The sequence below is a fragment of the Nansenia antarctica genome (genome assembly GCF_963989245.1).
Source record: "Nansenia antarctica genome assembly, chromosome: 3".
NCBI lineage: Eukaryota > Metazoa > Chordata > Actinopteri > Argentiniformes > Microstomatidae > Nansenia > Nansenia antarctica.
This window is the reverse complement of record NC_137688.1, coordinates 41,265,953-41,338,041: the sequence shown is the minus strand read 5'-3', so window position 1 is coordinate 41,338,041 and position 72,089 is coordinate 41,265,953. Positions and strand designations below refer to the sequence as shown.

At 43.6% G+C, this 72,089-nt stretch overlaps 3 protein-coding genes across 3 annotated transcripts in view; 2 read left to right on the top strand and 1 right to left on the bottom strand.

The window, feature by feature from the left end:
• Positions 1-3,639, bottom strand: part of LOC308152586 (TLC domain-containing protein 1-like) — a gene marked incomplete at both ends in the record, with an annotated part of 4,592 nt that extends 953 nt beyond the window's left edge. The window contains 2 exons of the mRNA XM_080525592.1: positions 2,029-2,111; positions 3,428-3,639. Of these exons, the coding sequence (XP_080381718.1) occupies positions 2,029-2,111; positions 3,428-3,639 (295 nt within the window). The remainder of the gene's footprint in view (positions 1-2,028; positions 2,112-3,427) is intronic.
• Positions 3,640-9,155: 5,516 nt separating this feature from the next.
• On the top strand, positions 9,156-21,830 carry nek8 (NIMA-related kinase 8). Its single transcript, XM_080525541.1, has 15 exons — positions 9,156-9,219; positions 11,028-11,233; positions 11,744-11,976; positions 12,230-12,361; positions 13,088-13,296; positions 13,526-13,602; positions 14,026-14,210; positions 14,403-14,550; positions 15,274-15,350; positions 15,524-15,641; positions 15,915-16,065; positions 17,811-17,974; positions 18,846-18,998; positions 19,909-20,067; positions 21,470-21,830. Exons 1-15 carry the CDS (start codon positions 9,173-9,175, stop codon positions 21,496-21,498), a joined length of 2,088 nt encoding a protein of 695 aa, XP_080381667.1. The 5' UTR covers positions 9,156-9,172; the 3' UTR covers positions 21,499-21,830.
• A 2,452-nt stretch (positions 21,831-24,282) lies between these two features.
• Positions 24,283-54,785, top strand: traf4a (tnf receptor-associated factor 4a; the record flags this gene model as incomplete). The annotated part of the gene is made up of 7 exons (XM_080526564.1): positions 24,283-24,425; positions 46,837-46,888; positions 50,195-50,299; positions 50,615-50,776; positions 51,413-51,574; positions 52,407-52,562; positions 53,413-54,785. The coding sequence occupies 7 exons, from the start codon at positions 24,283-24,285 to the stop codon at positions 54,043-54,045; spliced, it is 1,413 nt and encodes a 470-aa protein (XP_080382690.1). The 3' UTR covers positions 54,046-54,785.
• Between the last annotated feature and the right edge of the window lie 17,304 nt (positions 54,786-72,089).

Here is a 72,089-nt window from a genome sequence, read left to right as displayed (position 1 = left end):
GGTAAATACTGCTGAATTGTGATGACTATTGCTGCATGTAGATGACCTCATTCTGGATAGGAACAAATAATTAATATTAAACATTTTTAAATACTGGGCCCTAATGTATGTAATTGTACCCAGTACCAATTAGTGGATAATGAAAGTGAGTGATTTTCTGTCCATATAAGGCTGTGCATTATAAGTCATGTAGGCTACAGGAAACTAGCCACCGATTACATTTCAAATGAGCCTGTTTTAGTAGAACAGACGATTGTTTGTGGTTGTTAAGGTGGCTCTACAGTCTCCACAGACCTGCATGCTCATGGTTACACATACATAGATGCAAGACAGACACAATAACACTCAACACCCACCACTAGCTAGCTCTCAGAGCTATCTGCCTTCAGCAGCACTCTACACCACTGAGTCTTTGGGGGGTTATGTTTGGTGCCCATAGCAATACAAGAGAGAGAGATAGGTGAGATGGGCAGATTGGTATTGTTTATTCTCAATTGGCTGCCACACAAAGGTGGGAGAGTTTTTCCCCAAGACAAACACGTTTACTGAAGGGATAAAGGCATGAAGGGGACCAAGTTTCCCCACTACGTTCCCTACCACCAACCCCACCCTATTCCCTCCATGACAACAGCCTGTTCAACATGGACTTCAGTGTGTTCATTCAAGGTTAAATATTTTACAACTATTAATCTCCCAAACAACAACTTTTTTACGATACAAATCAGAGACTACATACGGAAATATTTAACAGGATTTGAAACTGAAAACCATTCAACATTAGACAACTGCCTTAAAACGTCACCATATAAAGACAATTTCATCTCCTAACCTTACTATCAATAACATCTCCATCTGCGGAAAGTTTCAAGACCAACTGGGAAAAAGACATGGGTGTCCAAATACCAGATGACATATGGACAGAAAGTCTCGAACACATACATCAATGCTCAAATAACGCCAGGCACTGTCTCATACAATTTAAGATACTACATAGACTTCATTACTCCAAAGTAAAAAAACACAGCATGTATCCAGACGTATCACCCACATGTGATAAATGTCATTCCTCAGAGGCAACTCTCTTTCATAGTATCATGCCCCAAAGTCACATCCTTTTGGACTGATTTTCAACAACATTCTAAATTCTAAATATTCCAATAGAACCAGATCCTTTACTGATTATTCTTGGTGTATCTGAGACATTAAGAAAACTCACCACAGCCCAACAACATCTCCTCTCTTACTGCCTCATCACAGCAAAAAAACGACTACTTATGTCATGGAAAGAAACAACGGTCCCTACCTCCAAAATGTGGCTTTGTGATCTAACCAGTACATTGCACTTGGAAAGGATCAGATATGTATTAAAGGACAGACCTGCACGATATAATGTGATCTGGCAACCTCTCATATCACATCTGACGCATATAAGCTCCTAAGTTATAATATACACTTACACTGTTTCAATCTTGTGAATAGTGAATGAATGCGTGAATGAAGGATAGGGGACAGGGAAATAGCGGGACTTGGGAAAATAGGGAAAAGTAGAGGCCAGATAAAGACAGAACTGCGGCTCTAACATCTTTTGTTTATTCTTGATTTTTCTATATCTTTTTGGTTTGTTTGTATGTCTTGATACTGTTCCAAATATATTTGAAAATACATGAAGATATTTTTGCATATCTTTTGCGTAAATGAAAATGAGCATTGATGCAACATAATCTGTGAACATTGTTTTGGCTCAATAAAAAACATAAAAAAAGAAAAAGAAAGATTTTTCAAACTCGGATACCCCCCCCCCCCCCGCACACACACAAACACTTTCTCATGCTTATTGTGCCAGGGGCGTAGAAACACAACTTCTGATTCACTGTTATTTAAACATATTTCAAACATTCAGAGTCGACCCCTATTTCCAACATTGTCCCTGAAGGGGAAGACAAGCAGGACTTACTTATTCCATCATATTTTACACTGTAGTAAAGTCAACATCTGAGAAGGGTTGGGTTAAGTGAGGTGGTCACTGACCTGATGAGATGCAGATGAGCAGGTAGCACAGCGGGTTGTAGAAGGAGTGGATGTTGTCTAGCATCTCTGGCCAAACTGCCACACTGGAGAGGTGGACACATAGTTATCAGGAGATAAAGAGCTTTGCATTCATCTCATTTACACGTACATGGGGCTCACTCCTGCAGAGGATAGCATGAGCAGTCAGTGTGGAAGAACCCATTTGGAATGTGATTGAGCTCCACGTAGAACCCTCTGTGGAAAGCGTTCCGCATTGAAGCCAAAAGGGTTCTCAAACAGGTACAGTCGATAAGAACCCTTTTTGGTTCTAGGTGGAATCTTTCTTTCTGTAGTAGTGTAGTATCTGGTAACATGGATTCTCAAGTCCATCTTCTTCAGGAAATGCAATGTATTTCAACATGGTATTATTGGACACGTTGCCTTGTAGGGCAGAGTACCTTCTCTTGTTAATTAATAACCTAACCCTAACTTGCTGTTTTTCAATACTGACAAGGCATGTCAATATAATCATTGAAGAATGAACTAGAGCTTGGAGGAAATAACTGCTTTCACTATCTTCAACAACTTCTGTTGATACATCTCATAAGATATGCAAGCGTTGCATCACCTGGCCAGTGTTGTCAGCTGTTTATTAGTACTGTTTATTAATACATCCACACAGGCCATGAGAATAAACCTAACCTAAAGTAACCTAACCAAATTGGCACTAAGTAGAGGATCCATGTGACTTAGTATCCGCTACAAATCCTCTCATAACACATCACAAAAGTCTTCTAGCCAACAGGTTTTTCCAGTTCACCCAGGTCCTTATAACGGTGTGGTGCCACTTCATATTCACTAGGAGGGAGGTTGTCATACCTTTAGTCTTACTCCGGCTATCCTAAACCACAACCATGACAACATTACATGTTGCCTACACAGTTTGTGCAGAGCTCGACAAGTACCGGTAGCCTGCAGCAGTACTGCAGTTCAGAGGCCACTGTGTAGGTTGCACCGTGATTATTTCCCCTTCCCACTTGTAGAATGCCTTCGTCTCCCCACCCCAGCCCGTGCCTGAACATGCTCATCCCCATCGCCTTCCTCCCCTGCCACAGACTGTTACTGCTCCACTTCTCCCTGACATGGGTGTCCCACTCAATGAACAATGGTGTCCCAGTGTTGAGAACAACATCAGGGTACATTCATCAATTCCAACGGAGTCAACTGAAGAAGTGATTTGAAACTTTTACCATTCCAAAATGAATACAATTCTAGATGTAAAAAATGCTTCTTGTCATCAATTTATTGAGAAATCGTTGAGAATAAATGGCCTGTTTTCCCCAATTGCAATTCCTATGTACTAGCCTGAATTGACAGAATTCGAAATCCCCCCAACTTGTGCTGGTGGTTAGTTACTCACCAGGTCACGGCCCAGGTTCCGGTCAGCAGGGAGTGGACCAGGGACACGGAGAGGTTCCTCCACTTCCACGCGCGAAAGTCGTCGTGTTCCACCACTTTGGGCACAGGGAGGTTCTGCAGCAGCCGGTGGGCCAGCCTGAACGCCAGGGCGAACACGACCACGGACAGACCCGGGTGCCGCTGGAGGACAGGAAGCAGGGCCTCCATCATCATCTTCTCCTCCCCCCCTCTCTCTCGCTCTCTCTTTTTCCCTTCTCCCCTCTCTCCCAGTCCGTTGACGGGTATGTGTGAGGGGAGTGTTCAGCTCCTAGAGGGTGTGTGAAGGGAGTCCTTTCAGAGATGGTCACTTTCTTTCTCTCTCCCTCCTCGTGTTCTTTTCAGAACGACTCACCAACTAACAAGCGCAGCTTCTCTCACCGTTTCTCCACTTCCTAAAAGAGGGAGGCTGGCTCGGTCTCTTGGAAACAGCTCATTCCGATTGCGATTTTATTATTTATCTTCCACTCTGTTGGACAGAGTTGCTGCCCAACCAGTCTGTGAATGTGTGTGTGTGTGTGTGTGTGTGTGTGTGTGTGTATCTACTGTGACTAGAGAGAAGGGGGAGTGGTGTGGGTGGTGGCCTGCTTAGAGGAAAGCAGAATCAAGGAGGGGCAGCAAGAAGTTTCATCTTACGGTACTCAACAAAAACTGATCACAAACAAGAATGTTGAACACTGTGACAGGAGTAAAAAACGTTAGCAGGGCATATAGTTCTCTCAAAACGTATACTTTAACCTTTTATCAAACAATGTATTATTATTTTTTTTAATCTAGAAAGAAAGTCCCTGTATCTAGAAAAAAAAGTCCTGAAAATCATGATGTGTCTGCAGGTTTTGATAGAAAGAAAGAAGGAATTTGTTAACCTGGCAAATTAAGCAGTGGCTGCCTGCCACAGGGAATACAGCTATGAGACCTTGCGTTGTTTTCACTAAATGTAAATTAAATCTCCCACTTATTTTGTTTAACTGCTAACCTTGAGACTGAATCTACTACTACACCCACCCTCTCTACTAGCATGAGACTGGATCACTCCATAAACCACTGTCTTGCTCTGCTCTGCTCTCCACAACACCTCCCTGTCTGTCCCCCTCTCTTTCCATAAACACAGCCCAGAGCAGAGCACACCCTCCCCACAGCTGGCCTCCCTCCCTGGCCCAGTGGGGGAAGGGGAAAGGGAAGTGAGGAGGTAGCAGTGGCATGGCAACAACTGAACTCAGGCCCTGTACATGCGCGCGCACACGCACACACACACGCGCACACACACACACACACACACACACACACACACACACACACACACACACACACACACACACACACACTTTTATTTGATGTAGCCCGCTGATCAAACATGTTGCAACTACTACAAACCCCCCCATCATATCAATGCACAGTCAAAGCAATATCCTCTTATGCACAAATACTTACGCTGACCATTTGAGTTGCTTTTTCTTTTACAATGCTTTTTTCAAGACACATGTTTTTGTAGTTGTCACAGGTGTATCCAATTATTGCATGTGGATAATTGGATAATTGACCAGATGTCCTTTGTATTTTGTCCTGTTTTGCTGTGTGTGTGTCTGCCCACAATTAACGGAGTCCAGACGCACAGGCCAGGGACAGAAACATGTGTGCTGAATTGGTAACTGAAATCAACAGACTCGCATCGCATAGTTGAAGAAATGTCTACGTGCAAACTCGCTTGAAATTAGGATCTGATCATTTGTTATTAGGGATATACAGTGAACCGCTAAAAAAGTACATTTTCTCAAGCCGTCTTGTTTTCAGTCAGAAATAGAATACAATGTGATTTCCCGTCCAGGGGTGGCGCTGCGCCCGGTTTACGGGTAAAGAATGGAGAAGTATCATTCAGGAAGCTGAAGCTGAATTTTTGAAGCTTCAAAAAAACAAAAACAAAACAGACATGAATCTGCCTGCAACTTTGCAGTCCTAGAAATATACCAGCATGTGATATCATAACATGACCACTAGGTTGCAGCAAAACCTAATTTTATGCACATGGTCGTTCAGAAGAAAATGTTAGTTCAATGAAGCGTTTAGAAAATAAACCATAGGGGGCGCCCTCCCCATGCTTTCCCTTTCCCCGAAGGGTACACAACAAAGGGGTAGGATTCGTGTAATTGTATATATATTCTCTTCGGTGTATGTGTTTGTTTCCAATGCACTTGGGAGTGTAATGAGGAATATGCAGGTGAAAGTTAGTTTGCCAATAATCAGAGAAAGAGAGAGAGATGCATTTTTATTCAGGCTTTTCATGAAAGGGCCCATCACTGAGTAATTCATCAGGCTTTAATTGTCTGAACGGACAATATCTCACACAAGTCTTCATTATATAGAGAACCCTATTACAGACAAAGACACAGTCAAAGCTGAAAGGGAAGATGAAAATAGATATATGTTCACAGCTTTGTTTTCAGTCATGAGTGTGTCTTGTATGTGTGGTGGAAAATCCTTAATGATCCTTACATTCATGAACAATAATACTTTAATTATATTTCATACAAATGTATCCTTTTTGTATGAATGTTTATTGTATAAACAAACTTGTCATTGGGAATACACTCTCCTTATCCTAGAATGGTCCAATGTCCAGTCTGGGACAGACCAGGCTATTGTGACTTGGCAAGCATATGGGAATGGGGAGACCGATCATGCCACTGATCATGCCACTTTGGGCTTCCAATGAATCTGTTAATAATGATGGAGGTGTGGTTCTCATATGGTATAAAGAACAGATGTTTTCATTCCTCTAATCTTCACCTCCTGAAATATTGATTGCCACTACATATGTGTCATAGCAATGGCACATGACAATCATGGCAGTTTAAGTAGCCTACTGTCTAATGCAGTAATTAAAATATAGTGCTTGTTTCCTTGACCGATCAATATATTCTTTAGGTTCTTTTGTTATTTGTCACATCACCACTGCATAGCACAGCAGACATGGAACTGGTAAGGAATTTCCAGTAAGGACTAATGCTGGTTTCAGTAATACAATGCCTTGTTATTGTATACAGCCGTGTAACTAAATACTGGTGCTTGAGTTTCCTGCTTACTTCACTGTGACTCTTTTGTCATAGTTTAGCTCTCACACAGGCGTGAGAACAGAATCATTGCCCTTGGCAGATCTCACTGGTATTATCACTGAAACCGACTTGTGCAGTCTGTCTATCACCTATGGGCACCGCCCCTAGGGGTCAGTGACAGGATGTGACATTGCACCATCTTACATCCTATCTGACAAATCTGAATTCCTGAAAGGAACTGACAGTCTAACGATGTGTGTCGAAATGTTGTTGACGCCATAAAGGGCTATGAAAAGGGCTTGATACAAGTTGTTATATTACTTGTTGGTTATTTTTTATAGAAGCAAAGCAGCGTGCTTCTACCTTCTCTTCTCTACTGTACAATATTCTTATCCTGTATTGCCTCCTTTTAGAGACAAATGGAAGAAATACCTCTTTGTGCCTAAAGTAGGTGTCCCAATGTCATGTGGTGTGGCTGAATGGGACCTTTGTGCCTGGCTCATCCCACATTTAGGCTGTATTGATCACGATGTCACTGGCCATCACAGGAGGCTGCTAGGGAAAGGCTACTAGGGAGACTTTGAGCAGCCCATAAGGGGGACATCTAAGGCTTCATTGATTCCCAAGGGCCATGGAGTGCATTGTAGTAGACACAAACCATGATAATCTGCTTTGGGTTGAGGATAGGGAAGGAACAGAGGATTGCTTATGGTACACATCCCTCTGTCTATCAGATAAGCTATGAGTGATGGTGTTTTCTCTTGACAGACTGACAGAGAAAGGTATTTAGTCTGGAACAATGTCTGGAATAAACAGAAACTCATCATTCACAGAAACCAAAGTTGTAAACACACCAAGTCAAGGAACAGGTTTTGACCTGGCCCTTAGCTACTCACCAGAGCAACTCTGCTTTACTGCTGCCAATAGGCTCATGACACCACTATGACCTCAATAGATAAGACACCATCAGCTTTGCCACCTGAGACAATGCTGGGGAATGGGGATAAACCACAACAAGTTGTCTATCAGAGGGTCAGTCACCTTCTTTAATATGAGTCAATACCACCACCAACGAGACACCCTCTACACTGGAAAATAATCTTCTGCAGTGAACACAGAGATTGCATATCATTGAGATAGGCTTTGGTAAAGACTGAAGAAGGATACGGTAGGTGATGATGACATCTTTTTTGATTCTGTGATTCCTCCACCCATTGTTTAACAATAGGTCTCAGAGGTAATGTAGTAATGTAGTCTGGGCTGTTCTCACTGAGAAATACAGGTGCATACCATGGGCTTTATCACCTGTAGTTTCTGTGATTACCGTGCTACTGATACCGCTCCTGTGCATTCCTGGACATTGACTGTCCCACCTAATGACAGATCAGTTTCTGTATGCTGGTATGAAACAGTACAAACATAAAGACTAGATGAAAGGTCAAATATGTCACCAAGCTGGTCCTGGAAATGCAAGAGAGACGGCACATGCGTGGTTCAGCAAGGTCAAGTCAAGCTAAACAAGTTGTGAACAGACTGTTTACTGACAGTAACACATGCTCATGAATATTAACAATATACCTCCATCTGAATTACAAACAATTGTTGTTATGGAAACAATTGAAAACATCTGAATGGCACAAGAAAAACTAAATAACCACTACAACAGTATGGGTACATGCATCATGGCCTATTTATCTCATTCACTTCCGCTGAACGTATAAGCCTGATGTCTGGAACCGCATGCGGTGTTGGGAGATACAGTGTACTCAGAATAAGCATGAGGATATGATTAAAATGATGACAGATAATGTGCAGCCAATACATTACCAATCTACAGTAGGCTACAGTATAAGCGCGCAATTCGTTTTGTGTTATTATGCCTTACATTACTGCAGATGAGACGGACGCAGAGAGGATAGGATCTGTGCAGGTGCCTCCTTATCTCAGCCAAGGGGAAGGCGCTTCGTAATTACATTCTGTCTAGACACTCTTACCTGCAGTCCTACCTCTGGAACGAAGCCAACTAGGAGAGACTGTGGGATGACAAACGCACACAGACAGACACAGATGCAGACACAGAGACACAGAGACACAGAGACACAAAGACACACACACACACACACACACACACACACACACACACACACACACACACACAGTATGGCGTATTCAATTTTACATAAAAAACAAACATACAATGAAACAGATTAATGGATCAAGGATTATGTTATAGCTCATGACTATTTGTTGTAGTTGAGTATACAGTAATAATAACTGCAATAACTGCATCAGTACATAAAGGGTATCAGATCAATCTAATAATTGAATAAGCTTCCTGGCATGGTCGTTTTAGCTTGATTAATGGGGTTGTTACAGTATAGGAGAAGCCGGGTAGCCTACATGTCTAAAGCTAATCTATAACAGTTGTGTCTATTCTTCAGACCATGAAAAACATTCAGTGTTAACAATAATGCTTTATTTTTAATCCAATACTCAAATAAAGTATTCAAATTGCCTGCGCGTGCGTCTTTTTTTGTCTACAAACCGAGAAATGGCCTAATACTTTTTTGTCCCTACTTGTGCCCCGTAGGAAGTGTTGCCTGGAAACTGCTCTCTGGAAACGACGATGGGAGTTTGTGCCTAGTTTTCTTTAGCAGGAGATGGAGAAGTATGAAAAAATCAAAGTTGTCGGAAGAGGAGCTTTTGGGTAATCTTCCCAAACTTGTGCATTTAATTCAAACTACTGGCATTGTAGTCTTGTAAACAGCTTGTGTCCGATGTTTTGTGTCGAATCTTGAATTTTAATAGTTAGTTGTTCGCCGCTTGTCTTCTCTTGTTTCCAAATGACACATGCATGTTCGGCTTGTTCAAAGCGTTTACCGCAGGGCTCAGCTGGACACCTATTGTTCAACATTGTATCGGGCATGTCTTTAAATAGTACTACACTCCAGAAATACATTCCTGTGAATCGTGTGTTTCTATGATCAGAGTGAGAAAGTGTGTTATGCGATAATCGAAGTGATAATCTATGCGATGCGATCATCAATTTGTACCATGAAATTGATGATGATCAATTATTATGTACCATTTTAGACCCTCAAGGAGTGATGTTTCACAGTGGCCACACCCCTCTACTTTGGGTTTTTCAATGCTCACCCTAACCCTAACTGTCATTCAGGTGATTGATGGTGACAGGTAGCCTAAATATTTTGACACCCCAAAACCATGAAAAGGTTTATAAAAATAACAACAGCGAATGTCAAAAGTGGCCTACAATAAGCTATTTGTAGTGGGGTCAATGGGGAAACTCGACTTCCACTCGTACTCCAGTAGAGGGGCCTGGTTTCTGGGATTTGAAAGCTTCAGGTGTGAGTCCTTATTATATTGCACCTCCCTGGAGATAACATGGATACCCATGGATACCCATTTTTTGTTGATGTGCTAGTACTAAGTGGTGTTTCTTCTTATTCATATCAGTTTATCCTTCATCTCCCATTGCATAGTTGCTTCCACTCTAGTCAATCAGTTTCTTATTGACAGATAGTGAGACTTTGCCATGTATTGAAATAAAAATCGCCGCCAAGACACAGTTTGTAATAAAATCCTTCTTTCACTGACTGATGGTTTGTTGGGTGGTTGACCCCTTTGACGGGCATCAAGCTTGTCGAATTTATTTTACAAAGTAGCCTAATTTAATAGCAAGTAAAGGGAGTAAGTGAGTTAACTTGACCAAATTCCAAGTTGGAGCGAAAGTTAGCTCGCTTAGTAGGCCTATACGCCTAGAGTAGTTGAAAAGTGTGTTTCATTTTTTTTTTTTTTTGCAAGGCACATTTGGCTGGCTTGAAATATTGTTCTCATGTATAGGCTAAGTGTTATTTCACATTGGAAATCATTAGGTGTTTTGATTGTAGTATGCCTTCACGGTTAATATCTGTTTATGAGGCTATTTTTTACAACTGACAAAAACATGGTTGATACTAGCTCAGGATTATCACATCTTGGTGTAGTTCATGTCTACACACAGGGAACCTACATGGATGTAGCCTAAAAAAGGAGCACTCTTGTAGCCTACTTTTAAATCCATTTTAAATTAGATTGTCAGATTGCTAAGAAGTGATGTTTTTGTAGGAGGCTAGGCTATGCTTGCCCCCATATACAGTATGTGAATCTACATGCTGTAGGCCTACATTGTCATACACTACTGCCAGTTGTAGTATACAGACCAGTGAGTAGCCTATACACCAGAGACACGTATACCTGTCTCTCCAGATTACCCACTCCACTTTTGTATTTTCTTTACTTTTTGTGTTGGTTTCATTAGTTATCATTTGTTTGCTTTTATGTGTACTGCATGCATTGTAAGTTGTACAGTACCAGTCAAAAGTTTGGATGGGTCAATGATAATATTTGTTTTGTTAGATTAGCCTAATGATAGGCTTTATAAGAGATCCTAATAAACAACAACAAACACAACAACCACCTCACCCTGTTCTTTATCTCTTCATATGTGGTTAGGATAGTCCACCTCTGTCGTCGTCGCAGTGATGGGGCCTTTCTCATCTTGAAGGAGATCCCGGTGGAGCAGATGTCACGTGATGAGCGCCTGGCGGCTCAGAACGAGTGTCAGGTCCTGAAGCTGCTGAACCATCCCAACATCATCGAATACTATGAAAACTTCCTGGAGGATAAGGCACTAATGATCGCCATGGAGTACGCACCAGGTACTCTACGATGCAACCACATCACCTCCTTTTATTCATTACATAACACTTAATGCATATGTTGTTCCCGAGGTCTGATGTCATAGGGCATCACATAGGTTTGAACTTCCTGGAGGACAAGGCACTCATGGTCGCTAGGGATCTTGCTCAGGTACTCTATGAGCCTGGACGCATTACAGGGCCGACCCAACCCAAACCATAAAGGACTGGCACCATTTCTTTCCTTTCATATGATCCTTTCTATCCTTTCCATCTTCAGCAACTATGGTCGATGAGGCCAGCCCAGGAGTGTAATCACACTCTTGTGATGGGTTGCCCTGTCTGGCGCTTGTACGCTCAGATGTCGGCCTCAGACCAAGATGATCAGATGCCGTCTTGGTTTAATGGTATATGCTTGGGCTTGATGTGCAGAAGACCTGGATTCAATCCCCGCCTGTTACATTACGAAGAACTAAGCAGTCAGAGACGTTGACGATATTGTTCTCTTGCTTGCTTACTTGCTTCCTTAAGGTGGAACCCTGGCAGAGTACATCCAGAAGCGCTGTAACTCCCTACTAGACGAGGACACCATCCTGCACTTTTTTGTACAGATCCTGCTGGCCCTCTACCACGTGCACAACAAGCTTATCCTACACAGGGACCTCAAGACCCAGAACATTTTGCTTGACAAGCATCAAATGATTGTCAAAATCGGTGATTTTGGAATCTCCAAAATCCTTGTTAGCAAGAGCAAGGCCTACACTGTGAGTAGGTCATCTGACCTGAGTACCCATGGATGGATGCTAGACTTTAAAACACGTTTATACATATGGCATTTATAAGCAATACATACACATTTACAGTATTTAAATTGACACAATACTATGTCAACCTGCGGTTGTTGACATAAGTATTTCATAATTGTGTACAGCATGTATGGCTGATGCATGTGTTATGAAGTCCTTAAATTGGTAGCCTTCAAATCAAGTGTTACCATTCTTTCTTTATCCCATTTAGGTGGTGGGGACCCCATGCTACATCTCCCCTGAGTTGTGCGAGGGCAAGCCCTACAACCAGAAGAGTGACATCTGGGCCCTGGGTTGTGTGCTCTATGAGCTAGCAAGCCTCAAGAGAGCTTTCGAGGCTGCTGTATGTAAAACATACATATAAAAAAAAACATATAAAAAAAGGGTTCTTTGGCTCTCACAGAGAGCCCTTTGGAAAACCTTTTTTGTGCCATTTTAACCCTATTCGCAAAGTAGGTTGAACTTAGCTTATGGGGCATTTATATGATGGAGGTAATATTGTTCAAGAATAAATGGCTAGTGGTTATCATTAAATGATCTCCTCAAATGGAGATCTCAGATTGCCCTTTTAAAGGAGTGTCTGTTGGAAAACCACGGTGAAATTCAGTTTGAAGTTCCAAACAACAGCATCCTTAATAATAATATAGAGTAAACCCCCCTGAAATTGACTTGCAGTGTTGGACAATAGATTTTAGAAAGTGCTTTTCTGTATCAAAACAGCCAAGGGATCTCATTCCCTGATTGCTACATAATGAACTTAGTCCTTCGAAAGCTTTTAAAAAGCTTGAATGTTACACATTTCACCTTTTTAAAGAAACAAATATACATTTTAAATGAATGATATACAGCTCTTCATAGCTTTAAAACTATCATTGTGGTCTAATGGGTGGTGGTTACATTTCTCCAGCCCCACCTCTCAGCTGTTTACCAAAAAAAGTAGTGGGGAGAACCCTTTGTTATTATTTGAATCCCAGATTGCCCCTTGAAATGTTGTTAAATGCGTTTGTGGGTTGGGTTCTGTCTTCTTCTTGTCTTCTTCTTCACCTCTTCACTTCCTCTTATTTTCCAGAACCTACCAGCCCTAGTTCTGAAGATCATGAGTGGTACCTTTGCCCCAATTTCAGATCGGTACAGCCCAGAGCTTCGCCAGCTCATCCTCAACATGCTCAATCTGGACCCGTCCAAACGCCCCCAGCTCAACGAGATTATGGCTCACCCTATATGTATTAGACCCCTGCTTAATCTCTACACGGATATAGGCAATGTCAAAATGCGAAGGTACCTGCAATGCCAAAAATTATAAATGTATGAATGTAGGTAAGATAAAATATATTTATCATGTTTATCAGAGTTTGCCATTGATTATTTGAAAAGCAGATATTTATGTTAATCCTTGAAGTTCTCTATGTAAGAGTAAGCCTTTTTACGCTCAATAGAACCTTTTGAAATGACGAGGGGCTGTGGAATAACACAATTGATCAGATTGTTTCGATTTTTTGGGGTCCAGAATTGAAAAACCACTGTCGACTCTTCATCCAGGCCATGGCAGACCAGGAGGCAGAGTAACTGGCACCAGATCCAGAGGTTAACAACAGTATACCTACCAGCAGTAGTATATCATTTACATGTTACAAATATACATCAGTCATCATACCAGGGGCCATTGGCTGTCACAATGCTAGAAGGAAGAATTACCTTTTAAAATAAAATATTTACAGTAGAGAAATTGTATTATAACTATTGTTACAGTCACTTTACACTGTTGTCAACAGTATTTTATCTTTCATATCCAGGATAATATCCTTGATTTAACCTATTCTGGCATAATCAACATATTGGGTTGGTTTCACAGACAAGACTTAAGCTTAATCCTAGACTAAAATGCATCTTCAATGGAGATTTTACATTGAAAGTGTGATTTAGTCCAGCACTAGTCTTAAGCCTTGTCTGTGAAACCGGCCCATGGTGTACCACAGCGTTAAACCATGGGCTATGTGCTTGTTCCAGATGGGCTGATGGGCATGGGGACAGGGAAGGTGCATTCCATTCCCCTGTCGTCTGTGTACACATGGGGCAGCGGCATCTCAGCACCCCTGCGTCTGCCCATGCTCAACACTGAAGTGCTGCAGGTGTCTCTGGGACGCACTCAGAAGATGGGGGTCACCAAATCAGGCCGACTCATCACCTGGGAGGTCAGATGAAGTTCATCTCTCTATCCCTTTAACTGTCTGTTTGGATTAAACTTCACATCCTCAATGGTCAGATTATGTTTAACCATACGTTAGTGTTATACACTGTATATAGATAAAATGATATATAGATCTATTAGCTCGTCTATGATTCTAGCAGTAGTATTCACATCTCTTAATGATGTGCTCTGCCAGGCTCCGTCAGTAGGTTCTGGGGAGCCCAGTCTGCCTGGTGCCGTGGAGCAGCTGCAGCCCCTGTTCATCTCTCGCTTCCTGGAGGGCCAGTCTGGAGTCACTATTAAGTCTGTGTCCTGTGGGGACCTCTTCACCACCTGTATGACAGGTAGTTTATCTCACTGCATCAGGGACGTACAGCAGCAGTGGGAATGCACCTTTTTTATTAGGAAATGTCGGAGAGCGTTTGACAACCTTTTGTGAAAATGGTGTGGTTTTATTGTTTTGCATTTACGTTCTGCATTTTGAACTAGGTTTACTTACCTTTTTATCTACCACTACCTCCCTGGAAAGCATCCTTGTCACATCCGCCTCAGTGGGGACGTTTGGTGCAGGAAATCAATATGTATTCAGTGTTTTTGCCTTACAAACTGCATTTACAGTGTCACCATAAAGCACTGGTGCCAGCATTCAATATGAAACCCATGCATTTGAAAGTGTAGATGTACAGTAATCGCCTCTTCTTACTGCACTTCTGACAAGAAAGCATTCATCATTGTTTGTCTTCCCTGCAAAATCTAATCTCCTCTCTGCTGCCTTGGCATTATGGAGGTGCACTTTCTCTGGGGCTCAAATGCTAATACACCGTTAGTCACAGTCGCCTTGAGGGAACTGTCGTTAGTCCACCACCAACGGCAGATAACACAGGATTAAAGGACCTCTCTCCCAGCTCAATTGCTTGTCCCTCATCGCCACTTATCACTGTGGCAGAGCAGATTAGTAATTCCCTTGTTAGGGATTAAAATTGTTCTGTTGGCCCATATGATGATATGCCCCCACAGCCATCAACTAATATTCCCTGTAATCTCCTCTATTTATTTTCAATTTACAGACCGAGGAATTATCATGACATTTGGCAGTGGAAGCAATGGCTGTCTTGGGCATGGGAATTTTAATGATGTAACACAGGTAAATGTCTACTCTTTTAGTCTTGTTTTAGATAGTTCATAATGATTGTTAACCCAGGGTTATTGCAGTAAGAGAAATAATGATACAACAGGTTTTGGTTATGATAATGAATGAATTGATTATTATTGTAAAGCCTTGTGACAAGCTTGACATCTGTTTTTCTACATGCCTAGCCCAAGATTGTGGAGGCCCTACTTGGGTATGAGCTGGTCCAGGTGTCATGTGGGGCATCCCACGTGCTTGCTGTGACCAATGAGAGAGAGGTATTCTCCTGGGGAAGAGGAGACAATGGTAAAAAAAACACATTAAACTTAAGTCCCTTTCCTCTATTAATTTCATCCTCGTGGGACGGGGAGGGTGTTAGATAGGGTTTTTAGAAGGACGTAAGGGTAGAGGACACAAAGAAATTAGAAAATACTTTTGAGATTCGCCCCGTCATGTGTCACTCTCTGTGTTCTTGATTTATGACAGCTGTGCCTACGGGAGACCATGGCCTTCCAGTGAATCATTCCTAATGTGTGCCCCCTCATGTTCCCTGCCTGTCTCTAATCCTCTCTGTGACAGGACGCCTGGGGCTAGGCACCCAGGACTCCCACAACTCTCCTCAGCAGGTGTGTGTGCCAGTGGAGTTCGAGGCCCACAGGGTGCTGTGTGGGGTGGATTGCTCCATGATTATCAGCACCCAGCACAACATTGTGGCCTGCGGCAGCAACAAGTAAGGCAACTTTTTCCGGTCACACTTTATTTGTATAGTCCCCTAAAGATGATCTAAATTATCTACAAAATATCAACTGGAACTCTGTTTGCTTGCTACGGTAGGGTTACAGTTGCGGTTAAGTGTATGTTTAGAGTAAGGGTTAAGCTTAGGGTTAGGTCTGGGATTAGGTTTCGGGTTAAGATAAGGGTTGAGTTGGAGGGTTAGTGGATCATTAGTTGGAATGTGGTTGACAGTTGTTGTAGTTGAACGTCTAGAACCATCTTACCATTTGGGACTATCCAAATAAACCCATGTTACCCAACTTTCTCCTGGGTTCCTCAACATAGCCTTTGGGTGTCAAAGATGATATACTGTATACAACTGAACCAGGAAGCAAGTATCTGTTTTCTCTATTAGAAGCTACAGTACATCTACAAACCAGTCCACATCAGTGTTCTAGCCTAAATACCCACTATATTCATTAGTGTGAAGTCTCCCCTGGACTGAGTCACGACATAATTGACACTTTCTTTCATTGCACAGCCATTCTGTTGAGGTTAGATTTAATGCAAGTGATCCCTTTAAGTAACAACACAAAAAGAGCAAGGCAACATTATGATAAAACACGCCTTGATTTCCACTGTGCTGACACCCTGCCTAAGCACCAGCGTCACGTTTTATTAACATACTTTGTTACGTTAAAGCATGAATTTATAGATGTGGTATGGCATTCTCCTGAAGGCCAAGAACCAGTAAGACGACATTCTCTTACGATGACAAACCCTCTCTGTAATCCTTTGTTAACCCTTTGTTCTCCAGGCTCACAGGCAGGATATAGAGTTGTGTGGTAGTGAGCACACTACAGGACAGAGTCTAGGGCCAAGTGGAGAGTACTGCCCAGCACAGCACTGCCCAGATACCTGTGGTTTAGCTACTTCCTGCTTTCTTTTTACACTTATTTACATGTTTACATTTACATTTTAGACATTAGCAAACGCCTTTATCCATAGCGACTTATAACAAATACATTTGTTTAAGTAAGTGAATCGTCTATACATTAGTCATCATAAGAAAAACAAGGGGTAGTGGTGGTCTAGTGGATAGTGAGTTGGACTTGTGATCGGAAGGTTGTGAGTTCAAATCCCGCCTGAAGCCACACCACTACTAGTGTGCCCTTGGGTAAGGCACTTAGCCCTCAGTTACTCCAGGGGGAATGTCCCTGTAATTCGTAATTGTAAGTCGCTTTGGATAAAAGCGTCTGCTAAATGGCAAAATTAATTAATTAATTAAGTCTATGCTAGGACCAGCATTGGATTGGAATTGGAATTTGCTGACCATTGCTTGCAAGTAGGGAGGGGCTGTTACTTACCAACTTCTTCTTACTGTAGCACTTAGAGCAGGAAACTCCCCCTCATAATAATTTGTGATAGGTCATTGAATATCCCTCCCTCCCTCAAATGTTCTTTAGATAAGTGGCCTGATAATATTTCTAAAAGAGAGGATTTTGCATTTAATTACTATAGTTTGTTGATATGGATCACATGAGGCTGTCGTCCTATATACTGAGACGTTTCAATACAATTGTCTTTGTGATTTTTGTGATTGTAAAAAGTTATGGATGTCAGTTGTGCAATATTTCCTATGGCAATGCCTAACAAAAAAGTATCTTTTTAAATACATATCTTGTTACTCATTTGGAACTTTTTGAAATTTGATAGAAAAATCTATGGACAACGATTGAAGCTCTCATTCTGCTTGGTCAGGTTCAACAAGATGGGCTTGGATAAGATCTGTGCTGAGGATGAGCCCCCCCCCTGTGAACAGGTTGAAGAAATCCACTCTTTCAGTCTTGTCCAATCAGCACCACTGAATGTGGACAAGATTGTTTACATTGACATTGGAACGGCCCACTCTGTAGCTGTCACAGGTGCGATTGTCTCTCCAATGCAGTGCCTGACATACTATACCACCAGTTCCTTTAACCTGCAAAACACTATGGGCCCTATTATGCACTTCATCAATAAGACGAGGCGGTAGATCTAAACTTAAGACGTGGAGGCGTGGTCAAGGCCACTTTGCTATTATGCGTGCGGTAGTGGGCGCCTAAAACCCGGCGCTAAGCAAAGAAATTAGTCATGGGTGTGTTTTGGGCGTCTTCTCAATCAACCCAATCAGCCAGGTGCCATTCCCTTTAAGAACCGGCTGCGTTGAGTCATTAGCGCTATGCTATTATGGAAGTCCTAAGAAGGAGGTCAGCGCGCTTCTCTGCCTCTCCCTTCTGAAATAAAGCATTTATACTGTGACCGTAATTTACGTCTTGCCGTGGAGCCACGTGCGTGTTCATGTGTGCCCACATGCATGCGCAAACCGCGGAGGCGCGCTCGTGTTTCAAAACGTGCATGAAGTCTAAACTTAAGAACTTTTCAAACCACTTCTTAGCGATAGGAGCAAAGTCAGATCGCATAATAGCAGGGGCGCCTAGTGCACTTCATTAACATATGAACACTCCCACAATGAGCAATATATGCACGGGAGTTTTACGTCTTATGTGTGGGCGCCTATCGACACCTGCATAATAGCAGTAGCGCGTATGAAGCGCATAATAAGGGTGGCGGTAGGTCTTAACCTGGCGGTGCGTCTTAATTAACACTTAAGACGGCAAGTTAAGAAGTGCATAATAGGGCCCAGTATCTTCCACTCTCTTTTTTCATACTTACAGGGTTCTATTCCCTCCAGAGCCAAAGATATACATGTGCCTCTTTCTATACTGTACTGATTTGCCTGTGTCGTGTTTCCAGAAAAGGGTCAGTGCTTCACCTTCGGCAGTAACCAGCATGGGCAGCTTGGCTGTAGCTCCCGCCGGACCAGTCGTGTACCATACGCAGTGCCAGGGTTACAGGGCATCACCATGGCAGCCTGTGGGGACGCCTTCACCTTGGCCATTGGATCAGGTGAGCAGACAAGCAGGCAATCACTGGATAACATGTACAAGTTAGGTGATTTGTTTTGAATGTACTTAAACTTTTTGGTTTAACCTTTGACATGTTACAGTGCTTTCAGATGTAATCATGCTTTCAAGGTCCAGTATGCAGATTTGAGCTTGGTGCTGAATGGCAAGTCAGTAGTGATCAAGGAGAGAGCTTGCATGATAAAGAATGTTTAGTGGAGAGAGCTGTTTTGGTCCAGACAAAGCACTTTATAAAATCTGGTGTTGTGGTCAAGCACTGGATATTGCATTGAATATTGTACGTTTTTCAGTGTTGCCAAAGAGGACAGCAATGCACATAACTATATGCTACACCTTTGCGATCTTCATTCTGTGACAGATTTATATAAGACTGACATTCAAAGGATAGAGTAGCTGAGGATGAGACAATGAATGTCAGGATGTGTCAAGCAGCAGCTCTACCTCCCATTGGGAGACAGCAGGCAGTCCCAGTCTCCTCTGCAGAAGCTCATTGTTCAAAGCTGACTTTGTTGAGCTTGGCTCTCCAAGGGACATTGCCATTATGCTGCCAAAGCAGTGTCGGAGCCGATTCAATTTCAATTCAGTGAATTCAGAAAGTGATTTGGATAAATTCAATTATTTAAAATATAATAATTATTTTTTAAATATTTTAATATTATTTAAATATATACAAATAATAGAAAAATCATTTGCTTTACCTTTTTCCATTTATTGAGAAATCATTTAAATTAAATGAAAAGTAATGCCCATAATTTTAATTATGTCACCTCACTGAATTGAAATTCAACTGACCTCAACCCTGCAGTTAAGGATTGCATGGGTTAATGATTTCTGTCCTGGGAATGTGGTGAAGAATTTGTAACTGCACTCTTCACCTATCTGTCTTTCTGTAGAAGGAGAGGTGTATACCTGGGGGAAGGGGGCCCGTGGCCGCCTCGGAAGGAAAGAGGAGGATTCTGGCATACCGAAGGCAGTGCAGCTCGACGAAAGCCATCCATTCACCGTGACGTCAGTGGCCTGTTGTCATGGCAACACTCTGCTGGCAGTGAAACGTAATAGTTTTAGATGTTACCTTTTTGTTAACAAATGCTGTGAAATCACAGTGGATGTGTTGAAATCTAACAGCAATCACTAGTCCCCCGAATGAAAGAAAAGTGAAACTTGAGAAGCTCCCTCGTGATGATGGTGACAGAGCAGCATGTCTCCCACGGGTAAATCCTGAAAGAGCCTATTTGTAAAAAGCTTGATAATTAACCCTACAATGCAGATTTGTCTGTCGCCTTTTCTCTCTCAGTCCATTCAGAGGTAGCTGTGCCCCATCTCTGACTCTTTGTATCTCCATAGCCTGAGGCCCTCTAGTAACTAATGACTAAGATGTAACAGTGCCTAATTAACTTGAGTTGAGGCAGTCTGCTGGGCTTGGCTCTCTGCAACCAATCAAATGGGCAACAGGGGCTTCCTTGTCATGTTTCACTTGTTAGGCGTTGGTGATGTGTGTGCTGGTGTTGCTACATCTGTAGGTGAACAAACTAGTGTCTGTAATATAACCGTCTTAAGTCTCTTCAACAAGGTCGAAGGTTTGTAAATCGGCATGTATCCATATCCTACTGTAATAATCGTTCACTATCTCATTTCATTATCATCTTACTCAGTGCATTTTCCTGTTGATTTCATATTGCTTGCATGTAGTTTATGGATTCACATGTAATGAGAATTGTTCCCCCCCGACTAGTAAGAAGTAAAGGCATTTCAGCCGATGATCTCTAATGGAAGCCGTGTCATTCCTTGGCTTTAAAACAATATCTATTGAAATGAGAGATGGATTAGAGTTTAACCCCCCCAACCCCCACCCCACGGCCCTTTTTAAAATAGATGCAGATTGAGGAAAGATTAAATTGCAGTGAAATGTAATCAGTAAGAGAGTGGTCTGTAATCCGTTGGAGAGATCCAAGTACAGTGCTGCTCTCGTGTGTGCTCATGACATGTAGCTTTCTAGAAGACAGGGACCTAAAAAAACAACATGGAAGCTAGGTAATTTCCATCCCACTTTAAGTGGGTTTTTACTGAAACAGGTTTTATGAAGTGTTCATAAACCCCTCATGAAGCCCTACATACAGACATACATGTAGATGTCTCATGAATTATTCATGACAACATTCATACTATCTCACGGGTGTTATAACAGGTCCTGGCATCTGGCAGTTTGCCAGATGTGGCTGACTCTTTATTGTGGTTATTATTTATGTAGCATGCCATTTGCTTATTCATGATTTGTGAAGCATCTATGTAGGCCCTGTGGAGGGTTTATGAAGACTCCAGAGGACTTGAGTCCCCTTGTACTAACAGTTCATATACATTCATTGTGTAAGACAGTATATTCTTTGTATGGTATAGTCTTTGGTGCTGTAAGTGATATGTCGATGCCTTATCCGATTACTGTTCTCTCTTTCTCAGCTCTGCTGGAGGAGCCCGTCCCTAGATGACACGGCTCAGTACATCTTCCTGCACCCCCTCAGTGGCTGTCACAAGAGACAGGACAACTATCCTCTGAATAACCCTTCTCAGAGGCGCATCTGAGACGAGTCGGACCATTCCCACTCAGACTGCAGTTGATCCTGCAGAATCCCAGCTGACTTGACTCTCTCAATTCCCTTCTCTAGATATGTGTACTTATACAGATATTGGCACATTTTACTGATCATACACAACATCAAAAAAGTAAAAGTATGTTGCTATTGAGATTCCTAAGCTTGTATACAGTAGATAGCTAGAATGTTCAGCTGAAATCTTTGCCGTCAGTTAGCAGGAAGCCATTGGGGAGCTGTCATGCGGGAAGGTTTTGTCCTCTCACACAAGCAAGGTTAACATGGTAAAAAACACACTCCCAGGAAGCCAAACTGGTTTTGTTGCTGTATTGACCCAGTATTGAGTGAGGCGAAACAATGTGTTGACAAAAGGACAGCTACTCGTTTATGGCTGCCACTTCAGTGTTACCAACTCATCCGTTAAACAAAGGCAGTTAGAATGAAATCTTAAGCGCATTATCAGTGGCGCCTTTTGTGGTTTTTGGATTAATCCTCGAATGGATTAATAACACTTGTGCTCACTCACAGTAACAGATGGTTAGTTTAGTTACACAACATGCTAGTTGGCACTTTTACAGTGAAGGGTGTTGTGTTGGTTCAGTGTCTTTTGGACAGAATATAAACTACTGAGATGATTGGCTGACATTTCTTTCAGTGAGATTGTGATTTGATTGTGTAAAACAAAAAGTGTCTCTGTAAGGCTATATTGACTAAAGGAAGGAGTCAGCTATCAAAAACCAGTTCCGGAAATAACCAGTAGTTGAATTTGACAAAGACTACTTAACTTAAGCTTCACTTTGGCTTGAGTCTTTTCATGTAACAGCATTTCTCCTGTGATTTTTTATATTAACCTCAAGCCAGTGCCAGATCTTGAGAGTTCTACAACACTGAATACAATTCAAACGCAGACACCTTTTAACCTTCAGGTGTGCATCATTATTTTAACACAGACTGTGTGAGAGACATCTTACATATTGACTCTTGAGGTGTGTATGTCAGTCTGGACAGCATCCAAACAGGCTGGGATAATAAGTAATCTAGACAAAGGAAAATATATCTGTAGTAGGCTACTTACAGAACTCTGACCCTGTCCAGAATCAACCCCTAACATGTCTATCCCAGACACGAGTGGATCTGAAAACATTAGGGTAGGTACAAGCAAGACGTTGCCCTCTGATAAACCTCTCTAGCATCCATGGGTATGACTTCCAACAAGGTTATGACCCAGTGAAGTGTTGGGGTATTATTTGTGATAACATGGTTTTTATTTATTCTTTATTTTTTCAAAAAAATGTTTTACGTTTTGTTAGTGATATGAACATAATAGCCTACATATCACAGTGCAATATAGCTAATCTGTCAAAAATAACCCTGTTTATTTTACTGTTATGTGCTATGATATGGGTGCTATATTCAATTTCTAGATCACTTTTTTTTTTCTTTTTTTTTCGAAGCCACTATTACAAGGCACAGTGGCCAATTTTGGTTATCCAGCCTTAGTTGTTTGATGCTACAAATAAAGCATAACAAAATCATTGTGTTCGAATATGACATAAGTAAGTAGGCTACCCTAATTACACTTCACTGCTTCTTTTAAGGGATTATATGTTATTATTAACCATTTAACATTTGCGGGAATGGTACTTGTTTGGTAGTCCCCTCCATGGGCATGCGTGATGATGTAATCCGAAGCAATGATATTTATGAGAACCTTCATTAAATGTGGATGGCACAATTATAAAGATTACAAAAAATTAAGCGATTTGCTATCAATTCCGTCAATTATCGAAGCCTCATATTGTTCTAAAAGGTTATTTTAGAAATGTACAGTAAAATAAATAAATAAAAAAGGTTATTATTTATTGTTCTCTTGTTTGTCTGGTTTACCACCAGAGGGCACCTGAAGGCCCAGTTAGGCAATCATGTCGACTGGGCATATTGATCCAAGTATTTTGCAAGCAGATTTTGTTTAGTTAGATTATGTTTTTTATTTTTTATTTGCAGCCTATTTTATTTGTATGAATCCTATAGCCTACTCTGGATATTGTTTATGTTTTCTGTCTTTATACATAGGCCTATATAAATATAGCTTCATGATGTATGAGGTTTGCTTGCATTATTTCTATTAGATTACCTCGCATCGTTAAATTTAGGTAGACTCATCATAAGAGGCCTGAATACAATAGTCGCCAAATAAATCAAAGAAGTAAATGAGATCGATCTGGAGGACAGAGAAACTGGGATTGGGGATCTCACACTCGGCTCCTCCCGAGTAGGCGGGGCTAGGTACACCTAAACAGATGATGGAAAAAGCATTGTGTTCAATCTGTCAGTGAAGGCTCTACCCGGAGAGGGAATCATATGCTGAAAGATTTCCTCGTTTTAGACCCAGTCGGAGATTTGTCGGAGGAATCTGGTGGTGACAGGGTTTTGATACGTTTGGACTGTCGAGGCTTCCTTTGTTTCTATGCACTCCAGCACCCGGTTGCTGGAGAGACGAAATTGAATCGGTCAATACAACGGTCTCGCAAAGCGATCTGTCGCTGGAGAAGAGGGACTTGATCACCGAAGACTGACGGCCATCAGGAGACAACAGCGGCCGTATAGGCCTGTACCCAAACTACATTGAACAGAGGCGAAGATAAGATTTGTATCCAGTGTATTTCTACGAATCCTGCAGCAATGCCGGGTTTTGATTACAAGTTTCTGGAGAAACCAAAGAGACGGTTTCAATGTCCCTTATGCAGTAAAGCAATGCGCGAGCCTGTTCAAGTTTCTACGTGTGGCCACCGATTTTGTGACACCTGTCTACAAGAATTTCTAAGGTAGGCCGTGTGTGTGTGTGTGTGTGTGTGTGTGTGTGTGTGTGTGTGTGTGTGTGTGTGTGTGTGTGTGTGTGTGTGTGTGTGTGTGTGTGTGTGTGTGTGTGTGTGTGTGAGTGTGAGTGTGAGTGTGAGACAGAGAGAGAGACAGAGAGAGAGACAGAGAGAGAGACAGAGAGAGAGACAGAGAGAGACAGAGAGAGAGACAGAGAGAGACAGAGAGAGACAGAGAGAGACAGAGAGAGACAGAGAGAGACAGAGACAGAGTCCTGTAAAGGTGCAGTAGGGGCCCATGCCCATTCCCACTCCAGGCCCTCACAGGTAAAAGGGAGTGGTGACGTAGACCATGCCGTCTAGGCTGTATGTAGACTATTTATCTACAGTGTTTTATCCAATATTTGGACATTACCCTTAAGATGTATTTGACAGTGTGTCTATTTAATTACTGGTACAGTAGTAACAGTGTAATGCACTCTCTAATACCTTAGCATGCTCTAATACCTTATTAATTAACATGACCGTAGTTTATTAAGCTAGATTTAGTAAAAAAAAATTAATGCAGGAGAGATGTGATATGCCACTACAGCCATAGAGCAATCATGTTTTGTGTGTGTGTGTGTGTGTGTGCGCGTGTGTGTGTGTGTGTGTGTTTGTGTGTGTGTTTGTGTGTGTCTGTGTGTGTTTTCACCCAGGCAGAGGGGACCCTACAGTCCTGTCTGTCTTTTCACCCTGAGGCTGTGGCTGGGTTTTGGGGTCAGGGGGAGGATGGGTGCTAGGGCCAGTGGCGCTGCTTAGATGAAATGGGATTAGACTCTACACAGACACACACACTCATACACGCACACACACACACACACACACACACACACACACACACACACACACACACACACACACACACACACACACACACACACACACACACTCATTAGAGAGATTCCTCTATTGGAATCAGGGCACCAGGGCACCAGGGCACCAGGTTTCTTCACTTAGAGGTCGTGAGTCCCCTACCCCCGGTTTCCCATATTGATCCATATGGCTGTGTGATATTTAAGGGTGGCCGAATTCTGTGTGCTGTAATAGAAAACATGGATTTTATTTTAGTTTGTGTTTTTGCTTTATGCTGTGTATGTAGCTTTAGCAGAAACCGCATGTAAGTCTCAGACAATGAATATGACAATATTGGCCTATTTCAGTTTTCGTCGTTTCAGTTCCTCGGTATGTTGAGAACATGTTAACCTCTTGTGGCATTGCTGTTGTCCCACACTATTGCCATGGTCGTCTTATCTGATCCTCCACACATTTTAAGACAATTTAGGAATGACTTGTCTTGCTCTGTCCCAGCAGCACACTGTAAACATGGCTGATGCTGTGTGTCAGTTAGATAACAGCTCTGCTCTCACGACAAGGTATGCAAAGATTAGTTTGACCTCCGGCAAAAATAGACTTGCTGTTCATTCATGTTTCTTTACATTATCCTATACCACGTTTTTTCAAAGCAGAAAAAAACGTTATATACTGTACTTTATTTTTTAACTGTACTATGTTTAAACTTCAAGGCACTTTTGATCATCCCTATTTGATCATTTTGCATCATGTAGCCTACCTTGTGAAATGTACACTCCAGTTTTCCAAATGTATCAAGGTTACAGCTTTAATGAGAGAAATGGAGAAAAGCAGAGTGGAAGAGGAAGAGTTAGAGATCATCGCCTTTCGCCTGTGACTTTGTGTCTGCCTCCTCATAGGATTGCCTGTGTCTATGTGTTCTGTCTGAGTGCCAGTGAAGAGTGACTACATATTCCTTATTCTTCACATCCCACCCAATACCTGTTTCTTAAACATGAAAAGCAGTTTGAAATGGGAATATTGATTGTTCAACAGGACAAACTAAGACGACTCAAGACGATGAAAACCCCCCAGAATGATTCATCAGTCAATTGTGTTCTAAAGACATTGTGACAACCAAACAATGTCAACAAGAGCAATCATTGGAAACTCAGAGTTCTATGTACAGTACTAGTTAGTTATATTTAGAGTTAATGGGGGTTGACTGCAGTATGACACATGGTATGAATGCATTTGTGGACCAGAGTGAGACAGAATATGGGGGCACACACTAGTCCCGATCTTTGGAACATTTCTATTGTAATGTTTGACACCCCATCTGATTGTTGACGTTGGAGTCCACTATGGGCCGGTCTCACAGACAAGGCTTGAGCGTAGTCCTGGACTAAATCACACTTTCAATGTAAAATCACCATAAAAGATTCTTTTTTTAATTATTTTTTTTCAGAGTGGGGCAGTCCCACTCATATTTTTTTATTGGACAGATACAGTGAAGACAGACAGGAAAGTAAGGAGAAGAAGGGAGAGAGGGCATGTCAGCAGGGCATGGGCCGGTTTCGAACCTATGCCGACATGGGTGTATGTGTGCACTAGAAGATGCTTTTTAGTCTAGGATTAGAATTAATTAAGCCTTTACCGAACCGGCCCAATGTTTTTCCATTGGCTTCATTAGTGAATTGTACCAACTGAGCATAGACAGAGCTTTTTTCTAAGAACTATCTTATCTTTATCTGAATGCAATCTCTCATCTTCAACTTTTGACACACAATTGAATCAGTTTAAAAAGTCATCGAATAGTACCTCCTGGAAGACCGGTTCTTAGTTTTGAGGAAACAAACAAGTGGAGTGTTTTGCAAAATCATGTATTTGTGATGGAAAAAACTCGGTGCGTCTGCCTGTCAGTCATTCCGTCAGTGTGTTAGCATGTGATGCTAATGGCTGTGTTTCCGCCCAGAGAGGAATGTGTTTACAAAAGCATCCCTGGAGACTCACCCAGCTACAGATCTGAGAGAGAGTCATGGGGTAGAGGAGCCCAACCCTATCACTCCTGCAATCAACCTTGCTTTACGTTACTTAACTTAACTTAGAGTGAGGTAGACTGAAGAGAAAATAAAATAAAATCCTTCTTCTAGCACGACGACTGCCAATGGCCCCAGGCCTGAGCATAGATTACTTTTTCCTGCTATGACTAGTGGATAGATGATTCACTTACAACACAATCGACTAAGTAAGTCACTTTGGATAAAGGCGTCAAAGCCTAAATGCCAAAGATGTAAATGTAAAAGGCAGAGGGAGGGGAGGCATAAAGCATGCCTACTCGATGGGTTAAGAAGCATATTGTTTTTAAACTGCTTTTCCCAGCCTCTGAGACTTATCACTCCTGCAATCAAGTGTGAGTCACATGCCTCAGCCACGCGCACTGGTGGCGCCCGCCAACCCTCATCATAAATAGGGGCAATTAGCTCAATGCCATATTGGCAAAGTAGAACAAACACTCAAATTGGATTAAAAAAAACAAAAGAAAATTCTCCTTATGTTCCAGGACTAAAAATGGACTACCGTCCATTCCTTACCCCACACATGGCATGGTTGGTTCACAGAGTGATAAATCTTGGGTTGCTGTCTTCGAGCCGAAGCCATGTCAAACACACACGCACACACACACACACAGGCTACTGTGCCGTCTCTGTTGGTAAGATACAGTGCTCTGGTCTGGAACTGACAGGGATGTAATTGGTTTGTTCTGCTCCATAACGTCTTCCTGGGTCTCAACACTGTAGCACTGTAACTTTGACTTCCTCTAGGTTGCAGAGATCACAGTCTTAATATGGGAATTCATCCATTGGGTGATTACTCATTCCCATGCATAGGACAGACCAGGAAGTGTGTGTGAGTGAGTGTTTAGGAGCCCATGATGATGATTCATTTAGCATTGACTTACAGTATCACTCCATGAGTTGTGTGCTGATGAAGATTTGCTGTTCTGCTGATGCAGGCTGTAGTCATCTCCTCTCCTCTCTTGTCTTTATGGGAACCCACTCTCCCACACACTTAAAAACACTGACGTCCTTTGATGCAGTATCATCACCATTGCCCCTACCACCAGCTCCACCTCCGTTCTCTCTACCTCCCTTATCCCCCCCCCCCCACCCACCGCCCCCATTTATTCCGCTGCCTTGGCGAGAGATTTTGTACACAAAGAGCTTATTGCAAAGGAGGGAAGAGTTTAGAGGGAGAACAAGGATGATGAATGTGGTCTGGAAGGACTGAGAGATAGAGAGAGGTCAGGCTTTCGTCAGCCTGGGGAATCTGGGTGAGCAGCATTTGTCTCCATTAAAAGGTAGGTGAATTGACTACTGTCCATTGTGTGTGCGATTGATTGGGGAAGGCAGAATAGAGACACTTTGGACAGTAAGATAGCAAGTGTCTCTTAAAAAGAGTAAATGGGGTCAGGAAGCACTGGTGCCAGTGCTGTGTGCGAGCCAGGCACACTTTGACAGCTGGGCTTTTGTGTGTGTGTGTGTGTGTGTGTGTGTGTGTGTGTGTGTGTGTGTGTATATGTGTGTCAGTGAATGGCTGTGTGTATCCCCATCCTCTGGTCTCATCACAGAGGCTTTCCCAGTCCCCCACAGGTGTCCAAAGGCATTCATACCATGTATAGATTCTGGGAGGAGATCCGGAAGGAAATGTTTGGTTGATCACAAGGGAGGTCTTAGACGGGGGTGCAGTCAACTGAGAGAGCTGTGTGTGTGTGTGCGTGTGTGTGTGTGTGTGTGTGTGTGTGTCTGCTCTGCTCTCTGGGTGGGTGGATGAAGGCCTCTCAGAGATGTACACGGCTGCTGTCAGCTGATGTGATTGGAGGGACAGAGCTGGAAACTGGCTAGAGACACCCAGGCCAAAGCCAACAGAGGCAGTTAGTGATACAGGAAAAAAGTATTGTTAACATGTAGGCTACACAGTGTAGCTAACCCAACCCTAAAGAATATCCCAGACAGTGCACCCAGACCCAGTGTACTCAAATCTGCAGACTCTGGTTCTAGGATATGGTGTTGTTTTAGGAGTGGTGAAGGGCAAAAGTAGATTAGCCCTTCTAGTGTTGATAGATGTGCGCTAAAACGACCTTGCACTCTCCCACACGTGCATGGACTTTGAAACAGGCCACTGTGTGATCTTTTAAAGTTTAACATTGCAGTGAAACTTCACCTTTTCACTACAACATCAATAAACCTTGAGCTCAGCACTTGCTGAATGACAAATAGAGCTCTCTGAATATTTTAATGACAATTCACCCTCAGATTAACAGTTTAAACAGAGCATTCTTAGTTTGACATGTTTAGTTATACATACTGTAGGCTGCATGCTTGGTTGTGTTCAGCAAACCATTTTGGAATTTGTCCACCTCAATGGAATTTCGATTGCCCTGATAAGAGGTTTCTATTATGGGTCTCAAACAAGCACTACAATTGGGTGTTTGTTTGTACTTGTCAATGTTTGTGTGCTTGTGTGTGTCTTTGCGACACGTGCATGTATATTGGTGAGTGGACTCACATTCATGTGAGTATACTCTCGGGGGGTGAACATTTATCATTTCAGATGACGTGATATGTGCTGAAACCAGATATGTCACCCTATCAGTTTACCTTTACAGGCCACCATCTTTCTGATTCCAGACTTTGGTAGAATACAAACCCTTGTTCACTAAGCATTTTCCCAGAAGACCAACCACATCGCATGAGAGAAAGAGAGAGCGGGGCGGGGGAGGCGAGCCAGATCTTTAGTAGATGATGTCATTGTGGAAGGGTCTCATGGGAGGAAGTGGAGGGGCTTTAGATGTCCAGCTGTGATGATGGCATTGCTGAGAGAAAGTGCTCCGACGGTCTCACACAGCTGCAGAGTTCCCTTACACGCATGCACGTACATACATACATACACGCACACACACACACACACACACACACACACACACACACACACACACACACACACACACACACACTCAGTTCCACTGACGGCCCAGTTGTTATTGTGAAACTCCATTTATTGGGGTTGTTGGGTTGAATGTTCTGCACCAACAGTTTTCACTGGCTGGTGTACAGCCTTGTACTAATTGCTGGCATAAGCTACATGTATGTTAATGTGAGCAAATGCACTTGGGACAAAACGTCACACACCGCAAAGAGGGAATACACTTAAAATTCTTCGCTGGATTTGTTCTCCTATTGAAAGTGAGTCCAGCCTCTCCAAAACACGTTGGTCACATTCCTGCGTCAATACCCTGTTGTCTATACGTCAGCTCTCACCGACGCGGTCCTTGTCACACAAAGAGAGCGTTTACAAACAAAGTGTGCTCGAACCTTGAAACTGCCTCAAGCAGGTTTGGGACTTGCCTCAACTTGTCCATGGCTATAGGAGGTCCTATTTAATCTGGGCAGCCCCTCAGGGCAAACAATGGCGGGGGAGACATTCCAGCTATGCAACGGAGCACCTTGCCCTGCACACAGAGATCATGCTGGGGCCAGGCTGCCAAACCCCCGGCCCTATCGCTGGAGCACAGCCAGTTGGCTGCAGTCCCCCAGCATGGCTAGTGCCTACATGTGCATGGGTATGCATGTAATGTGAGAGAACTCAAGATAACATTCATCATGAAACACACACACACCCTCGGCCTACACGCAACATGTGTGATCTTTTGGAGCCTCCCCACAGTGGACACCTGACCCTAACTACACTGTACAGCCAAACCCAGCTGAGCTCTACTTTGCTTGCCTGGTTATTTATTATCCACTATAATTGCTAGAACTTAGTCAAGACAATGTGAAATGTGAATATCTGAGTCTACACTGTACGGTTTAGGTCAGCCCTGTAGTGTATAAAGTAAAGCCCCTGAGGTACTCTAATAGAGGCCATGCATAGAGAGTCCTAACCCGTCAACTTTACAACTTTTGTAAAGGGATGGTTCAGTCTATTGAGGAGACGACTAATGGACCAAATAGATCTGAGAAAGCCTGGGTTAAAGGGATGGTTAAGCCTGGGTTAAAGGGATGGTTAAGCCTATTTTTATTTAATTTTAGGTGAAATATCACCTTACCCAGTAGTCTTAGGCCAGTAGTGAAAGCTTCTCCGGTTCTCCGTTCTCCACTTTGCTACCGCACAAAACAGTGAGAAGTGTCAACCTTTTATTGAAGTTTCTCTGAGGGGGTTTTGGCATGTCATTTCAACACTACTACACTTAAGTGTGATTGGAATCCTGTCTATTGGAGAGGGTAACCGTCCTACGAGGACAACTCAGGGTAAGATGATATTTCACCTAACATGAAAATAGACTGAACCATCCCTTTAAGGACTGTGGGAAGTTATGGGGGGGGGGGGGCTTTAGGAAGTGGATGGATAGGCAGATTACCCTAATGACCACTTCAAGGTTACACAGCAGACATGGGAGAGTCTAATTGGCCGTGGCACCGCTTGTGCTTAGCTGTTAGAAACCATTTCACTGTTTTAGCTCTGAAACATCTGGGCACTGCTCCCTGTTTTGCTAATTGACTTCCCCCGACCTGTCTGTGTTGTGCACAGGTCACTGCACTGGCTGTAAAGCCGACAGCCCCTCTGCTCACCTACATTGTATACTACATGGTTGTCAATCATTGGTTGTCAGAGCATGCGAGCGGAGTGGATCATGACCGGAGCGGACACACACACACACACACACAGATATTAGGCAAGTAACAATGCATTTCTTTTCATTCATTAATACAGTTCATGTTCCAATCTTTTCCACAAATGAGGCTATTAGATGAGTCAGTATAGAGCATCTAGAGACTCAGACAGGCAGGCAGGCAGGCAGGCCAGGAGCTGTTTATGTTAGGAGGTGAGTCATTAGGAGTAGGCAGGAGGTGGCTGAGTGACTGACCGCTGGCTCTGGTTTCTGAGCGGACACCGGGCATGACACCGGGCATGTGAGGAATCTTGTGTCTGGGGGTCTGAAAGGAGAGCAGCTGGCCAGATGAACGGAGCAAGCGAGCGTGGGGAAGGAAGGGGGCGCCTCTGCCCTGCGTGAGCCACCTGTCTCAGTGAAAGGCCCTAGTATAGAGCAGAACAGGTGTGGGCAGAGCAGCTAAGCTCCTCTCTAGAAGCATGCACACATTATGAATTAAAGAGGCCTATCAATGTTAAGGTCATGGCCACTCACCCTCAGCCCTTCCGCCCCCCTCTCCCCAACCTCCTCTAGCCAGTGAAAGGGTTGTGTGGTGATAGCTTTCTTCCTGACCACTCTCTCTGTCTGTCCTCGCTCATCGGATCTGTGCTGTTTACTATGGTGGTCTACAGCTCAATGCCCCTCTAGTCCACCAAAACTGTGTGTGTGTGCGTGCGTGCGTGTGTGCGGGGGCGCCCTCCTATCAGCTCATTTTCAGATATGTCAACACAGCACAATGCCCAGACGCCCCCACCCCCACCCCTTCCTCCCCCTGCACAGGCAGCCTATTGATCCTATGAAAGAGCTGAGAGGAGGATGTGACTTCCTCACGTGCCCGTCCAGAGGCATCATTCAACTCTGCTTGTTGAGGATGAAAGAGCATTTTGTGTCGCTGCCTGTCTCATCTCATTCAACCCTTAATTAATTTCCTATATCATCCCCTCTCAATTTAATTCCCCTTTTACATGTCGCTCTCGCAAACCCCCTTTTGTCCTCATCCGGACTCCTCAATCAATAAACCATTCATACGAGCTGAACAAGGGAAACTTGCTGAGGTGCGTTCCCACTCTATTGCTTTCCCTTGAGTGACACGGAGGCAGAGATGGAAACACAGACAGACACGACGGCCACATTAAATTGGGCTTTGTTTTCGTTGGGTAAAATCCACGTGGCTAATCGTCCTCTCTGTTCTCCCTCTCTCTCTCTCTCTCCTTCTCTCTCTCTCTCTCTCTCTCTCTCTCTTGCTCATTGCGAGAATGTGTCATTTGCCTCAGTGTCACTCCTGGGAGCAGGCAGTTTTAAGAATGCAATGCAACAGGAGCAACGCAGCTAAGGCGCTACGAGACAATGGAGTCTGTCTGACGTCACTGCCTCCCCTCGCCAAACAAAGAAAATGCATCCTTGAAAAGAGGAGTGGACGAACGGCAGCTTGTGCTGCAGCCGAATGAATGTTGGTTCTGAATCACGTAGCAGGGTGGTTTGGTTTAAGAAACATGCGTTGGTCAAGGAGAAGGGTGCAGGGCTGAGGAGAGGATGGTTAAGGAAACATGCGTCGCATCAGTGAAGGAGAGGATTTAAATATCCTTGTTTCCTCCCCTGTGTGAATGTTTGCAAGCTTCAGACTGGGCATTGTGAGGGTCCGTGTGCGTGTTTTGTGTGCATATGTGTGCGTGTGCATGTTTGTCGCACCGGTGGCTAGACTAGCAGTCCCCTGTCTGCTTTCTGCAGTCACTCTCACACAAAGAGCCTCACCTTACCTCACCGTTACCATGGCCACAAAACCACAGGGCCCTCCAAAACTGTCGCCGTCAGTGAGGTGCACAGCTCACACGTACACATGCACACACAGGAATTGGCTTTTGACAAAAAGGAAAAAAGTGCTTTTCCTCGATCAGATCAATGGAATTGCAGGTGAAGCAGAAATTATATATATCTATATATATATATATGTATGTGTAATGCAATGCTGTTTTGCTTCTCTAAAGCGTCAATGAATAAAAAAAAAGAATTTAGAGAGAGAGTTTTTGAAGAGGCAAGGAGGAAAGTTTGGACAGTTTGTGACTGTGTGGAAGCCTATGACTCATGCCGGATAAGGTGCGTGGTTGTGTTCTCTGCCTTCCACCAGCGGTGTCGACTCTGACTCATCCGGAGGCAGGTCGCACAGTCAGGAGCGGGAGAATCAACAGGGAATCTAATCATTAACTTCTCCACCTCGCAGCGGCCCCACTCATCACGCCTTCAGATGTTCCTCACACCTTCTGCTGGGAAGTTTTTAGGGAACAGATTAACTGGCTGCTAATCCTCTAGTTACTTTTTAAGGCACATTTATTGATTGATGTTACGGTTTATGTGCCATTTCCCATTTGAAATGTTCTTTGTTTCTGTAGGATTTGATTGAGACATCTTTCTTACACAACTTGGTAATGAATGGATTCAAACAGCACTGGGGGTGTGACAGAATTTCCCCACAGATGCTCCATTGGGAATGAGTTTATTAAATCACCCACACATGACATGGATGAAAGTGAAACACACACACACACACACCTTGTATTTAATTCCATACATGTACATACAGGAAGTCAAAGGCGGAGCACCCTCGGCTTGCTATTGTGAAATCATTGTGCTACTGTAGCTACAGTAGATTGTATGTCAGCCACGCCAAGGTTAAGACAGGCTAGACACATGGAACACAACATTGGTGCTGCTCTTTGTAATGTACAGTAACTAGCCTTTTAATGTGATTCCCCATTTTTATGGACCCAGTCAGGCCTTTCTGTTTCTCCATTGTTACACACAAATACCGCCCACAATGAAAAAAACCACTCCATCCTTTACTCCAAGGGGTGCAAAGCTTTAACATCCTACTTTAAACACTGCTAGCATGTCACTGTAAGCCTCACTGTAGTCAGTCAATGCTAGCATACTGCTAGGCGTAGCATGTCATTGTAAGCCTCACTGTAGTCAGTCAATGCTAGCATACTGCTAGGCATAGCATGTCACTGTGCAGGGAAGCAGCAGATGTAGGCTAATCAACAGATCAGTTGTCCATAAGACATTATTGTTTGCAGGGATTATTTGGCCAGCCCACCTGCTGCCCTCCCTGGGCCATGGTTGAGGAGAGGAGCAGCACGGAGCTGTTGAGGAAATCCCACTTTAGTCACCCGCTCCCTGGATTAGCACAATGCTAATGTGGCCCGGTGAGGGTTGATTGATTGATTGATTGAATTTATTCGAACAATTAGGAATGCACGTACAGTACAGTGAGTGGAGAGCTCATCTCTGTCCCTGAGGGGATGGTAGTCCATGTATTTAAAAGGGGCTCTGCCAGGCTTGCAGTGTGCCTCAGTGAGCACACAATAATGGAGTCACTAAGGAGTGTGCTGACCCGACGGAATGACTAAACGACCGTAACATGTGGTCTGTGATGTCAGTGAGCAGGTAAATCATGATGGACGAGGATGATGCATGCACCTGTCCCTACCCCTGATCTAGTGGCACATGTCATTGCTAGACCCTTCAAGTATGCTTGATTGAGAAACCTTATTGTCAAGTGGCTTATGATCGATGCATTTCCTCTAGTAGCGCAGCCTCTATCCCAGCAACATGTTTACATTTATTATAAGTATACTTAAGTAGGAAATAAAATGGGTCATTTTAACACGTGCCAACCGGTCCCCTTAGAGTACTGATTACTCTTTGAATAGTATTTAGACACTACTTTAATATACTTTCATATATTTAAGTACAGCTTCAGTGGTTGTTAAATTACCAAAAATAAGTATACTTGAGTATACCTTTCTTTTGCTTGGCCTAGTAACACTCTTTAAAGAGAATCTTTTGTCTTGGCTTGAGGGAGTAACAGATCTCAGTGGTTTTAAAACTCATAAAAAGTAAACTAAGTAGCCGTGGGCATATTTGTCACTCTCCCCTGTGTATTATTGCTGTGTATGGTTTATGCTGTAGCTTTTGATTTAGGGCATCTGAAGGTTGTACAGTATTTCTCCTAACACTCATTATGTGAAAGAATGATGCTATACAGTACACACAGACACAGTTTTCAAACTTGGCTTTTTTTATACACAAAACCACAGGCCATAATGTAAGTACAGATTTTTAAGGTGAACGGTGAAAATATGATTTTTTCATTCCCTTACAGTCTCAAAATGTTCTCGCCTCTGAAAACATCCAGTGGATTTTCTCTCTCTCTGTTGATTCAGTCTTTATCCCTAAAGTAGTCCGACTCCCATGAGGTTCCATAGACTTCCCATAGTGAAGCACTCCCTCACCTTGGCAGTGTGGAGGGAGCTGAACGCTCAGCCAGCTTCCTAAATGATCAGAGCCTCAGTGCTGCTTTAAGAATCAGTCCCTTATTATCCTCTAGGGATGAGATGACAGTCTTCTGTTTCTCTCATCTATGGATTAACACAAGCCTGCACCCTTCCGTCTGCTGCATATCCTGCTCATGAATACCTGAGATTAGTGAAGAGTAACAGAGGAGACTCTAAAATACCTCCCTATGAGTTTTAAGGGTTGGTCGCCAACCGGTCCCCTTACATTCTTTGATCTCCAAGAAACCAGCCCAAAACGCATGGGACACACACACACGCATGCAGGCGCGTACACACACACACACACACACACACACACACACACACACACACACACACACACAAACATGTTTCACTCTGGTGGTTGATTCTCAATCTTTCAGTGTTTTTAATTTGTGTCACTTGCTGAAGGACTGTGTCACTTGCTGAAGGATTGTGTGTGTGTGTGTGTGTGTGTGTGTGTGTGTGTGAGATGAGAGCTACTTATGATAAGCCCCTGCATTGGCGCTGGGCACTCTCAGAGCTCCTCTGCCCTGCCCAGCATTGGCATTCTCCAGGATTACTGTGGCGGCACTGAAGCCCTTCAAAGCCAGGCGTCGTAGCTGCAGATCCCTTTGCTGACATATGCCCTCTAAAAGAAAAGCTAAAATTAGATCTGGGATCTGTAATTAAAGCAGCTAAAACTCACACGTGTGGGTGGGTGGGGGGAATGCATTAAGTTTGTACTCCAACATGGTGCGTGTGCGTGCGTGCGTGCGAGTGTGTGCGAGTGTGTGTGTGTGTGTGTGTGTGTGTGTCTGTGTGTGTGTGTGTGTGTGTGTGTGTGTGTGTGTGTGTGTGTGTGTGTGTGTGTGTGTGTGTGTGTGTGTGTGTGTGTGTGTGTGTGTGTGTGTCAGAGACAGGGGTAGTAAAGCACAGAGTGGGTTGTTTCACACCTCCCAATACCTTGACAGCAGCTTTTAGCACGTCTTCAGAGGCTAGTCGGCTCCTTCTCACATGTGTGCCATGTCAAACCTCAGGACTTTCATTGGCCCCTGCGGGCAGGTCTGTGAGGATCCCACCTCACCACCTCACTGCCTCACACCACTCTCCAGATCAAACACCAACAGCTTCTCTTTTTATGCCCACCACCAAGCCTCCTTCTGAAATTCTTTCCTTTTTTCCCCTCTCCTGGGTTCATCTGAAATGCTCAGAAAGCAATGGCGCTGGCCCAACGGGTGTGTGCGTGCGTGCATGAGCATGTGTGTGTGTGTAGTGGTATGACACTCCTGTCTATATTTCATCTTTGCTGGGAGTGTGAGGGTGGCTGCAGCCATGCATGCAGATCTCAGCTCCCAGCAGGATTGATGGAACCACTCTCAACCCCCCACCCTGGGCCCAGATCAGCAGGAGTTAATGAAATTGAATTGATTTTCTTGTACCTCCCAGGCCTGCATGCAGCATTTAATCGGGGAATGAAATCGGCCCGAAAAATGCTTTACATTTGCTCATTTATTTATTTGAATTCTACCCATAAAATATTGGACAATGCAAATGTAAAAATGGAACAGAATTATTCAAAGCCTACTTCCACCACGCTAGCCGTCCCACAGGATAGGGATTCAATGACACACGTAACCCTGCCAGCTGAACTATAGATCACTAGCTAAAGTTAACAAGTCCAAGGAAGCGTGACATGAATCATAGTTGTTTTCATTTGGTTCACTATTACAAAAGCACAAAGTCGGCAAGAAAGGGTCTCCTATTGAGAGGTTGGTCGGCTGAGAAGTGCAGGGTTTGCATTTTGTTTAATTCGTACATAAACATTTCTGTGGCCCTCCCTGTCTTGATAAAGACCGTGTCAGCCCAGTCACATTGATGAGAGGAGACGGCAAAAGGGGATTGTGAGGCAGGGTTACAGCTCTGTCTCTCCCCTCCTCACACTTAAGGATGGATTATGGCGTCTCAATGGCTTGAGCTCAAGCTGCAGATGGCTGCATCCCTCCCTCCTTCTCTCCCTCCTTCCTTCCTGCTATCTCTCACCCTCCCTCTATTCCTCCTCTCCTCCTCTGTTTTTGTCGCTTGTTTCTCTGGCAGGTGGCTGGACCCTTTGGGAAGGGACACACACAGTGTTCGCTGTTGTAGCAGAACACGGTCTGCTTTCATCAGAGGGGTGCCACTAGAATTCTGATGAGTCACAGTCTGGATGCTCACAGATGGATCACCTAAAAGGTGCTGTGTGTACGTCTGTTGTGGAAGTCTCTGGAAATCTGCCACCTTCGAAGTTCCAAACAACAACAACAACAACAACAAAAATATAACCCTCCTAAATGGACTTGCAATTTTAGACATTAGCTGTTGTGTTTCCACATGTGGGTACGATGGACAGAAAGGCGAACATTGTTCCACACCAATACCCCAGTCAAATTGTTAACAAACCAAACAAAAAGCCTGAACCATTTTCTCATGGGCAAGCTTGTTCCCCTCAGCTTAACCCAGAAAAAGAAGGTGCTTTGCATGCCATTTAATGTAGCATCCAAGAGAGCAAGCTTATGATAATATTGGAATTCTAGAATTCTAGAAAACATACCGTAACATATTAATACCCTTCAGCTACTGCTGCTAAACAAAGTTGACATTTGAGAAGGGAATTGATATTTTTCTAACCTTTTGAATGTGTCAGGAGGACTGGGTGAATTAGAACACAGATGGCTTGTACTCACAAATGTCAGCACAGTGAGTGCTTGGAGAACTGGAGTAAAATGGCATTATGTAAGTGTGAACGACTGTAGTGTAGCCGGTGCTGCTCGCATCCCAAACAAACCAGCTCCATCCTCATGCATTCCCTATTGGACAGACTCATCGATGACTGTCAGAATTGATGACATTTTATATACCTCACCTCCAAATGATACTTTGGAAGTCTCTCACAAGAAAATTACTTTACAAACTTTGTTAGATTGTTAGATTCGTGTTTGACTGAAATACTAATAATAATACTAATACTAAGAATAAAAGTACTTTTATCACTCTGTCCATTTCGAAGAGTAAATGGAATGGACTGCACTAATATAGCGCTTTATTCCAAAGCGCTTTACAATGGCCTCTCATTCACACATTCACACACCAAGGCGCTGGCCCGCTCATTGGGAGCAATTTGGGGTTCAGTGTCTTGCCTCACCTTGACAGGAGGAGCCGGGGATCAAACAGCCGCCCCTTACTGACTATTGGACAGACTCATCGAATTGATGCATGGCATGTTATATACCTCACCTCCAAATGATACATTGGAAGTTCCTCACAAGAAAATTACAGTGCAAGCTTTGTTAGATTGTTAGATTCGTGTTTGACTGAAAACAGTACTTTTATCATGTCCATTTCGAAGGGGTACCATATCCTCTGCATCGAATGGGGGAACTGATATTGTATGATGTCCATGGTCCATATTGTGTTTCTAAGTCCTGCCTGTGTAGGCTATTTTAACACACACGCTTTTCCCATTGGGCTCGTACATTACCACAGCCAATTGTTTCATCATCATAGTGAGGAGAGTTGGTTCGACGGAGAGCAGAAGAGAAGAGCCAAGGAAACTCTGCCAGGCAACCATCCACACACTTCTCCTCGTAGTCATCGGCTTTCTTTCTTCCACTTGCATCATTGGGCCTATTTTGGCAGGGCATAACAGACAGGGCAAAAAGACTCTCTGGATGAGGAGACATGTTAAAACACAGCCTGGCTTGGCTTCCGTATCTCAAGACATGGAGCGTATTTCTATTTAAATGTGTCAGTTGCATTATGGTCGACTGACTATTCAGAAGATTATCTCCATTCACTTGTTGACGAGCGTGACCGTCAGATTGTCAGGCATGGTCAGTTTACATCAAGCCTGTCTGTGGTCATTGCCAAACACCAATGATGTGAGTCAGACAGGATTCTACAAGTGTCATTTCCTGTACAAGACATGTCCTTGGAGTGTCACGCCGTTAAATCAAAGTGAAATGTGTTTCATCGACGCCATTTTCTTTCTTTTCTTTTTTTATTGTAGCCTTATAACCGTTACACCTAGAAACTTGATGGCGGTAGCAAAGTACAGTAGATAACGGAGAACCAGAGAATCTCTCACTATGGGCCTTTGAGGACAACTCGGTAAGATTATATTTCTCCTAACCATGAAAATAGGCTGAGAATGTGAAAACGTAAAGGCCAGTGCTTGACCCTAACACCAGACTTTAGAAAGTGCTTTTTGGGACCGACCACAGCGCTCTTCACTGAACATTCTTTATCATGTGAGCTCCTTCCTTGATCACTACCAATTTATAATACCGTTTAGCACTATTTTAGACTACATACTGGATCTTTAAAGCATTATTACACTGAATGCAATGTAACCCGTAAAACGTTAACCCACACACACACACATCCAAATCACGTCACTTTCCTTTTTCTTTTTTCAGATATTACCAGACAGGTTGTCATATAGGAGAGTTCCCTTAGGGCCAGCCTGGGAGGGGTTAATGCACGGTAGTGTTGGTGACGTCATGTGTAGAGAAAGTGGAGGTTGTTCCTCCCCCACAAAGACAACTGGGTTGAGCATGTCTTTGTCCAGGCTGGAACCTGAGACAGCAGAGGGAGAGCGGAGCTCTACCCTCACAGTGTATCAGGTTCCACAGTCAGGTAGAAACACCAGGGCAGGTTCACCCCCACACCCGGTCTGTCTGTCTCCTCTCATCCAGGGGTTCTCTCTGACTCTGGTCTGTTCTATGGTGGCTGTCCTAAGGCCTTCCTTCACCTGTCCTGGTTACTCATGATGAATAACCATCCGCCCCAGCAACCGATACATTAATGACAGTAGTAATGAGTCTCATTATTGGAAACGACACACACACGCACACACGCACACACACACACACACGCACACACGCACGCACACACACACACACACACACACATAATCATGAGATACACACACATCTATTCTGTATAATTCTGTGTATGCACTCACACACACACACACACACACAAACTGTTGGATTTGTGGGATTAAGGGAACTCCTGCAGAGATAAAACAACATTTCTGTCTTATCCTGGCATTCCGGGAGCAACAGCATGGAATTGGGATCAGCTGCGAGACAGAGAGACAGGAAAGATGAATGGAAGAGAATGATGGCGTTTGCAGTAAGGGTTCGTTCGTGTATAAGAGTTAATCCAGTTCTTTACATGAAAAGAATAGGAAATTGCATGGGGATGAACATAAACCTTGTTGGTAAGCTCCCAGAGAAGATAAGGAAGCCTACCAGGATCAGGTGGCCCAGTCAAGATTCCTGATGGTATCTCTGAGTTTGAAAAATCCTGCTTCCTGCCACAGTGACTGCTGTTGTGAGTGTTAACATGTCACAGACATTCTCCTCTCCAGAACTTTCCACAGTCCCTATACTCTGATTACACTTACAGAGCCGAGCTGAGCTGAGCTATACTGGGCTAGCCTGGTTACACATCCACCATGGTTGCAGGAACATGTGACCCATTGTCCCAGTCAGCACAGTATGGTTTGAGGTAGCCCTGTAGTGCGTCAAGCCCCGTGGGTGGGAGTCTCACTATCTGTCAACAGAACAGGTCTTCTGGTCATTCCCAGGCTTCAGATTTGGAGGTAGAAGTACACCAGAGCAACAGCCACTGTAACCTAGGGTCGCAAAATTCCAGTAAGTTTGGGAAACGTTCCGATAGTTTCCATGTGGAATTTTTGCAACCGTAACTGTACCTAAAGAGGCTCTCTGTAGGAACACCAAACCTGGAGGATTTGTCCTTCTGGCCTTCTGCCTGCCTTACTGTCTGTCAGGATGGGTAAGCCTGGTGATGGAGCAGTGTTGTGACAGCGATGAGGACAGCGATCACTGAGGGGATGGATGGATGGTGGTTTAATCTGTGCTCAGGGGCCCCAAAGAGGATTTGAGGGGAAGAAAAAAGGGGGCAATTAGGGGTGGCTGGGTGGGGGGATGGAGTGGAGGACGGTGGGGTGGCTGGGTGGGGGGATGGAGTGGAGGAGGGTGGGGGGGGGGTTCAGGGAATAACGGCCTATGCCGTGAGATGCATTTTGCCTGTGGAGGGGAAATGCCCCTAATTAGAGCATGTGAGAGTGCTGTTGTTGGACGTGGTTACACGCTAAAACACGCGACGTGATGGCTGTCTTTGTCTGTCGGTGAAAGTGTGTGTTGGGGGGGGGGGGGGGGGAGGGTATGAACATGTAATTAGCTGAGGGGCATCCGGCCTTCTGCTGTTTTGGTGCATGGGGCCTGGATCTCATGTTGGCCGGCGCTGTAGCACAGCAGCTGTGGTTCCTGCTGTTCTCACGGTACGAGAGGCCCGAGGTATTCATTGACATGTTGATGTGGTGATTGTAGTAAACACCCTATGCAGGACTAAGCTTTTCCGCCGTGCTGTCCCAACACAAGCGATCAGTTAACTTGATTATCACTCTCTCTCACCCTGGGTATTCATTGACTTGACAGCTGAGAGCTGTGTTCAAGACCCCCCCCCCCCAAAAAAAAATCTCTCTATATCTTTATTTTATTTTGAAATCTCTGTCCTCCTGCGTGTCCCTGCCACACGTGTTTTCCTCCCGTGAAACTGTAGTCGTCGTGTAATTGCTCATATCAGTAGTGCCGTTTCTGAGTCAAGTGGACAGGGTCCAAGGTCCCCTCTTGTGTAGCTGTACTGTAAAGGAGATTTCCCTCTCTCTGTGTTACAATAACAATGTTGTTTAACCTCTCACGGGACCACAATGCAGAGTGATTCACGCGGGACCTGATTCAAGGCTATCTGAGTGATTCCACCAGCATACACACTCCACTGTAAGGAGGCCTAAAGTACTGTCGTCATAGAAATGTATCAATGCTTTTATTATTTCAATGCCCTCTACACGTTGCACTAAATGCCCTGTCACAGAAAGGCATTGAGCTGGACTAACAGGCGGGAGGGAGCGTCAGGTAGTATTATGAACACTGGCCCAGGCAAATGAATAGTGTGGCTGCAGGATTTGCTCTACAGCCAGGGAGCGGAATCGTCCTGACAGTCTGTGACTAGACTCTTTTCGCTTGTCTTCTTCTGTACATCAGATACAGGAGCCAGGCTTACCAACAAACGCACGCACGCACACACACACACACACACACATATGTACAACACACACATGTATTCATCGGGGACATCATCAATAGTGCTTCCCGAACCCATGCAAGGCGATGGATATGAGAGCTTTCAATTCATTGTGCGAAATGATGTCAAACGCATGACCAATAGGCTTTGTAGGTGACACGATCAGATCACTCATGAATGCCTCAACAAGAAAATCACAAGTCACATTTTAGGGCTCAAAGTAACTATCCCTGAAAAGTGTGCCTGTGTTACCCTGCTTGTTGTGTAAGTATTTCTGTTGTCACCTCTGGTCATCTCTAGCCCCTTTCTGTGCTCAAGCTTCCATCTCTGTACAGAAAGGAACCCTGTGTCTGTCTGGTCCCATCTCCCCTCACTGTATGGGGGGCTAGAGTCCCGTCTACAGCTCTGCATCAGGCCCACGGCTCTAAAACTAGACTCCTGACTCTCATCAACACGGAACGGATGAGTCCTTAATGATGGCGATGAGTAAATGAATTCACAGTACATATGAGAGGTTCTGCTGACAGGGCATTCCCTCTGGTAATCGATACCTTTTTTTTCTTTTTTCCTTTACGTTCATTATTAATCGCTCTCTAGCCCCCTGCTGACACAGTGACCCCAGTGGACTAGGATTACTGATGTCTCGTCATGCATTAACCTCACACCCGACCCCCCCCCCCCCTCTCCTCTTCCTCCCTCACCCCTCCTCTCCTCTCCACTATCCCCCCTCTCCTCTTCCTCCCTCACCCCTCCTCGCCTCTCCACTATCCCCCCTCTCCTCGTCCTCCCTCACCCCTCCTCTCCTCTCCACCATCCCCCTGCTCGGGTCCGCTCTCCCTGCGGCTGATCTGATTCACATCAGCTGGGGAGCCGGGGGGCAAAGTGCACACGGTCATGTGTCTGGTCACATGGGCTCTGTGTCCCTGGGGACCTCTTGTCCGGTGACCCAGTGGCTAAACAGATTAAAGAAGTGTAGCACCCTGGTCAATAGGGACATTGTGCCCCCCTGGAGGCACGGAGCACAGGCTACTGACCTACTCTGGGCACTTAGTTTTCCTCTAATCTGTTTTATGTACTGTCGGAATGGCGAGGGCAGGAAAAGTCTGTTCATCAAAGGGTTTGTGTTTTAGCCCAATCGAAGGACAGCTAGAGCTGCAGGGCTTGTGGCGTTCATCCAGAAACAGTCAAGTTATTTTAGTCTCCAGCACGTTGGGGAGCCATGAAAAGGTATGCAAAGGAGCATTTTGGCGCCCGTGTGACTGTACCTTTCAATGTGCCCATTGTTACAATGAGAGGCCTGACTGCAGTCGATGATAGTGATAATGGTATCCCATCCATGCTAGGACATGAGGATTGTACCAGGCATAACTGTGTCTGCCTGGCCCCTTGTCCCCCACAAATCCCCCCACCCACCCCCGCTTGATCCCCCCAATCCCTGGCCCAAGAAGCCCATATGGCTCTGCGGGGCGTCTGCAGACCTCTATATTGTAACACTATGGACGTCTCATTAAGACGTCTCAGGGGATCAGCCCTGATTGCACTGATGGCCTTTTTTTAAGGTTCCCTTTGTGCTTCTGACTGGCCTGACTGTTCCATACAGTACACCCCTCCCCCCCCCCATAGCCTATTGCAGTCACCAGTGTGAATGTTTCATGGTGACATCATTAGGCCTTGGGACATGCTGTGTTGTCAGAGGGTTCCTAACGAGCCATGCCACCCATCTCATTTATGTCTCTTTCTGAAGAAAATGCCTAAATCAGGAGTTCTTTTGCGGGGCTGTGTGCAAACCCCCCCCTTCCCCAAGATCTCAGATCTTAGGCCTAGGCTACACTGCGCCGGATTTGGCTGAAACGGCGATGATCTGATATCGTTTGCACCTCACGGCTACACGACTCCGCCGAATTCGTGAGTTCAGAGAATTTCCGTATCGTTTTTGGAGTCGTGTGGTCGGCGATTGGGTGTGTTTTTCGATAACGATGACGCGGACACCCACACATGTATTGCGGTTTACTTAATACTGTTCAGCACATTCAATGCATGACTTGTGCTATATAGGCTAAATAAAATGATGAAAGCGGCAAGTAACAAGTGTGCACATCAAAGGTCTAGGCATTAGGCACGTAACATCCATATGCTGTATAAATAAAGTTTGATTGATTGATGTATGTGCGCATTGCGTACGACCCAACCATTCAGCGCAAGTCTTGTGCTATAAATAGCCTACACTTACCAGTGCTGTGATATTATTTATCGTAGAAACATCTTAGCAAGAGGCACTTCAACAATTATCACAAAGTTTATTATGCATCAGCTCTTTTTATACAACCTAAATTTACACAGATGAATAACGTATACATGCCATATGTTGGATGCAGATGTAATGTAGCCTAAGTGGAGATTGATTGGGAGTTGACAATACTACCGAATTAATGAAAATGAATGAATTTCTATTATTTTAATGGTACTGTCTCAATTATATTTTTATCATTTTCTAGGTCTACCATAACGCGCATGCCCAGTGTACCTGAATACGCGGTTCCATGTGGCCAGAGATTCTTTTGTGCGACAATGAGAAAACGCTTGTGTGGCCGGAGATCGAAACTGTGTTTCGTCGTCGTTTTGTGGTCGTGTAGCCTAGGTCTGCTGCTGGGGTGGGAAGAGAGGGAGGAACAAAGAGCCAGCCGTCTGACCCAGACCTGCCTCTCACCCGCCCCCGCTTCACCCTCAGACAGGCAAATCAGCAATCAATATATCATGAGGGGAGGGGGAGGTACAGAGTACAAAGACCAGGCTTAGCGTAAAGGAAATGTAGCCTTGGCAGAGCCCCCCCCCCCCCCCCACTGCCTTAAAAGGAAAAGAGACAAAAATGAACACCTCAGACATGACAGAGAAAAAGAGTGGGAGGAAGAGAACCTTTTATATGTATAGATGGACAGATCAGGCTCCAACTTGTGCACTTTTCCTCTCCAGTAATAAAACTCTGAATTTGTCAAAATAAATCTGAAGAGGGAGGGGGAAGATGAAAGGGCAACTACATAAAAGCCAATGGCTCAGAGAAAGTAATCTGGCTTTATTATACAGTACAGTTATGTGTGTGCGTGTGTGCGTGCGCGCGTGCGTCATAGCTGAGTCACAGAGCTGCTGATACAGGCTCTGTCCAGGGATGTAGTGTTACCCTGTCCAGGGATGTAAGTGCAGGGTGAACGCAAGTTAACACCATCTATGCACCTTTTCCCTGTGGTGAATACCTTTTATGAAAATCAGCAGATTTTTTTTTTTTTCTGTTAGAATTTACACATAGCTTTTTCTCAAGTGTCCAGCATTTAACTGCCTCTAATGATACCTTCTAACATGACAGGATACAATGACATATACACACATTATTAACATGTCCTATCCTTCTTGTGTCTTACAGTGAGGGGGTCTTCAAATGTCCAGAGGATCAGCTACCCCTGGACTATGCCAAGGTACAGTACAGTTTCAACCTACACACATTCAATTGAACAGGAGTATGGTCTGCCTACCAGTGTAGCAGTAGCAATACCTTTAACGCCTGGGCCACACCGTATACCTCTCCCTCAGCAGCGCGTGTGCATCATTTCGGCACCCATATTAACAGGTTAGAGTAGCCACACAGTGTGAGACGCGCGACTCACGCAGGCTGTGTGGCTACTCTAACCTGTTAACATGGGCGCCAAAATGAAACGCACACATGCTGCTGAGGGAGAGGTATACGGTGTGGCCCTAGGCGTAACCTATGGCCCTACTAGCAATTGTCCTCCCCACATGACCTTTTGGAGTACTCCTAAAGCATCTCACGATTCACACTCTGATCATGAATGAAGATCTGTGTGTTCCGTGTTCCATGATGTTTCCTGGGGCAGCACGCTAAAGCTATTTCGCTGTGAATGTGAAGGACTCGTGACTCATCATGGTGGTGTCCCTTGCCCCAAGCCTAGAGAGAGAGAGAGAGGGAGAGACAGAGAGAGAGCTCAGACAACTAGCCGTCCTAGTGTATGTCCGCTAATTGTGCTAACGAATGGCCACAGGCTACTCATCTCTGTCGGAATGTCAAGAGTTGACGGTGATCCTTTTTTAGATGCAGAGTTTGACCAAACTGTTCTCTCTTGTCTTGTATTACTCCACTGCTCCACTGTGTGAAGTATTCAGCATCATATACAACTGTTGTTTTAGTTTATTTCTGTATGAGTGGACCATAAAAGGCAATATTCTTCCTCATCTTCACAGCCCAAAGTCAATACTAATATTTTTAGGTATTGTATTGGAGGAAGGCATTGGGTTGATCTAAAACCCACTCCCAAACAACACTAGCTTTGTGAGAGGGAGGGAGGGGGGGAGAGAGAGAGGGGGAGAGGGAGAGAGAGAGGGAGAGAGAGAGAGATAGAGAGAGAGGGGGGGGGAGAGAGAGAGAGAGGGGGGGGGGGAGAGAGAGAGAGAGAGAGGGGGGGAGAGAGGGAGAGAGAGAGGGGGGGAGAGAGGGAGAGATGGGGAGAGAGAGAGAGAGGGGGAGAGAGAGAGGGAGAGAAAGAGAGAGGGAGAGAGAGAGAGAGAATCACATTCAAATCTCTTTAATTGAACTGCTGGCTTCATTTTCTACATTTCTCTTAAGCATTTAATCAGATTATGCTTGGGTAAAAAAAAAAAAGAAGAACAAGGATGTACTGCTGTATTCAAAGTGATAGAATGTCTGATTTCCCTATTGTGCCCAGTGAGCGAGGCAGTGAATGGATAAGGACTTAATTCTGTACTCAATGAGAGGATCTCAAGCTTAACAAAAGCAATCAAAGCACTGATGACCACTCAAGGACCATCTCTCAGTTACTGTACAATCTCACTTGACAGTTTGGAAACTTGTGTTTAATGTGTCATTCTGCCTTTAAAAAAAAAACATGTGCTCCTGACATTGTCATGGTAACAAGTTCTACATTAGCATGCTGAAGTCGGTTAAGAGTTTATAGCTATAGCTATAATCCAGGGAGCCTGCAAGTTAACACTGCAGCTTGCACTCCACATACAACAAATGGTTCTACATAGGATAAAAAAAGGTGCCATATAGAACAGGGACAAGCCAGAGAACCTTTTGTTTGTGTACGGCAGTGACTGCAATGAAGGGGGACTGTAGTCAGGATGGAGTATGCGAGTGACTGCTCCCCACAGGGACAATGTGTTCATAGCACACCTGTCAGGCATGGTTATTTACTGCGGCCTTCACAGCCTCCCAGTCGCCTGGAATTGACCCCCTGCCGGTGACCAGATCGCAGGGTAGTGCTCATCACACACTGTCCTTGACCTCCCCATCATCACACTCTCAATTCTACTAATGCTCCTTATTTCACCCAGCATATTATTTTGCTAACCCCAGTTAAGTTGAGAAGTAATAATGTTTTTTGTACCCTTTTTTTGGAAATGTGTCTCGCAATACAAAGGTATAGCAATCATAGAACGTCACAGTCACAATACAAACTTGAACAACAGACATAAATGCATACAAGTGGGTCACTGGGGGGGAATTATGATTGATGGACCTTGCTGAATAGACTGATGCCAGTGTGTATGAATGATTTTGTGATTTGTATTGTAAGGGTCTGGGATGTACTCTGGGACTGTAGCCAACTCTTCCAAACGCAGACAGAGTAAAATCCAAGTTTGAGCTCCAAAGAGCTTTACTCCCCTGATCCGCCTGGGACGTTAAAAGGTCATTATTGCAGTCTCCCATGGATCCCGAGGTTGGAACAATGAGAGAGTGTTAGGGTTTAGTTTCTCCTTCTTTGTTGTCTTCTTTCCTCATGAGCATGTGATTTTTGGTTGTAAAATCTTTGTTTATTGGATTTTCCAAGAGCATGCAATTGTGAACATTATAAAAAATAAAAAGGTACATACACTCTATAGAAAAGACTTAAATGGAAATGAAATAGAACAATTAAAAGAAAAATGACATAATACGGTTGTAAAATCTTTTTGGTTGTGATCTGCGTCAATTGCTATGGATTGTGGTAACACATTGACATGCCATTGTCAGACCTCCGTAGCATAATTTCTATGCCATCATCTTGGGCTATTCTTTGATCATATGAAACGTCATTGTTTGATAAAATTACAGAGTTCAATCACTTAAGTTACTTAAGTATATATCTTGCTACAGGATGTTTCTTCATTCCTTGTTTTAAGTATTATTCTGGTTCATAGGAAAATCAATAAAGAGAGCCTCTCTAAATGAATGTGTGTAACTACAGTTGAGCTGTTGTTTGTTTTGGGGACAGCTGTGACATTCTGAGGAAGTTACTTTTCTGGTTTGTTCAGGTGTGTGTGCTTTTCTATCATGAACTATGACAACAATGGCAGATAGTGGCTGTATAAGCAACTGTACAGCCAACTGTACAGCCAAACTGATTCATTTTCCACTAGTGTATCACGATTGTGACTAGCTTTTTGAACTTCCTATTTTGCTGTTTTGTTGTAGGATCCTCTTCGAAGAATATTCATTGTATTATGAATGCACTTGCGTATCAACATGATGCTTAATGACTTAATGTACTCGTGGAAAGACCATTTTCAGTTACAGTATCAGGTGATCTTCCATCACAGCATTGGGTTCCCACACACTGTCTCGCCAACACAGCAAATATGGTGGATATGTAACCAGGCAGCCAGTACAGCTCAGCTCTGTAGTGTGATTACGGATACATTATACTATACAGGTCAACTTTAGATTTGTGATCCAGTTCTGAGTGTGTGCTGGTTGTGTCCTGCAGATCTACCCAGACCCAGAGCTGGAGCAGCAGATCCTGGCCCTGCCTATCCGCTGTATCCACAGCGAGGAGGGATGCCGCTGGACGGGACAGATGAAGCAGCTCCAGGTCAGTCACCTTTTATCCTCATTTGATCCTTTTCGGTCTACCAGCCAGTTTTGAAGCCAATTGAAGCATAGCATTCACAAACCTTTGTTGGCTACCAAAGTGGCTGGTAAGATTTCCTTATTTACTCGGCAATGCCAAAAATCTACCCACATTTAGCGGGTGGCTGGTGTTAATCTTTTGCTATTTATGGGTTATTTGATAGTGTTTCCTGGCTGGGGCCTGACTAAATGCAGCCTGTGAAGGGAGCTTGTCTGTCTCGCTGCTGACACATTCCTCTCTCTCTCTCTCTCTCCTCTTTGCTGCTGCCTCCCTCAGGGCCACTTCTCCACCTGCGCCTTCAACGTGATCCCCTGCCCCAACCGCTGTTCCATTAAGCTGACACGCCGCGACCTGCCCGACCACCTGCAGCACGACTGCCCCAAGCGCAAGGTCAAGTGCGAGTTCTGTGGCTCCGAGTTCACCGGGGAGGCCTATGAGGTAAACAACAACCAGCGGCGGAGAGAGCTTGTTTTACAAACACACACATACACGCACACACACACACACACACACACACACACACACACACACACACACACACACACACACAGAAACCCGGAATAGGCCACAGGTTTTCTCCCTGAACACATGAAAGGCTGTCTTTGTAGTGTAAACTGCAGGAAGCCAAATACATTCATGTCACTCGCTTTAGAGACTGCCAGTGTATTTGGAAATAACCCGTGTTTTGGCCTGCGTGAGGGAGCAGAACTGTGATCCATTCATACTGTATGTGTGTTTCCCCTCTTCATCCTGGAGTAAAAGTGCCTCAGGGTTAGTTCTCACTAACACTTCTGTTAGTCTTTTAATAGGCTGCCCCTCCTCTATTTACACATGCCCAATGTGGGCTCCGCACGCCATAACAGAATAATTAATGTGGCTCCAACTTTATATAAGAATTATTTTTCACTTGATGAGGCAGATCATAAAACTGCACTAAACATTTTCCAGAACGGTTTATGTCCAACAGAGCGTAATAAACAGTGCTACTGAAAGTTGGGTTAGCTGGTTGTATTGCTGGATACCGTACCAGTGTGGAGTTGTTGACGTGTGTGTGTGTGTCATCTTCTCCTCCAGAACCACCAGGGCATCTGTCCCCAGGAGAGTGTGTACTGTGAGAATAAGTGTGGGGCGAGGATGATGCGCCGGCTCCTGTCCCAGCACAGCCTGGCCGAGTGTCCCAAACGTACGCAGCCCTGCAAGTACTGCGGCAAGGAGTTTGTCTTCGACACCATCCAGGTCAGTCATCAACACAAGCAAACACAAACACAGGCGCACACACACACACACACACACACACACACAAGAACTATGGACCAGAGTTGGGCCTTATTGTCTCGCAATCAAATGGCTGAATCTTCTATTCCTTGATGTGAATAGGTAGAAGTCTCCCCCATCAATGTAGCGTCTTTATTTCTACAGGAAAGGCTATTCAAGTTAGTAGACAAACTCACAGCTGTGAGAACTAAATTATATCAGTGTATTGGTGGCTTGTTTGGGGAGTGTTTTAGTTTTTTCCCTATTTGACTGGGGCAGATAATGGAACAGTGCCCTCTCAGTGGTAGATGAAGGAGAGGTTTCAGGCGCTGCAGCGTGGGATGGCATTGAGCCCGTGGCAGCATGAACGATAGCTTTCATGGTGCCCCTGCACTGTACCAAAGCGCTGTGTGAGCCTGGCTGGCAGCACCCACCCCTGACGGCACCTGCCATAGCATACACACATCCTGTTTGCAGGCACATTGGCCATTCATTCTCTCCTCTCCTCTCCTCCCCTCCCTTCCTCTCTACTCTCCTACTGTCCTCCTCTCCTCTACGCCCAGCTTATTCCATGGGCCCAGAGAAACCGTTTCCCCCACATGCTTGCTTTGTGCATGCTTTATTATGCAAAAACCAACTCCTTAATCAGCTCGTTTATTCAATTAATTAACCTTCATAGGCTGACATTTTGTTAAATATTGTATACACTACACTTGTTAATGAATGCTTCTTCTCATTTGACATTGACAACAAACATTCTAGGATGTATAGAGCTCTATATTCAGATCACATGATTTTGTTTCCTGCCTGACAGAACCATCAGTTCCATTGCCCTCGGTTTCCTGTTCAGTGCCCAAACCAGTGTGGCACCCCCAACATCGCCCGGGAGGATCTGGCCAACCATGTGAAGGAGAACTGTGGCAGCGCACTTGTACTCTGCCCCTTCAAAGACGCCGGCTGCAAACACAGGGTAAGGTTGACCTGCTAAATAAAAAAATAAAATAAAAAAAGTCCTACCTACAATCATAAAGGGTTCTTCGGCTTGTTAGGTAGAACCTCAGCATCTAAGAGGGTACTACTTACCGTTACACCCACCCCAAACCCTTAAAACAAAACAGACATGATTTATTTGTTTCCAAAAATGATGTTTTGTTGATGTTGTTTTGCCCTGGTTGCATTGCATGTCTGTACATAAACTGATGTCCAAAGCTCAAAGATATTCTCAAATATGCAGTGCTGCTATGCCTGTAGGCTTGATTTCACACTTTTCCAGTCTGACAGCACGTTTCTGTCTATTTCTGAAGCTGACGTCAATATGACAAACATGTGGAAAGCTCTCTGTGTAGAAGAACCAGATGGGGTATCATGTGTTGTGTAGTCATCTCTGTTTGTCCTGATAGTGGAATACTCAGTGTATACCGATGCAGATGGTCTGACAGAATACATAAAGGCTTTTCCCGGAATCTGGAGGCGTCAGCAGCGAGTACATCCATGCCTGTAGATGTTCAGTACAGTAAACAGAAATGTGTATGGCAGGCTCCCAACAGAGCAGCTGATCAGCCAATATAATATTCACTTACTCTATGAAGATGCTTGTGTGTGTGTGTGTAAACTAAGACAGGCTAGATAATGTATTGTGCATACAATATGCACAAAGCTGTCCTACCTATAGCAGAATAACCCTTTTTCTAATAGTGTAGTTTCGCTCTCCTTGCAGCAGACATTCACTAACCAGTCTCTTCTCTCTAGCAAAGCTCTAACTAGTCTCCTCTCTCTGTAGCAGTCCCCAAAGCTCTAACAGTCTCCTCTCTCTCTGGCAGTGCCCAAAGCTGGCCATCGGTCGTCACCTGGAGGACACCACCAAGGGACACCTGACCATGATGTGTAACCTGGTGGGGCGCCAGCGCCAGGAGATCCTGGAGCTGCGGAGGGACATGGAGGAGCTCTCCATCAGCAACGACGGCGTGCTCATCTGGAAGCTCAGCGACTACTCCCGCAAGCTTCAGGAGGCTAAGCTCCGGAACAACCACGAGTTCTTCAGCCCACCCTTCTACACCCACCGCTATGGCTACAAGCTGCAAGTTTCGGCGTTCCTCAATGGGAACGGTAGCGGGGAGGGCTCCCACCTCTCCATCTACATCCGCGTGCTGCCGGGGGAATACGATAACCTGCTGGAGTGGCCCTTCTCCTACAAGGTCACCTTCTCCATCATGGATCAGAGCGACCCTTCGCTCTCCAAGCCCCAACACATCACGGAGACCTTCAACCCTGACCCCAACTGGAAGAACTTCCAGAAGCCCTGCAGCACCCGGAACTCGCTGGACGAGAGTACCCTAGGCTTTGGCTACCCGAAGTTCATCTCCCACGAAGAGATAAAGAAGAGGAACTACATCCGAGACAACTCCGTCTTCCTCAAGGCTTCCATAGAGATCCCCCAGAAAATCATGGCCTAAAGGGATCTGGTTGATTTAGACGGGAGGGTGTAAGTCTGGTGTTTAAAGACTGAAATGAACACGTACCTAGAGAACTTCACCTCACACTTATCTTTTACATAAGTAACTTACTGTCCCTACAGGAACTCCACTGCAGACTTGGAGCTAATCTGTTTGGTTGAGTTGGCTGACTGACTGGAGGAGCCCAATATATTTAAATGGAGGACAAAGTGTTTGGTCTGCAGAACCATCACTCTCTGATTAATCTTATTTTTTATATGTTTGTTTTCTAACATTTTGTTTCTCAATCTGCAACAAAAAGCCTTGGAAATCCATAGTGCCTAGAGAGTTTATTTTAAGTTATATTTAGTTGTGTTATATTTCTGCAGAATAGACCTAACGATGAAGAAAGGATCAAGGTGAGTGTAGGGCTTTTCACAGGGCTTTGCACACAGAATGTTTGAATCTGGATCTAAACATCCTATCTGATCACACTGATCTAAAGAGTAAGGAGCTCATCACACAGAGTCAATTCCAACTGCCTTTTGTTTACATGCTTTTACAGAATCTCCCACTGATCCCATAACAAAACACCATTTAGCTAATGCAAGATCGCTAATAAACCTGTTGCTAGTAAGCAAACAAATTACAGCTGTGAATGAAGTGTTACTTCTAGTCAACTTATCCCAGTCTGTGACTCATATACAGTCGTTTAACACAGTGTGTAATGCTTAAAATGAAGGGATTAAGAAATCCTGACTTCCTGAAATCCGGATCTTCAAAAAAAACATCACTTTTATCCCAGGCAGTTTCCAGAGTGCATAATGCATGGGTAGAACAGATCTTAGAACCCAGTCAGGCTTCTTCTGAGTAGACATAGTAAGTACAGAAAAGTACATGTGCACTGAAGTGAGAGGGGAAAAGCCATGAGACCATTTTCTGGGTCTGGGTAGGGGAGAGACGTGCTCCAAGGCAACATAAACCATGCATGTTTCATGCGATACAACGTGGACCACATTTTTTGTACTGTAACCTGTATTCTTGAAATCCTCTCCCCGTGAGGGCTTTTTGCAGTGGAGGAACTGTTAAATGGAACCAAATTCTTTTGATATATTATGAAAAATGTGAGCAACTTTGTCGATAATACGTCACAGACTGACAAGTGGGACTAATCGGAACTCTGGGCTGTGAAGTGCGTTGTTTTTACTCAGCCAGGGCACGACGGTTGTTTGAAAGACAGAACATTATGCCTGTGTACCTCTGCAGTGATGTGGGAGCCACAGGACTGACTGCACCTCAGTGGTGTGGGGGTGGTTACCATGGTAAACAGTGTGCAACTTCACCAGAGCATACAAGCGACCATGCAGATTGGTTGAAGAGGAGCAGCCTTGTGCAATACACCTGTCAGAGGCCCCCGTTTTGCTTGAGAAAAACATTGAGTAAAGTTGCCCAAAATAACCGTAATATTTGTTAGGATGAGACATAATCGATTTCAGATTTCGATTACTGAAGCTAGCCAATTAATGGCGTGCAATAAGCACTATTTACTTATAATCTGTGGAATAATTATATTTTCGTAAAAAGAAAACATTGCGAAATACGCGGCACCATAAAAATGCTGTAGAGTTTTACCAGTTTTTAGGTATTTTTTGCTCAGCTCAGTGCTGTTTTGCTCAAGCAAAATGGGGCCTAAAGGCTCTGTCACACCATGAACATAGCTGTGGTGCGAGACTTTGATTATACATTCATGATGTACGTGAATATTGATGTAGAAATGCAGAAGCACATTCTCTGTCTTTTTATTCTACATGGAAATTCCTGGTTTCTTGCTATAATACCAGCCAATATTTTACAGTGATTTTAAGAAGTAAGAAAAAAAAGAAAACTTTTTGTAAGATTCTGTATTTTGCAAAGTACTTAAATGTTTTATACAACACTTTTTGTTGGCAAGTCGGGATTGAATTTGGGAATTTTATTGACCTGTTTTAAGTTTCATCTCTTTGACATCGAAGTAATTGGTTTGTTTGTTTGGTTTGGATCTCTCATATTCTGTCTGTATTATTTCTTCTTAAAAGTATTTATTTTAAGGAGCCATCATACCAAGCTTGATTGAAAAGATGGCACAAATGTTTTCATATGTTGATTTGATGAATGCTTGTCGTCAATTTCTCTTTTGAAATAAAATAATATCTATCAAATCTGCTTCACTACACTGCTGTTTATTATCTACAGTAGAGTATGGTTGTTGTAACTGGGGTCTGTGCTAACTGCTAACTGCTCTTGTAGCACATCCTAAATACGGTTCCTGGCTCAGTCATTTCATACATTGGCTTAAACTTTAAAGGGATAGTTCACTCTTTCTGAAATGTTTTGGATTTTTTGTAATCCAATGGGTAGTTATTTAGCAATGTACAGCATCTCCCGGTTTACATTTTTAGCAAACTAGCTAAATCACTACTCAATGTGTTGAAACAATGAATCAACAACATCCATGTTGTTTACAAAAATAATAATAATAAACAAACAAAAATAGTGATCCCTTTACATTTGTAGCAAAATGTGGTTTAAACCCGTCTGTAGTGATGGAAAGTTATTGCTGTGCTACAGTACTGAATATTCATTGAATTTGGCAACATTTGTTGAAATTCCTGGCTTTCTCAGCACTTTGGAGAAAAGCTATTAAATGAAATGCCTTTTCAGCCATGTTTTATTTATTGTACTTGCTCTTGTGCTGAGTGTCCAAGCTTCACAGTAGCATCTGATTACACACACACAGAAGCCCTCTCCTCCTTCTGCCTCCTTCTGCTCTGACACCTCCAGAGATGGAGAGGAGAGGGAACAGGGAAGGTAGCAGAGAGGAAGGGAGGCAGACACTTGCCATGCTTTGATGTGGTGCCAGGAGTGAATGATGTGCTTGTTGAATGTTGAATGTGGGGTTCAGGGAGGCAAAAAAACACTTTTACCTCAAAGTTACTCAAATGTCCCTCAGGAAAATGGTCATTTCCACTTATTTTAGAATAGGTGTGACTCTTCCCCAAAAGTATCACAAAAGTATAGCATTTTTCTGTCTAACTCATAACACCTTTTGTAAACACTGGAGGTCTGATGTTGAGTTAACTTAGTAATGCATAAAAGGGTGTACATGCTTTCCTAAGGATAATGCTCATATTCCTAATTATGTTTTTACTTTGAATGGCTCCTTATTTTTTGCTCTGGAAAATTGTTCCCCTGACAAAGTAGGTTCTCAGTCTTAAGGAGGGGTACTGGGTGGGACAGTCCCCTCTCTGTCCCCAGCTTAATGCCATTCCACACACTACTGTAGGTTTAAGAGCTGCCTTATATATAAAGTGAAGCATATTAACCAAAAGCCACACTGACAGCCTCAAAGTTTCCTGGCACTGGGAGTTCAAACAACAGCCTTGTGCTGTTCTGGGGCTCTGCAGCATGAAAATAGTAACAGCTAATTACATGTTAGAGTTAACTTCTTGTTTCCCATGCCGACCAGACCAGTCACGTGCGATGCCGCTCCAGTGTACAGGCCTGCCCTTTGACTTCACTCTCTTTTTCTTACATGTACATTTTCTTGGTATAAGAAGGGTGGAGGAGGGTGTATTCTGTCAGGTAAAACTTGAAGATTACAGGTAGAAATGCTGTTTACTTCCTTCACCCGTCCACATGACAGACACTCATACCTCATACCTATTCTACACAGCACATTTCTATCCAAACTTTCTGTAACATCTCGACCACCTGAACAGCCCTCCCCGGTACACCCAAGCTCTCTCACACTGACATACGAAAGAGTTGCTCCCCGCAGGTGAGCTCATCCAATCTTCTGTAAACATGAGCGGATTGTCTAGGCAGCTAGGTGAGGGAGTCAAGGAGGGAGGGACCCTGCCCACAGGGCTTTTCTCTCCCATAAAACACATCAAAGAGAGATGTGGTTTGTGCAATGGTGCCTGCCTGCCTGCCTGCCATGCTGTCGTACCTCATGTTGAAGTTAAACCGTGGCTGTTCTGGAGTGGGAGACTACAGTCAGTGGACTGATGTGTGAATTGGCCTCGTTATGTCCGTCAGTGGTGAAGAAACAGAAACACGTCCCAGACAGATACATGGACAATAGTGTTAGTTCAGGCAGGGCACTCTAGTAGCTCTATTTTAACAGTGTAAACACCAGTCTTAGTGCAAACGTGGACACTAGTGGCGCCGCGTAGGGGGTGCGTCTAAAATATTTGTGCTATTTTCAAGGCCAGACTTTTCAGCGCACATGATGGCCATGACCTGCTCATTGTCATGAACACGCCTCTATTTACCGCTACTCCACTCACGTGAGGACAGACGAGACAGCTCTACAGCGCAGTGGCATTTTCACCAGTTACTGCCGACACAAATTGCCAATGTGCCTACTTTTGTGGCCTCATCCGTTTTCTTGCATTGCCTGAAAACAGAGCCTCGGGTCAACGTCAGGTGACAGGAGAGCTTGTTTACATGGACAGTATGCAAAAACACATGTTCACATGTTCAAGTGACAGAGGCTTAAAAGCAACCAAGTTTAGGCTTTCTCTAGCATTCAACATTTGGGACTTGTTGCATTGACTACGAGAGTAGGTTTTGTGTGGTCGTCCCAGCCTCCACCCGCTCAGTCGCTCTGTTTGTAGCCTACCTACAGGGGGGTTGATAAGTCATGGGCTCCCTGCCATATTTTACTCCAGGCAGGGATCTATACATCCAATTACGCCAAGCTTAAATATATTACCATTTTCATGCAATAAATGGTTTGACTTTCTCCCTCTGTCCCTCTCTCCCACATGTAAGAGCTCTGATGTTCGGTGTGGCTGACTCAACTCATTAGTTCTTGCTCACACCCAGTGGCTGCTTTGAGGTCACTGCCCCAGGAGCACAGAGCAAACCTCTCATTCTTCTCATCCCAAGATCCAAGAGGTTATTATCGTGAAGAGTACTCTTAGAAAAGGGTTATTTTCCAACTTGAATAATCAAGTTCTACTCTATTCTGTGTGTGTGTGTGTGTGTGTGTGTGTGTGTGTGTGTGTGTGCGTGTGCGTGTGCATGGGGGTTGAGGGCCTGGAGATGGGGGTCGGGTCTGGAATGGTAAATCGTTTAAGCCCGCTGAACGTGGGAGTAGGAAACAGACAGTAGCCTCTGGTTTATTGATCTCTCTTGTGATAATGCAAGCAGCCAATGAGAAGGTTGATGGGCTGTTTTCTACCTGTCAACAACCAGTGGAGCAGGAATAGTGGCTGTGACCTGGGAAGAGGCCAGACCCTGCCTGGTGGGATCAATGACTGGCCTGGCTTATTGGGGAGTGTGTGTGTGGGGGTGGGGGGGTGGGGGGGGTGTGAGGATAGGGAGGAAGGCAAGAGAGCTAGGGTTTGGCTGGGGGTGCGCCGAGGCCTTCCATTCTCATATTGATGGAATCTCTCCTGCTGATCTCGATAAATAAACTGCAACTCATGTCTTTTTGTTTTACGGTTTGGTGAGGGATGCCGTGCTGTCATATGGTAGGTGTTTTATTTTTTTTGAAATTTTCTTTTTATTGTCAATGGTCATTGGTTACAACAATCGTCATTACATTCAACATATCACAATCAACTCAGTTCCTATGACCAAAGTCTTTTTTTCTTTTTTTATATTAAGTAAAGTAAAGACAAGACAAAACGAAAACAAAAACAAACAAAGAAAAAAGAAAAACAATAGCGAATGAACTTTGGGAGCTTTCATCTTACATATGATAGATTAGAATAGGAAATGATTCAAGAAAATAAACACAATTACATCACCCTCTCATGTTCTTTTAACAATTCAACAGAAATCTGACCTTACAGGTTTAACATATCCAGTCCATTTCGTCCAGATCCGATAGAATTTTTCTACCTGAATTCTAAGGGAGTATGACATCTTTTCCATTACATATATATCATGAATTATATCTATCCATTCATCCACTGTGGGTACGTCTGGCTTTAACCATTTTCTTGTGATAGCCTTTTTACTTGCTACCAGAAGTATCAATATCAATTTTCTGTCGTTATTGTCCCAATTTTCGAATGAGATGTTTCCCAGGTATAAGGTGTCACATTTGAAGGGGATGTTAATTTCAAAAATAGCTTCCAGATTATTGTGTATCTCCCGCCAAAATGGGACTAGATTTGGGCATTCCCAGAATACATGGTAGTGATTGGCTTCATTCAGTCCACAGGATCTCCAACACGCTACACCCGTCCCCTGATGTCGTTTTTGTAGGGGGGTGATAAAAAACCTTGTAAGGTTTTTCCAACTAAATTCTCGCCACGTATTTGAGCATGTCGTTTCCCATTGTAGTTTACATAATCTGTCCCAATCCTCCCCAGAAATAGTAAAATTACCCTCTTTCTCCCATTTCTCTTTAATATATATTGTATTGACTGTTTTGAGATTGATCTGGCGGAAGCCATTGTATAGTCTAGATACCACCTTGTTGCATATCAATGATTTGCTTGCTGATGTAAATACTTCCATAATTCCTGTTACCCCCTCTTCTGATACTCCCCCTAAATTCTGATTGAAATGGTGTCGGACCTGGAGATACCTATAGAAATCATTTTGTTCCAAACCATGTTTTCTCTGTAGCGATTCAAAGCTATGGAATGCCCCCTTGTGGACAAAAGTTAAATAGTTCGAAAGGCCTTTTCCAACCCAGACTTTAAATCTAGCATCTGTTTTGTTTGGAGGGAAGTCTGTGTCATATGCACACCATCTTAGCATTTTAAGTGAGTCCTTTATACCACACAGTTTTACTGTCTCCTGCCAAATCTTCAAAGCCACGTTAATCCAGGGATTATTTTTATTTGTCATGTTGTTTATTAATTCACTATCTGCAACTATCGCTGCTATTTGAACCCCTTCTGTCATTGCACTCTCAATTTCCTTCCATCTTGCAGAGTATGATGGAGTACACCAACACACTACAGGCCTTAATTGAGCTGCGCAATAGTATTCTCGTAAACAAGGAAGGCCAAATCCCCCGTTTTCTTTTCTTAACTGTAGAGTTTTGTATCTGATTCTGGGTTTTTTCCCTTGCCATAAATATCTAGATATTAATTTGTCCCATTCTATAAATTGCTTAGCAGGTATCTCCACTGGAAGAGTCTGGAATAAATACAGTAACCTTGGTAGGATGTTCATCTTAACAGACTCCACCCTAGAGCTCAAACTCAAGAAGGGAATGAGACTCCACCGTAGTACATCTGATTTTAGTTTTACATTCAAAGGGCCATAATTAAGATCAGATAATTTTGAGACATCTTTTGGCAGGTTAACACCTAGGTATTTGATTGAATCTGCATCCCATTTCAGGTTATATTTCCCTCTAATATCGTTGGGTGGGTCATAGTTAAGTGTTAGTACCTGGGTCTTCTGAATATTTAGTTTGTAACCTGAAAGTGTCCCATATTCCTTTAATAAACCCATCAATTTTGGGATTGTCTGTGTGGGCTGTGTTAGATATACCAGGACGTCATCCGCAAAAAGACCAAGTTTATGCTCACCAGCTGCCATGTCTATTCCCTTAATTTCAACATTTTGCCTTATCCATTGGCTCAAAGGCTCAATAAAAAGGCTGAATAGGAGTGGGGAAGCGGGACATCCCTGCCTGGTTCCACGTTCCAGAGTGAAGGATCCCGATAGGGCACCATTAATTTTGATCCTTGCGGATGGGCTATCATATAATGCTTGGAAAGTTGCAATAATAGACTCATGAAAGCCGAATCTCGATAGTACCTTGTATAAAAAGGTCCAACTAACTGAATCGAAAGCTTTCTCAGCGTCCAAACTTACAAGAGCTGCCTCTATTCCGTGTTGTGTGATATGTCTGATAATGTGCAATGACCTTCTAATGTTGTCTTGTGTTTGCCGTTGTCTAATGAATCCTGTCTGATCTAAATGAATGAGTTTAGGTAGAATCCTATCTATTCTTCTGGATAGTATTGATGTAAACAGTCGATAATCGAGCTGGAGAACACTGATAGGGCGATAGCTATTACAATCTAGTTTGTCTTTCCCTTCCTTCGGTATGACTGAAATTATTGCTTCCCTCCACGAGGGTGGAATTTCCCTTTTCTGTAGTACCCAATTAAATGCCTTCAGTAATGTTGGAGCTAATTGTTCTCTAAATGATCTGTACCATTCAGCAGTGAAACCATCTGAACCCGGGGATTTGTTTGCCTTCAATCTCGAAATTGCTGATTGTAATTCCTCTATTGTTATTTCGGCTACCAAGTCTTTATTTTGTTAATTAGTGACAGAGGGTAAATCAAGAGAGGCTAGGAATGACTCAATCTGTAGGTTGTTGTCCACTTGTGGTTGGGAATATAGTGTTTTATAGAACTTTTCGAAACTCTGTTGAATTTTGTCTAGCTTACATTCTATCGCTCCGGATTCGGGGTTCCTTATTTTATAGATTGCATTATCTGCTTGTTGTTTTCTTAGTCTATATGATAAGAGTTTCAATGATTTCCCACCTACTTCATAGTATCTTTGTTTTGTAAATAATAGTTTTTTTTGTATGTCCTGATTGCCTATTTCATTTATCTCGTTCCTTATGTCTTTCATTTCTTGTTTTACCCTGTTATCCAAATTGTTACTGTGTTGTCTTTGTAGATGTTTTAATTTAATTTCCAGGTCATGCAGTCTTTGTCCTCTAAGTTTTTTTATAAGTGAAGTAGTGGCGATGATGTTACCCCTCATTACTGCTTTAAGTGCATCCCAGAGCATATTCGGAGCCACTTCCCCGTTATCGTTTATTTCAAGATATGTTCTAATTTCAGTCTTCATGGCCTCCCTTGTCTCTGGGTTATTCAGGATACTTGAATTCAGCCTCCATATTGTAGACCTTGGCTTTCTATTGAGACACACAGACATGTAAATAGGGCTATGATCAGAGAGGGCAATCGGTCCTATGTCACATTGACTTATTCTATGTAGGTCTCTATTGTAAATTTAAAAATAATCTATCCTTGAGTATACGGCATGGGGGGAGGAGTAGTGGGTGTAGTCCCGGCTGGATGGATACAATTCTCTCCAAACATCTATGATTCCCATTTCCTTCATTAATGCTTTTATCTTCCTACTTATAGGTTTTGACTCTGGATTACCGCTAGATGCATCCAATCTTGGGTTTAAACGAACATTAAAGTCCCCCCCACAGATTAAGATTCCCTGAGATTTTGTGGCCATTAAATCAAATATCTGTCTATAAAACGTCCAGTCACTACCAGGAGGAGCATATACATTCAGTAAACTCACTAGGGTTCCCTCTATTTTCCCTATTATCATTATAAACCTACCATCTTTATCTTTAAACTCTGATATGTGTTCATAGGTCACTGTATTTGATAACAGTATGGCTACACCCCTCCTATGACCTGGTTCGTATGAGGATGAATATACATATTTAAAACCCAGTTTATTAAATTTGGCATGCTCTGTATTGGTAAGGTGGGATTCCTGTAGGTATGCTATTTGTATTCTATCTTTCTTTAGTTTTGTTAGGATCTTCCTTCTTTTTATCGGGTTAAGTAAACCATTAACGTTAAAAGAAACTATTCTTATATCTTGCATTTAGGTTATAACATGTGATATTTCCATCATGTACATGAAAAGCTTCCCAGTCGCTACAGTAAACAGTTGTAAATGAAATACACAAACATAGTACTGAAAAATGAACAATGAACAATGAAATACACAAAAATAGTACTGAACACTGAACTGGACTTCCGAAGGAAAAGGTGACATATCACCTTTGGTAATGAGGGGTGCTGGCCACTAAGTGGGGCCCCTCTGTTGCAAAAATAAAAAATAAAAAAGATGTGGCTCTTGGTCAATGACCGAATAGGCTGAAGGAAAAAAAAGAGTCTAGTGACTGTCTATGAACTGTCGGTGTCAGCCTATGTTAACATCTTGAAAAAATAATAATAAGAGTCTCTGGGCTGAAGTGAATCACTCACTCATTATCTGCTGTAGAATCCACATCGCCCCGACGAAACTGCTTCAATCTCTCCCGGACTTGCTGCTGATGTTGGTTCTGGGCTCCACCCCTCCGGGGCTCGGTTGTTTCCCACGGTAGAAGTCGAGTCAGCGTTTCCTCCGTTATGCCCTTGTCCTTGGTCCCGCGAACAGCTCCGTCCAAGATGAATCCCCGTCTCCGCAGGTCCTCTGCTGCTTGTGTCGCTCTGTTATACATGACGGTGCCTGTATCAAAAAAGACACGCATTCTAGCCAGCGGGGTCTGGAAGCGTATTCCCCTCTCCTTAAGCGCCTTCTTGATGGGTATATATTCCTTCCTTTTGTTCTGCACGTCCGTCGCATAATCATGGTCGAAAAAAACACGTTTGTTTTGGTAAGTGGGTTGCTTTTTCCAGGCGGTATAGAGGACCTTTTCTTTCACTGTAAACTGGAGGAACTTGATGACCATGGATCGCGGTGGAGCTCCTCCGGGTGGTCTGGGCGCCAAGGCACGGTGGGCACGCTCTATCCCCAGGTCACAGTCAAGATCACCTCCCAATTCTGACTTTATCAGTTTTTCAACAAACGCTGCTACGGAGGTACCCTCCGAGTCCTCTGGGATGCCGTAGATCCTGATGTTGTTGCGTCTAGACCTCCCTTCCAAGTCAGACACTTTATCTTGCAACGCCCGCTGATTACCAAGTAACTGGGTGAGGGCATCCTTGACACCAATGTCCCACCGCTCCATTTCAGCCACACCGTCCTCCATCTGCCCCACGCGCTCCTCCGCCCCCTCCACTCGGCCTATCACGTCTTGGATTTGCTGGTTCACTCCTGTCGTGAGTTCATCCATTTGTTTCTTAATGTCCTCTCGGAAATCCGTGAGGAATTCGGAAAAGTCCTTTTTCAATTCAGCTTGCCAAGTTGTCATACCCGCATTCACGACTTCGCTCACCACTTTACGAATCGAGTCCAGCGTTTCATTCTCTCTCAAGCCTCCATCTTGTTCCGTCGGGGTAACGTTAGCTCTGTTGCTAGCTGCTCCGTCTTTCTCAGTTATTCTCTCAGATGGCTTTCGAACCCCAGTACCCTTTCTCTTATATTTGTCCCCCTCCATCATTACGTTGATATATATCAATTCGAGTGCATAAAATATCTTGAATTAGGGGTAATTTAAGGCTGACACCGGAGCTCTGTTATCAGGCTGCCATCTCTGTTCGCGCGCCACCGGAAGTCCATGGTAGGTGTTTTAAAGCAGATAAAAGTCTTCAACTTCCATATTTTTTCACTTTTTTCATGTCATGCAGATACAGTGAAAGATATTAGAGGGATACAGATACAGATATACAGAGGGAAAGTACTGGTTGGTAACCCAGATGTGGAAGCATCTCACATGCTTGTCCTCTCAACCTCACACAAAACTGTTATGTTTGAGTATACCTCTGTTCTCGCCCCAGTTGGAAACACTAACACATAATTACTAATGTCGCTCTCCTCTCACTCGCTCTCTAAGACAACAGAGCACACACACCCGCACACACACACACACACACACACACACACACACACACACACACACACACACACACACACACACACACACACACACACACACACACACACACACACACACACACACTTGCTCCAATCGGGTGATCTCTCAGAGATGAGGGAGTTAAAGAATACTGTCAGAGATGGGTGGGAGGGAGGACTGGGAGTACTGGGCCCACAAATATAATTATCAATATTAGATACAATATCCTAGAGTGGTTGATATCATAAACATATCATAACAAACCCATATAAAAGTGATTAGCATCTCTGCTAACTGAATCACCTTTCTAGCTAGCACGGTGGGTTGGGAAGCAGTTGACTGTGAGTTCGACTCTTGTTTAGAACAAGCTACTTACAGTACCTCTCTTATATTGTTCTGACTATAGCTGTTCTATACTCTGGCATGTGGTTTATGTTCTACGTGGACCGCAGGAAGAGTAGTGACTGCATGTGCAGCAGCTAATGGGGATCCTGATAAACAAATAAACATACTTTTCAGTCCTTTCTAATGGTCTTAGAATTCTGTGACAGGACCCCTGGTACAGTGAGGTCTAAAATGTTTTTCAGCCTTCTCTGACAGCTCAGTGGATAGTTGTGTATCAGGGCATGAAGTCACCAGAGACTCTCTCGCTTTCTTGCTCTCTCTTTCTCTCTTCTCTCTCTCTCTCTCTCTCTCTCTCTCTCTCTCTCTCTCTCTCTCTCTCTCTCTCTGTGGTCTGTATGGAGGTCAGAAATACCAGTATTTGACAAGTATGTGAGAATTCTCCAATAACTCAGATGCAAACAAGCACTGAGATGTGTGACTGGAGAGAGAGAGAGAGAGGATGTAAGAGCTGTGAAAGTAGTTTGAAGCTGAGTCATGTCCTCATAGGGCTCTGAGAGAAAGAACATTAGAATTGTGTTTATTTTCAGTTGTAAAAGCCGCTGGGTAAATCATTATCACACTTCAACAATACCTACCATACATTTCAGTGGTTACAAATAGCATCTAGACTTAGTTGATATCTCATACTGTTTAGTTTAGAGAGGAATACATTTTATAACATTAAAATGAGAAGTTACATAATCGCCACACTCTCTGTGTGAGGATAGTTCACAGTTCATACAGTCCAGATACAGAGCCAGCACATCCACATTTCACCAATACAGAAACTGAAGCCTAAAAAGTTTTCAAAGACATATAAAACTGACAATGATGTGATCAAGGCCTACTCTGTAGTAGTAATTTGCTTCTCTCACAGAGTGAGTGAGTGAGTGAGCGAATGTGTGTGTGTGTGTGCGTGCGTGCGTGCGTGTGTGTGACACTAGTGTAGCAATTGAGCATTGTGCATTGTGAGAGACCACTTCATCTCAGCAGAGAGACACACAGGGCCAAGCCTGTCAGACACAGAGGATGTAGCTCAGAGAGAGCTGCATGAGTGTATACATCAGCTCATCACTGTCCTGACCACCAGCCGCTTTACTAAAACCCTGAAGCCGCCCCTGACCAGACAGAAACAGACATAACCGTTCATTTTCTCTCTAAAAAACACACACATTCTGAATAGATTATTGCTTCAGAACATGCCGTATGCCATTAGAACCCCCAGTAGTACATTTACATGTTAACATTTCACAAGTAATTTACATGTTCTTATTCAGAGCAATTTACCACAAGTGCGTCGATCAATTGGATAATGGTACTGTATGGGTAAACAATGGTACTGTATGGAGCTTTTAAGAAAATAATCCCTCTGTGCCCCTGTGCTGACTCACTGATTAATGTTCTCCCCCAAATTGTACAGAAAGCTTTGGCCAGGGACTGCAGAGGCTCAATAGTGGAGTAGTGATATTACCTTCAATGGACGATGCACACCAAAACTGTTGCTTGTCAATAAGATGAGAGAAATAGGAAAATGTGTGTGTGTGTGTGTGTGTGTGTGTGTGTGTGTGTGTGTGTGTGTACAATACAGGCAATGTTGTGTACTATGCTGCATTCACACCGTGAGCGCTGTGATCTGAAGTTAGTTGTCTCAAGGTCATATTTCTCCTAAGGCTGTCCCTGTTCACTCAACTCATTCCTTACTTGTTCCTCAACCATGAACGCTAACCAGTCACTCTGTTACCACCATGGCACGGCTGTTACCCACGGGGTTAGATCCCCGGCTGGCCACGTGTCGAGGTGTCCTTGGGCAAGACACTGAACCCTGAATTGCTCCCAATGACCGGGCCGGCGCCTTGCATAGTAGCTTGCCGCCATTGGTATGTGAATGGGTGAATGAGAGGCCATTGCAAAGCGCTTTGGAATAATAATAATAATAATATAAGTGCAGTCCATTTACCATTTACCACCATCACTGTGGTGAATGACGGATGGTTTTCTGAGGTCATTTATACAGATGACATTTACAATATTATTATTTTGGGTGAAATGGAATCAACCAGTGTGTGTGTGTGTGTGTGTGTGTGTGTGTGTGTGTGTGTGCGTGCGTGCGTGCGTGCGTGCGTGCGTGCGTGCGTGCGTGCGTGCGTGCGTGCGTGCGTGCGTGCGTGTGTGTGTGTGTGTTTATGTAATCTGTTTGGGATTAAAAACATTGTCAGGCTGGAATCCTCCTAATAGTAAACAGCCATAGTGTTGTGTCTGTGTGTAAATCTCTTTGGGTGGGAGACCTGCAGTTAATCTTGATTTTGGGCTTTAGCCCTTAAGTGACAGCTAGGTGTCTGTGGCTCTGACCGCATGATCCATAATCTGGCTTTATGGGAAGGGCAACATTGCCAATATCAGGGTGGCCAACTGTCACACTTCTGGCGTGTGACAAACTCATTCATCTTCAGTCTCACGCTCACACACTGCCCAAACAATTGTCATGCCTATTCTATTTTGAAGTGACGTTGAATATAAAGTGTTGTATTGTATTGTGTAAATATTCCAGGGGCGTGTTTGAATGTTGAATGTTATATTTGTATTTACTGTAGGTCCATATAATATGTATTGCCGCTACCGACCCTGCCAATTATGTTAACAGACACAACAAACACATGTTACAACTCATGATAGACACCATAACATATGGAAAGAGATTTAGTTATGTATGGGCTCTCTGCTTTTCCTGATTATCTTTTCTCTCACTCCTTTCCAAAACCTCAAATGACAGCATGCATGAATGCATTATAATGCATTTATAACTGTATGCTCTCTCAGTAAAGTAGAACAGGAGTTTGCTCACACCTCCATTCATGACCGACTCTGAGCCTCTTATCCAGCAGACACAACTTTATTCTAATGATTTGAGTTGCATTTCATGTACGAAAGGCGCTATATAAATAAAGCTTTACTTACTTACTTACTAATGAGTCTATTCAGGTCAAATAGCCAGATGAGAGTAGTGTCAAGGCCCCACAGGTGTCTGTGTTCTCAAGACTGCTTTTCACCTCTGAGACACAGACAAAGTCTGTATGGCTGATCTACATGGGAATCTTTGTCCTACAGGGTGGATTTGAGGGTTATAGGGGAAGGTTTTATGTCCCTGTCTATTTTTTCTCACTAACTGAATCATTTAAATGAAGAAGTAGATTTAAGGAGTAGACTTGCTAACCCCCCATACATTAATGCACACACACACACACACACACACACACACACACACACACACACACACACACACACACACACACACACACACACACACACACCACTCTCATCATTAAAGTAACTGCCAGCACACTGCTGATTGACAGTATGTAGTGTTCTGTCTACTGCATCCTAATTCCCAGCATATTCAAGAAGAGAGAGTGATGCGCTGTAGTAAGTATATTACACCCTGTTGCCAAGCTGAGGTTAATCCTATTACAGCCACTTTCATCATAACCAAAACATCTAGATTAGATTTCCCTCTCCTGGGTCATTCCTCACCCCACCTTCTTACACAAACTGGGAGTTTTCCTGTAGCCAATCAGAGAATAGTTTTCTTTAACATTCACATCACTGATACAAAAGTGACTTCTGCCTGCCCAATGGATTCCTATGACATAGAGATGGGATTGTGGCAGTGGATCCAGGAAATGCCATTAATGGGCGCTGTCACTGTATGCATAGACCAGTGTGCTATCAATCAATCAATCAATCAATCAATCCATTAATCAATCAATCAAACTGTATTTAATTGGCCCAAGTCATACATCAAATGCAACTCTATTGCTGCACATAAAAAACAAAAGTTAAAAAAGGAACATGATGGGCAGAAATGTGTAAAAAAAAAAAAAAAAAAAAAAAAAGTTTAATCATATTGTATTGTGTAACTTTTGAATAAAAATACTTTAAAAAAGGAACATGAGTTCAAACAAAAATAACATGAAAATGAATAAATAAATACAACACAATGCAACCAGGAATAAAACAAGAAATAAGAGATAAGAAATAACAGTAAAAGTGCAAGTTGAAATAAACACACACTAGATAAAAGCCAGGCTACAAAGTTGTGTTTTAAGCGTTCTTTTAAAGAGACTCACACTCTGCCACCCTCAAGTCCTCCGGCAAGCTGTTCCATAGACTGGGGCCATAGTTGCCATGCGACAACTCTTAAATTCAGGGGGGGGGGGGGGACTAACTAAAAAACAAATACGCTTCTGAGGATACAATAGAGAAGACTTTATAATATTAGGAAATAATAGAAACTGAAATTTCTGTCCAAAATATTGTTATTTGGCCAGATGGAGTACAAAGTTTAACATGGGTTTCAATATGGAAACATGCTTTTTGGCATCAGACACTGCTGTGCCTTGCAGTTCTCCCCATGGCCACATGGTATAGCCGGCTTCAAAATCTCTTGGCAGGACTGCTCCCCTGGTGTTTGTGTGTGTGTGTGTGTGTGTGTGTGTGTGTGTGTGTGTGTGTGTGTGTGTGTGTGTGTGCTTGTGTTTGCATACCTGTGTGTGATGAAGTTGGGGTCCCACATCTGTGCCGTGGTTTAACACAGCTTCCCTCACAAGCATCTGCCACATGCACGCATGCACGCACACACACACACACACACACACACACACACACAAATGCTACAGGCACCGAACCCTGCTACAATCTTCCTCTGAAAGGTTTGTCTAATCTCTTACTGTCCTGCAGCATAAACAGCAGATATTCTAAGCCAAAAACATAGATATAAAAAGAACTGTCCTGGGATTATGTGGGACATTATTGGCAGGTATCAGAAAAGGATTGGCTAGTGATGAAGTCATCAGACATCTTAAAAAAAAGATGATCTACAAATAAGCATTGGCATGCCTATGAGTTTTCACATGGATAGGCCTACCTTCATAAGTGAGTTCAGTGTAGAAATACAACTCCTCTAGCCTGCTATCCAGGGTTAAAGAGTAAATCAGTGTCCTGAAGTGGGTTTTACATCATCCTGTTGTTACAGGAACGACCAGTTTCGGTTGTCCGGCTGGTGTTGATTTTGACCATCTGAGGAGTGGGCTGTGTTGTGAGAACGTTTTGGCTGGAGATGGTAGAGTGTAGTGGTTGCCAGGGTGAGCATACTCTGTTTCTCTAAGATGGCCTCTGATAGGCCAGAGCTGCAACTGAGGGAAAGGAATCCCGCCAATTGGAAACAATTGATGTTTTGTTGCCGGGCCAAGCTTGCCCCGACAGACACAAAGCTGACATTTATTATCAAGAGGGCTGGCTGTCAGGTTTGAAAAGGTGACACTTCAGCGGGGGGAAAGGCTGGTCATTTAGCTTATTAGCTCAACTGTATTAGTAGCAGACAGGCTTTAAATCAACCAGACTGTATTGCAGACTGTACACAAGGCTCCAAAACTCTCCAGCAGCAGTGGCCAATGTTAGTAGAAAGGGGAGCTTGTAGATATTATATATTACAGATTTAACAAGATTACAGATTTAACAACATGATCCAATCCAAATGTAGTCACTGCTCATGAAAAGGGTTAGGGTTAGTGGAGTGTTGACCACCCTCCCTTCAAACAGAACAGAATACGTCAACAAAACCACAGAATGCCTTGATTTGGAACATGGAGGGCTATGTACATATGTTATTGTATGAATCAAAGCCACAACAGTGACACAGACCCTCCCATTTTTATGAAACAAAACAGAACAATCCCCCTTTTTTGATTTTACACTCTTTTTTAAGTCACAGGATCTTTCTAAACTAGTCAATGTACAGTACGTAAGCAATTGTATTAGACGTTGTGACTTCCTGTCCACATACAAAGCGAATAAAAAACAAAACAGTGCACTCAGCACATTCCTTTGTCAATTGGTATCCATCAGCGTTTTTTTTTCTTCTGGCAGCCTCTTCGACTTTATTTGGGGGAGAGCAAGACAATTTCTAAAAGCAAAGTCCTTGATAACTTGCCAAGGTGGCAACCTGACACACACACACACACACACACACACACACACACACACACACACAGACTCACATCTCCAACAGGCAGATGGTAATTATCAGCTGTGCATGAGTAATTGAATTGGGAGGGCACTCTGAAACAATAGGCTTTAATTGCATTACTCTGTT

Coding starts and splice junctions, on each gene's coding strand:
- nek8 (XM_080525541.1), top strand. CDS start 9,173: ATGGAGAAGTATGAAAAAATCAAAGTTGTCGGAAGAGGAGCTTTTGG. Junction 12,362..13,087: donor AGAGAGCTTTCGAGGCTGCT/GTATGTAAAACA, acceptor CTTATTTTCCAG/AACCTACCAGCCCTAGTTCT. Junction 16,066..17,810: donor GTGGCCTGCGGCAGCAACAA/GTAAGGCAACTT, acceptor CTGCTTGGTCAG/GTTCAACAAGATGGGCTTGG.